This window comes from Cynocephalus volans, chromosome 8 (genome assembly GCF_027409185.1).
Source record: "Cynocephalus volans isolate mCynVol1 chromosome 8, mCynVol1.pri, whole genome shotgun sequence".
Classification (NCBI taxonomy): domain Eukaryota; kingdom Metazoa; phylum Chordata; class Mammalia; order Dermoptera; family Cynocephalidae; genus Cynocephalus; species Cynocephalus volans.
In genome coordinates this window covers 221,569-288,797 of record NC_084467.1, presented here as the reverse complement: position 1 = coordinate 288,797, position 67,229 = coordinate 221,569, and the positions used below count along the sequence as shown (strand labels likewise).

Genomic DNA, 67,229 nt, shown 5'->3' with positions numbered 1-67,229 from the left:
GGACGGATGACAATAACAGGTGTCTGAGAAGGTGAGGGTCTAGCTGGAGTACCTGCCACCAGGTTGAAGGCTCTGACCCCAAGTGCCAGAGGGTGTGGGGGCCACACAGTCTGTTCTGAGTCCGAGGGAGGTGCCAGCCAGGGAGGCCAGGGCCTGGTGCTTTCAAGGCTCAGAGATGGCGGAACTGAGCCTGGCCAGGGCCAACTCCTTTAACCCTCTCAGCATCCCACCCTCCTGTGAGAAGCCTAAGGCCAGGAGAGGCTGAGTAACTTGCCCAAATGCCATGGCCAGGTGTGGCTGAGCCTGCAGGGGTGAACCAAGCCCCCGAGTGCAGAGTCCTCGGCCCCCGGCTATGGGCCAGGTGTGTTCAGGGAATGGGGCCTGCTGCTCATGGTGGGCATCCTAGGGAGTCAGGCGAGGAGCCCTGGGACACCCTGTCCCCTGAGGCCCACCCAGCTGCCTGTTTGCTTGCAGGGGGTCCTCACGTGGCGGCCTCGCTCTTCCTGGGGACATTTTTCATCAGCGCGGGCCTCATCCTCTCCGTGGCTGGGTTCTTCTACCTCAAGCGCTCCAGTAAACTCCCCAGGGTCTTCTACAGAAAAAACAAAGGTATTTCCGCTATGACCATGGCTAGACCCTGTCCAGTCCAGAGGTATTCTGACCAGTGCATGCCCCATGCCAGGGCATGGGTCCTACTGGTGCCCAGGGGCACAGAGAAGTAGGCCTGCAGCTAGGGGCGTGCAGGCCCAAAGCAGACCCACAAAGAGGACAGGAAGGGAGCTGGACCGTGTCATGTGACTCAAGTCTCATTGCAAGAGGAGCAGTACTTCCTTCACATGTTCCTATGCGGAGTTGGAAGGTCTTGGGTTGCAGGGCACTGGTGCTACTCTTAGCATCAGGGGACCTTCCTCGAGGCCAAGCTCTGACCCCTCTCAGCAGGCGGGGTATCACCTTGGGGTCCTGGCAGCGCTAGTCTGAGGGCAAGGGTGAGTGGGCACCAAGTGGCTTGGACAGCTGCACCCATCCCTCCCCCCTCCTGGGGTGCCAGGCAGCCAGGATGGTGCAGTGACAGTGGGGCTCCCCCGCCCCCATCTTACCCACACTGCGCACGCTGTCGCCCTAGGCCTGGATACCTTCCACCCAAGAGAAGGCGTCCCTGCTGCCGTGCCCCTGTGAGCAGATGGTCCAGCCAGTGGATCTGACCCCTCAGTGCACAGAGAAATCAAGGCTGGTGCCAGTGGGCAGTTGGCGAGAGCTGGTCAGAGCCTGGGCCAGGGCCTGCTCACCACTCTCCAGGAAGCCCCATCTGGCCTCCGTGAGACCCCTGCCCGCCCACAGTCAGCCAACGCTGGGTGTCTTCAGGAGCTATTGTACTCTCGGGAGCTGAGTGTCAGAGGCTAGACCCCTCTCCACCCAGGGTTCCAGGCCCAGCCTCCATCAGGATGGGTGTTTCAGGGTCAGCTCCAAGGGCTGCTGCACAGCTGTGTCTGCTGTGGGGTTCCTGGCTCTCACTCGTCCTGCCCACTTAGCATCCCTCTCTCACCCGAGCTCCCGGAGCAGGGCAGGATGCTGGGCTTAGTCAGCCCAGGGAGCCATGAGACTCCCCAGTGCTGGGGTCGCCTGGGGCTAAAGGTGATCTCTTGCCTGAGGGACCTGCTGGGAGCCAGGGGAGTGTCAGGGCTCTGTTCTGCTGGCAGTACCAGAGTCTAGAGAAGCTTTTTAAGGAGTGTGGCTTGTCCACTCTGCCATGTTTAGGGAGGAGGTGGCTCGTCCTGGGGTGCTTGGGAGGCCCCGCCACCCCCGAGTGCACCTGAGGAATGTGGCAGGACAAGCGGCCAGGCTCAGGGTGCTGCGGGGCAAAGGCGTGGAGGTAGGACCCGCCTGAGCCTCTGCCGGTCCGCAGACCCCACCCGGGGCTGAGGCCATTGCTCGGCCCCTGTGGTGATGTGTGTTTTCTCCTCCACAGCCCCAGCCCTGCAGCCTGGCGAAGCCGTAAGTAACCCGCACCATCGGGGCTGAGCACCCTTGGGTCGCGAGTGCCCGTGCTGGGCTGTCCCAAGTTCTCACTGTGCCTTCTTTTCCTTTTCAAGGCGGCGATGATCCCCCCACCACAGTCCTCAGGTAACGGCAGCTGTTACCTCTGCCTGCGGGCTTTCTTGTCTCTGGGCCAGAGTTTTAAAATGCCAGGCCTAGGGCGCCTTACGGGTTTGTCCCCAAACACACGTGCCCATCTATGGGATTCCAGGCGCCCCCCCCACCCCCCACACTGATGTCGCGAGGAGAACGTTCCACAAGGCAGGGACAGGGGGGGCTCAGCAGGCACCACTCCACTGGCTGTCCCTGTTCAGCCAGCCCCCGTGGCTCTCACGCCTTTCCCTCCCATTCCTGAGATGTCAAGTGTGCGAGAGAAGGTGAATCCCCCTGCCGCCCTCCAGCCCTTCTCCTAGTCCCAGCTCCACTTGAGGGCTGTGGGGGCAGGTTGGCCCCTGGGCTCCCTGACCTGGCCTGTGCTGAGTAGCTGGTGCTGCAGCTCTGCTGGGTGTGAGAGGAACTGTGACTCACTTTACACAGAGAGGTGAAGTGACTGGCCCACAGTCACACAGCTGCTAGCCCCAGAGTGGGATTCACCTGGCTGTCTTCCCCAGTCCATGTTCTCCCATTGTGCAGAGGCCTGGCCTGGGGGACTGTTTTAGTCCATTTTGTGATGCTATAATGGAAATACCTGAGACTGGGTGATTTATAAAGAACAGAGTTTTATTTGGCTTACGATTCTGGGACAGCTGCATCTGGCACAGGCCTCAGGCTGCTTCTACTCATGGTGGAAAGTGGCAGGCAGCTGGCGGGTACAAGCAGATCACATGGCGAGAGGAAGCAAGAGAGAGAGAGAGAGGGAGAGAGGGAGAGAGGAAAGAGAGAGGGAGAGAGAGAGGAGGTGCCAGGGTCTTATAAACAACCAGCTCTCGCAGGAACTAATAGAGCGAGAACTCACTCACTCCTCCCCCTCCCCCAGGGAGAGCATTAATCCATTCATGAGGGATCCGCCCCCATGACTCAATCAGTCTCCAACACTGCCATGTTGGAGATCAAATTTCCACATGAGTTTTGGAGGGGACAACACATCCAAACTCCATCAGGGACAGGTGACAGCGTCCCTCTCCTTTGGGAACAAAGCAGTTTTTTGATCAGGGTTCCATATGGCACTTGTCTGATTTCTCTAAAGCAGCCTTGTCTATGAGCATCTTGAATATCTCAATGCCTGAGTGTCCTGGAGTTGTTATAACAAAACATCGCAAACCAGGTGGCCTGAACAACAGTTATTTACTCGTTGACAGTTCTGGAGGTCACAAGTTAGAAGTCAGTGTGAGGGGTGAAGGACACGCCAGGGCAGGCGCTTCCTGCCCCTGCCAGCCCCGGGCTCCCGCTCACACGGCCTCTTCCTCCTCTCTGCTCCCCTTGGGAGGATGCTGGTCACTGGATTTAGGGCCCATCTGAGTAATGCAGGACAATCTCATCTGAGATCCTGACTTAATCCCACCTGCAAAGACCCTTTTCTTTTTTTTTTTTAAAAGATGACCGGTAAGGGGATCTCAACCCCTGGCTTGGTGTTGTCAGCACCACGCTCAGCCAGTGAGCAAACCGGCCATCCCTATATAGGATCCGAACCCGTGGCCTTAGTGTTATCAGCACCGCACTCTACCGAGTGAGCCACGGGCTGGCCTCAAAGACCCTTTTCTAAATAAGGTCCCATTCGCAGGCCCCGGGCCAAGGACGTGATCATATCTTTGGGGCCCATGCAGCCCCTTCAGTGCACAATGGAGACATGACTGCCCCTCTGTCTCATGGGGGAGCTGGGCCTCGTCTGGTCCCAGAGCTTGGGTGCAGGTCTGGGACCTGAATGATCAGCGTTTTTTCAGGAGGAAACCATCCCTTTTTACAAACTAGACCTTGGTGGGAGCTTTAGGGGCAGGGGAGCCTCAGGTTTTCTCCCTGGTCAGAGCAGATGTACCCCTTGTCTGCTCCATACCCATTCCTGAGAGCCTCTGGCAAGGGCTGAGACCTGCGTTGTCCCTACTGTGCAGGCCCCATGCTGACCCAGCCTGTCTCTGACCCTGTTTCAGTGCGGAAGCCACGCTACGTCAGGCGCGAGCGGCCCCCGGACAGGGCGAGGGAACCCGCTGCCTTCCCCTCAGTGGAGGCCCGCATCAGCAATGTCTGACCTAGAGGCCAAGAGGCCACCACCTGCTGCAGCAGCACAGGCCAGAGGCCGGCCCCTTGGAGGAGCCCAGCACGGGAAGGGCCAGCGTCACCTGGGGCTCAAGACAAGCGGGGACATGGGCCCTGGCTCTGTGTCCCCACCCCCACCCAGCTGCCTGAAGGTCCCTCTTTCCCAGCACAGCTGGTTGGTCTGACGGACTGGGCGCAGGCGTCCATGAGGTCTCAGGGCTCAGGAGGGAGGCAGTACGGGGTCTAGGCCCTTTAGGAAACATAGCAAGGTCCCTGCAGCAACAGCCAAGATAGTCCTGGCCCAAACGGCCAAAACTGCACAGCCCACAGGGCCACTGGCTGCTCTGCTCCTGGAAAAGCCAGGGGTCTCAGCCGCTCCACCCTCTGGAGCCTGTGATGGCAGGAGCCCTCTAGCACCACCAGGCCTAGTGGCCCTAAGACCCTCTCAGAGGAGTGAGGCCAGGGCCTACGTAGTGTTCTAGCCAGTGCCTGGCCATCGAGGAGGCTGTGGCCTGGGAGTCAGCTGCTGAGACTGAGGCGCCTTCAGGGCTGTCCTGCTCCGGCCAGAGCTGAGACCCTCAGGCTCCCGACCACACGTTCCCAGGAGCTGCAGAATCCAGTTTCCCGGCTTCTGTTGACTCCTCTCTGTTTCTAAGCAGAACTTCATTGTGCAGGAAGGTCCTCCGAGGCACTGCTGTCCTCTGATCCCCGCACCCTGGGCTCCACCTGGCAGATCCTCATCCACCCAGGGCTGGGCTCTGGGCAGTGACGCCAGCTTGAGGCTGCTGCAGCCCAGGGCCAGGCGCTCACGGTGACACATCCACCCATGGGGCCCGTGCACCCAAACGCCACGGGTCACGGGCCTCGCTGAACCAGCCAAGGGCCATGTTAGCTGGTGGTCCGCGTCTGGTGGTCCTGTGCAGGCTTCCCAGACCCGCCAGGTACTGCTCTGCTCCTTCCAGCTTGGCTGGTGACAGGTGGCCCGTGGCTTCTGTGGAGAAAGGAGATTTGGGGCCACCTTCCGAGCACTGGGCTCATCTGTTGGGCCCGGATCCCGGTGGAGACTGTCTTTGTCTCCTCTAATGTCTGGTGCATGTTGGAGGGGCCTGAGATGGGGCCTATGCGGCTGGCCTGACCACCTGGAGGTCTCCCACGCTCCTCTGCACCACAGTACCCGTTTATATCATGGCGGCATTGACAGCAGCTCGCTCAGTGATTCCATACAAGACTTGAGTGGGGTGGCGGTGTCGATGTAAAGTTGGTGCCAAATAAACTGTTCGGAGCTTTTCCCTTCCATTGCTGTCTCTCTGTTCTAAGGAGCCTCTGTCCTCTTTAAGGGCAGGCAGGGCACAGGACCACCCCCCGGCTCAGCAAGGTCCAGGACCCCCACCACCTGCTGCCTGGCCCGGGACCTGGAAGGCAGAAGGACACCCCACCCCCGTCCTCTGCCAGGCCCTTCCCTGAATGCAGCGTCAGTTCACCCCTCACGATGTTTTCCCTGGGGGTGGGGGTTTGCCCCACGCTGCCTGGTGCAAATGAGACACCCCGGAGGCCCTCCGTGAGGACCTGAGATGGGAAAGATGTGGTGCCTTTCTGGGGGCTCTTCTGTAAAAGGCTCAGGCCTGGTGGGGGTCGTGCAGGCAGGGGCCCCAGGAAGAGGCTGCAAAAGGGTACTTTGGGGGCTGGAACCCCCTCAGAGAGAGCAGGGTCCTCTGCCTCCTGGTCCCGCCCAAGCCCGTGGTGGCTGGCTCTTTGGAGGAGCTGAGCTCCAAGGGTCTGCCCAGAGTAGGGCAGAGAGCACGTGGGGGCTCACGGTGCTGTCCCTGCATTGGTGACCGTGCCCTCCTCTGCCCACTGTTGGTCTGGAGGTTCATGTCCTTAGATACCCACTGCTGCCGTCCCTGGGGATGCCCAGCCTGAGGTTTGCAGCCATGGGGCACCTGGGCCACAGAGGAGTGTCAGGAGCAAGGTCCTGCAGGCCCAGTGTAGGGCTCCCCACAGCCCAGGAGGAGACCTAGCAACATGCCCTCAATGCAGGATGTGAAGAGCAGTTGAGCTGCCCAAGGACTTCAGAGGGATCCTCGGTCCGCCCCAGCGCCGGTGGTGGCAGGGAGGGATGCTGCCCCCCAGCTCCATGCCAGTCCCTGGACTAGCATCTGCGGCAGGGGTGGGAGTCAGTGACCACCTCGTGGCCCATGGGGGGCAGGTGACCCCATGTGTTTCTGATGGGAAGTGGGAAGGGAACTTGGGGACAGCCAGCAAGGCCTCCAGGCTCGTGTGGGGCAGAGTCTCCGGGGCCAAATGAAGCCTCTGTTCCCTGCCCCACTCCTCCCAGTGCCAGCCCCGTGAGCAGCAGGGCCCTGTGGGAACTGCCATTCTTTCCTTTTCGTGAGAGGGGGCCCAGGTGGAGGTGGGTGTGGCAGGTGTCAGGGCCCACACTGCCCTCAAGGACCGTGAAGAGAGAAACTCTCCGCAGGGCAGAGGCAGGGAGGGGAGGCCCCAACCCCCATGATGCGGTTGCCTGGTCCTGGGGAAACAGGACCCAGCCTCGTCCAGCCCGGGGCCACTCGGTGAGCCCCTCACTCGTGGCTTTGCAACCATGGCCCGGATGCTGACTCGCCCCAGCGCCGCCACGCGGGAATCCCCACGCTCATCTCGCTCTTGTGGCCACCCTCCGTGGCAGAGTCTCTCCCACAGCCCCTGCGGGGAGGGAGGCAGGGACCCCACGGAGGGGAAGATCCCCGCTCCACTGTTGACACCAAGCTGGGCTTGGACTTGAACAAAGCAGACGCAAAGCCGTGTTGACCTTGACAGCAGGTCCGGCCAGTCCATCTTCCCCAGTCCTGCCAGGCTGGGCAGACAGGTTCCTTCCCCAGCTCGCTCTGTGCCACGCCCCCAGGCCCCTTCTCCCTTCTGGGCCTCCACCGTTGCCTCCTACCTGTGGCCCAAACTGAACACCAGGATCACTGCAGCCTCCCTGTCCCTCCTGCAGCCTGGGCCCCCCACCGTTGCTCCCCAGGCCCACCCCTCACTCGCTCACTGGGCAGCACTGGGAGAAGTGCCTAGAACATACCAAGGTCACAGGTTAGAGGTCAGCCAGAGCAGTGCTTGGGGTGGGTGCACAGACCCAGACTGAGCGGGGCCTGAGGAGGGGAGATCAGGGTAGGGGTCCTGGCCAGCAGCATGGGGATGCCCAGGCACCGCATCCCATAGGACTCCACATGGGATGGGGACAGGTGGTGGGTTCTGAGGGAGGGGCAGTCAGCTGGCATTTGGGGACCTTGCTCTCACTGCCTGGCACAGGAGGAACAGTGCTGACCGAGTCCCTGCCCAGAGGGTGGATGCCCAGCCCATTGGCTTGGGACCAAAGGCTAGACCCGAGTGCACACACCCACCCCAGAGCCCACCTGCCCCAGCCCAGCTTGTGCCTGCCCTGTTGCGCAGCCAGCCCTCCACGCCTGGGCAACTTCCTACCTGGAGCCCACAGAGCCAACTGTGGTGTGCAGACAAGCCTCACCTGCAGGACGGCAGAGCCCAGCACCAGCACCGGGCAGGTGGGACCCAGGTGAGCTACAGGGCCTCTCCCCGCACTGGCCATACCTGTCCCCGGCACAGCAGCATCAGGGACTTGAAGTCTGTTCTGTCCCCCAGCCCTGGGAGTGTGGGTCAGGGCCAGGGTTACTTCCTTGGCTCTCCGGGCCAGGGACAACTTCTGTGTCCCACCCAGGACAACCCCTGTCCTCTGGGAGCCACGGTGAGGGGAGGTGAGGACCTGTCCAGGGAGCCCCAGGCCCTCACACGCTCGCACACTCAGCCCAGCCAGCATGTTGGTGTGCGCACACCCACTCGCTCGCTCCCGGCTCCTGTTACTCACCTGCTGTCCCCGACACAGCTGGCCGAGGCTGAGCCTCTTGAATCCCCAGCGCCTCCAGCAGCGCGGGTCTGGGCTGGGAGAAGGGAGGGCCCCGGCCCCGCCTCGCTCAGTGCGGCCCAGCCACACCCTGCACGATCCTCAGGTCTTCCCGTCACCTGGGCTTCCAGGCGCTGACTCCACAGAGGAGCTCCAGTGATCTCAGAGCTCAGACATTCCCAGGAGCGCTTGGGAGGATGTTCTCAGAGCCGCAGGTACCCAGGCCACTTCCTGGAGATGGCATGTGACCTGGAGTCACTATCCTCAGGGAAACAGGAGCCTCCATGCCACCATGCGCTTGTCCTGGCTCCCCCTCGTGGAGCCCCAAGCCCTCTGTCTGAGTTCCCACCCCTCTGTAGGCCCCACCCCGTCCCCGGGCCCCTCACTGAGAATCGTCCCGCCATGGAACAGGCAGGGGAGCCTCGGCCCCCTCCTCGCCTTCTGCAGGGCCCAGCCCCCAGCCAGCCCCCCACATCTCAGGCTCCCTGTGAATCCTGGCCTTGGGCACCAGAAGCCACACTGAGGAGAGGGCTCTGGGGGTCCCATGCTGCTGCTGAAGTGGTTGGTGGGCACCTGCAGGTGGGTGGGTGCCTGGGGTCAGCCTGTGGGGCTGGGCTGAGCCATGCTCCCACCACGACAGCCCCACTCCTAGCCTCACCAAGTGCCACATCCCCATTGTGCGGGGTCCTGGGCTCACGCCCAGCAAGAGGGGTCCACACCCTAAGAGTCCAGCTCGTTCGTGCACTGAGGTCCACTGTGCCTCAGGGAGCAGGTGAGCCGGCAGCAGGTCAGCGTGGGGTGGGGAGTGGCAGGGACATCTTGGCCCACACCAGGCCCTTGGGCATGAGGGGGGTTGGGCAAGGGCCAGTCCGTGCCACTGGCTACTCTCCTAGGCCCTGTCCCCCTCCGGTGCAGCACCCCGCCTCCACCCCAGCCCTGCCAGCCTTAGCCCCAGGCTCTTGCCAGCCCCCAGCCCCAGCCTTTGCACAGACAGGCCCTGTGGTCTGCTAGGACTGGTAAAGCTGCTCCCTACCTCTCAGGAAGTTTCCTGGATCCCCTGGCTGGGTTGGGGGCTTCCTCAGGCTCCAGGGTCCTTGCCTTGCAGTGTGTAGCAGAGGGTGCTCCAGTGGGCACTCACTGCAACAAGTCCTTGTGACCAGCCTGGGTCCCTAACTGGTCTTCACCTCTGACCCCACCCCTCAGGGTTGCTGCCCAGCCCCTGCCCAGCCCTGACTCTCAGCCCACTCCGTGGACCCCAGAGCAGGGGGTTTCTTCCAGCTCCCAAAGGCTGCAGGCTGGGGAGGGGGCACCGGGGCAGCAGAAGTGCAAGTCTGGAGGGCTGTGCCTGTAGACATGGGGAGCACGCGTGTGAGAGCATGTGGACACGGATGCATGTGAGCATGTGGACATGGGCATGCGTGTAGGAGTGTGTGGACATGGAGACTGTGTGTGTATGTGGACATGGGGCACATGCATGTGGACGTGAGGCACGTGAGGGCGTGCAGATGTGTGGGGTCACGCGTGAGTGTGTGGATGAGGCTGGTGAGGCCCATGGGTGGGTGCGAGGAGGAAGGGGCATGAGCGGGGGCTGCCCACAGCATCAGTGAGTGCAGGAGGACAGGGTGGGGTGACAAGCGAGGCTCAGACCGTGCATGTGGAAGTGGGGGTTCAGCGCAGGGCTAGGCCCACCCAGAAGCTCAAGTGCAGGCAGGAACCTGGAGCAGGGTGGGTGGACCTGCCTCCCGAGGGGTGCTCCAGCCTCCTGGGGCCGCAGGGGGACAGGGGCTTCTTCAAGCATCCACTACCAGACCTGCCGGGCTGTGGAGGCCCCACGGACCCCAGGCCCACCTGGCTCTGGCCCTTGCCTGACTCCCCGCCCTCTGCCGCGCAGTCTGCCAGGGAAAGGACAGGTGGCCAGCCAATCCCTGAGCCAGGCCGCACCCCTGGCCAGCATGAGCAGGAGGATATAAATGCACCTGCCAGGAGCCCACGCCCGGGAACTCACACCCGCCTCAGCCGGTGGGTGAGCTCCACGCCTAGAAGAGCACACGCATGCCCCGGTGCCCTGCCTGCCTGGGACGGAGCAGAGGGCGCACCTGCCGGACCGGTGCCACGGGACAGCTGCCAAGTAGAGCACAGGCCGGGCCGGGCCAGGAGGACAGGGAGCCAACGCTGCCTGAGCAGGGGAGCCTGGAGCCTCAGAGCCTGACCACGGCCGGCCAAGAGGACCATGCCCAGCACCCGCTGAGCCCCAGCTGCCAGGTAAGGCCAGCTCAGCCTGTGCTTACCTCTCACCTGTTACAGGCTCGGGGTGGGGCACTATCGCAGAGGGGTGGGGCCTGGTGCCAGGGAACCAGTTCTGTGGAGTGCACAGGCTGGGGGAAGACAGTCCTGCGGTCCCCCCCAGACCCTGCCACGGCCGTTGCCTGGCCTGAGGATGCCGTGACATCACATGCTGGGTGCTTGGAGCTCGTGTGACATCACAGTGATGTCACCGTGACTCATGGTGGTCACTGCGATTATGTGGCATCACCTGAGACATTCCACCCGGCCTGCCTGGGACTGGCCAATGAGTCAGGGTCGGGCCAGGCAGTGCCACGGGTCACTTCTGGGGTGGCATCCTGGGCTCCGTGGGGTCACATGGCCAAAGCCTCTGAGATTCATGGCAAAGATGAAAGAAAAGTTGCCCCCTTACCCACTCTCCTCCAGGCAGGACCCCTGTGGCATGAGTCACCAGGACCAGGTGTACCTGTGGCTCCCGGGGGTGGAGACCTGAGCCCAGGGGAGGGGCAGGGGGAGGAAGACCCCGCACATCCCGCTTCCTCCCTGAGAGGCAGCCATGGTGCCTTGACGTGGCGGGGTGGTGGGCTGGCCCAGAGAGGATGGCTGAGGTTCACCTGCATCCACACCCCTGGCCACGGGCTAGGAAGCATGTCTAGGCCCTGGCCACTGGCACCAGATCGTCATCACCAGCCAGACAAGCTGGCCCCACAGGTTCCAGAAATCTTCCCCAGGCCCCCCCAGAGACCCTGCTGCCCACGCTCACACAGCTGCCTGAAAATCCGGCACCCACGCTGGGATCCGAGCCCAAGCCCACCTCACCCAACCCAGAGCCACAGGCCCACCCATGAGCCGCACCCTGTACAGCCCAGGGCCCGCGGGCATCTCGGTCGTGACCCTGGCTGAGTCACCCCACTCTCCAAGCTGCCTTTTCCACACTGGCTGGGATGAGCATCCCACGACGTGGGCCTGGACATGTGGAGCCCTGGTGTAAACATCAGCCATCGTGGGCCATTGTCACCATCGCCGTTATTCCTTCTTGGGCAGCGTAGGCAGGAAGCATCCTCTTAGTGGTCAGCGTGACCCCACGCACACAGCCTCCATTCCCAGAGCCCCTCTGGGTACCCGGGGTTCTTCTGGCCAGCAGTGTGAGAACATGGAGAGGGAAGGGCGACATGGGCCGAAAGACCTCCAGGGGGCATGGAGGGAGGGGTCTCTCTGGAGGTGCCCACAGGTGGACAGTGCTTTTCCCTAGGGCCTTTGTGGCTGGGCAAAAGAGAAGGAGAAGCAGAGGGTGACAAACTGACCTCAGAAGAAAGGGGCAGCCTGTGGTCACTCATAGTGATCTCTGTGTGTCCCACAGCTCAGAGCCATGTCATCAGAGCAGCAGGTGTGGCACACGGCTGTGCCACCCCCCGGCCAGAGCAGCTGCACAACCACGGTCACCTGGTCGCCCAGCTCAGCGGGCAGCCCCCGGTCCCCCAGCTCAGCGGGCAGCCCCCGGTCCCCCAGCTCGGCGGTCAGCCCCCGGTCACTGAGCACCCCTGGCTCAGAGAAGGTGGCATCCCCGCTGGAGTGCTCCATCTGCTTCTCAGGATACGACAACATCTTCAAGACCCCCAAGGAGCTTTCCTGCACCCACGTCTTCTGCCTGGAGTGCCTGGCCCGGTTGGCGGCCGCCCAGCCAACAGGGAGCCCGGGCGGCGAGGCTGTGCCCTGCCCATTCTGCCGGCAGCCCACAGCTGTGCCAGCTGCCGGGGCCCCCGCGCTGCGCACCAGCCGCCAGCTGCAGGCCCGGATGCCGGTGCACCTGCGGCAGGAGGAGCAGGTGTGGCTGGAGGGCACCAAGCTGTGCTGCCGCCCGCTGCTCGCCACGCCCGGCCGCGCGGCGCCCGACTTCCTGTGCGTGGACGTGGGCCTGAGCAAGCCCGCCGAGCCCGCCGCGCCCGTGCCGGCCCTGGGCCCTGCCCGCCGCCGGGGCCGCCTGGCCCGCTGCTGGGCCCGCTGTGGGGACTGGAGGCGCCTGGCGCTCATCTCGGCCCTGCTGCTGCTGCTCTTCTGCGTGGTGCTGTGGCCCGTGCAATGTGCGCTCAGGACTGGGAACCTGCACTGCCTCCCCCGGACCCCCGCAGCCACCACCGCCTCCATTCTCCCTTCTCCCTCGGGCCTCTGATGGACAACTGGGGTCACCAGCCTGTGGCCCAGCTCCGTGGGTGTGTGACAGCTGGGGTCAAGGGCACAGCAGCCTCTGGAAGTCAGTCTCCAGGGACCCCAAAGAAGCCTCAACATCTTTGAGGGCCCACGTGGACCCCACTGAGACTGTACCCCATTCAGCACGCCTGCCCCTCACTCGCTGGGTCCTGATGGGATGGACAGAATGGACGTAAAGGTCCCCAAAGTCTCTAAGCACCACAGGGCCCCAGACACCGCCCCCCTACTCACATCTTGCAGATGTGGAAGAAGGCCCAGGAGAGAGCCCGGCGAGCCCGCCCGTCCCCACACACACTGTGAACCGTCTGCGGGGCAGCCCCTTGCCAGGGCTCCCATCCTGCGTTGCACTCTAACATTTCACCCACTGTCCTCCCCCAGACCCCTTCTCCAGGCAGGCCTGGCCCCTTCCTCTGGGTGGGGGGACTAATCGTCCCCTCTGACAGGAGAACAGAGGGCAGAGGCAGGGCAACCTCCCCCGCCCTACAATCGCGAGGCAACTGCAGAGACTTCCCAGCCACCCAACCCCACCCCTGGGAATTGTACATTTTTAAATAAATTATTTTGTATTCACATTTGGTAAGAGGTCCTCACCCCGCGTGCCCCTGCTCCCTGCCCCATTCAGCCCCCTCCTCCAGAAAGGTCCCCAGTCTGCCCCTGCCCCAGCCTTGGGTGGGCCCAAGGTTCTGGGGGTCCAACCCCTGCTCCCTCTGGGCTGCAGCCAGGCTGTGGCCCCAGTGCTGTGAAGCTTCCTCAGGGAGATGGAGAGAGCCCCAGAGCATCCAGGGCAGGGTGGCAGGGCCGGGTGAGGGGCCTTGGCCTGGCCCACAGCCCAGCACTCCAAGGGGGCCCTTCTCTTTGCCTGCCCCACCATACTGGGCCACACTCCCAAGAACTCACAGTCCCACAGCCCCCACAGGAGCCTGACTGGAGAGCCACAGAACCCAAGACTTGCATGGGAACTGGGGCCTCAGTGTCCACGGAAGCAGGGGTGGTGGCCTGAAGACCCACAATCCATAGGTCACTCTGGCAGACCTTCCAGCCCTGGCTGGTGAGGCGGCAAAGCACAGTGTCACGAGGGATGGGCGGGAGTCCTGCCAGCCCCACCTGGGTTCTGCCATCAGCCCCGGGAATCCTGCAGCACCAGGCAGGCATGGCCGGTTCCAGCCTGGGCACGTCTCAGCCTCCTTACCCCTGACCCCAAAGCCCGGGTACTTCCTACTCCAGCCAGGTGGGAATCGGGCCAGGGTGGGGAGGGGGCTCGGGAGCCCTGGAGAAGCTGGGTCCAGCTGTGGGGACCCACACGCACCCTTTCCCCAGGCCCCAACAAAGACACAGAGCGGCAAAGACAGCAGTTTACTGAGAAGACCACAAAATCACAGGCCATTCCATAATGGGTCCACAGGCCAGTGACATCACACTGTCACACACAGTCATGCACACGCGGGGCCACACCCAGGCATGTGTAGCTGCACGCGTGGGTCCAAGGGCATCTCAAACATGCCCTCATTCTACAAGCATTTATCAGCGGGTGACCACGGGGACGCAGTCACCGCCTGGCAGGCCAGAGCACCCTGTTGTGGGCAGGGCTGAAGAGTGGATGCAGGGGAGCCAGGCACGAACACTGCTGGCTACAGTCAGGTCGGGTGCAGACGACACTCGTGTCCCTGGTCACTGATGCCACACGCAGGCTCACGCGCGGTGCCCGCAGCCGCCTCCCGCCCCCCGCGCGGGTCTGCGCGGCCTCGGGCGCGGCAGCTTCTCGTACACGCCGCCCGCCGCCTCCGGGGTCCTGCGGGCGGAGAGGAGCTCGACGCAGCCCCCGGCGCGACCCCGGCCCGGCCCCGCCCGACGCCCCCATCACGGTGCGGGCCGGCGGCTGCGGCCAGGGCCGGCGGGCGCGGCGCGCACGTTCAGGTAGTCGCGCCCCTCGGGCGGCTCGCGCTGGGGACAGGGGCCGCGGGTCACCACGGGGACGCCCGCGCAGGCCCCGCTCCGGCCCCGCCCCGGCCCCACCTGCTCGCGCAGGCGCAGCTGCTCGCCCTGGATGTACCGCTGCAGCGCCAGGTACACGAACTTGTACTGCGCCTCGGTCTGCACCATGCCCGAGCGCTGCCGCCGCACCAGCTGGATCGTCTTGGGGATGTCGATGTCGCAGTCCAGCCCTGGGGACGAGCGCGCTCAGGGCGGGGCTGGCGGGCAGGGGCGGGCTAGGGGCGGGGCGGGACCGAGCGGCTCACCCTTCCTGCGGACGACGCCCACCAGGATGTCAATCACGATGATGGTGCCAGTGCGTCCAATGCCCGCGCTGTGACGACGAACCAGGTGGCCTGTGGCGGGTTCTCGGACCAGACCCGGCCCCGCCCCCTCGCCCCTGCAGTGTCCGCCCTGCCCCGCCCCCTCGCACCTGCAGGGTCCGCCCCGCCCCCGCCCCGCCCCCTCGCACCTGCAGGGTCCGCCCCGCCCCCGCCCCTGCACCCACCCTCGCACCTGCAGGGTCCGCCCCGCCCCGCCCCCTCGCCCCTGCAGGGTCCGCCCCGCCCCCGCCCCTGCACCCACCCTCGCCCCTGCAGTGTCCGCCCTGCCCCCGCCCCTGCACCCACCCTCGCCCCTGCAGGGTCCGCCCCGCCCCCGCCCCTGCACCCACCCTCGCACCTGCAGTGCACCACCATGGGCCCCGCCTCCGGCACGCTGCTCTGGGCCCGGTTCACCTCATCCAGGAAGCCGAGGACACCGGCGGGCTCGGCCGGGACCCCGTGGTCCGGCCAGCTGAAGTACTGGTAGTGCTTGACCTTGCGCGGCGGCTCCTCCTGGACGAGGGCCGGCGGTGAGCGCGAGCCCCCGCCCGTCGGGGCAGCGATGGGGCCGGCACACAGGGTCTGAGGACGCTGCTGTGACCCCCGGGGCGGGAGGGGCGCGGGGGATGAGCCTGGCAGGGCTGGGATTGCGGGAAGGAGTGACCAGGTGGAGGGGCTGAGGATGGGCCAAGGCCAAGCAGGAAGGGCGTGAAGGAAAGGACAGGACTGGGGAGGGCTCAGAGACGGTCCCCGGAGGTTCAGGTGCCTGGGGAAGGGAAGACGGAGCGAGGCGGGAGGAGAGGCAGGTTGTGGGGACAGTGAGTTCTACTGGAAAGAGCCCTATTCGAGAAATCTATGCGGGCCTGCAGGACGCCTCCAGGTGGTTAGACACGGGGCCGGGGGCTGCGGGGGTGGGGGAGGGAATCTGTGCCTGGGACTTTAGAAATAAACACTACGGGGCCACAAAGGAGACAGAAGCTGCAGAATGGGTCAGGGAGAGGCGCATGTGAGTGAGGCCACCCTGGAGCCAGGGACGGGGGCCTGGGGCCTAGGCGGAGAATGTGGCCGGCCTCAGTGGACAGTGCCCAGAGCCCAGGTCTGGACTGTGCCCACTGGGTTGAAGGACATGAAAACCACCAAAGCCACTGGTGTTGGGTGAAGCCAGGTGTGTGGGGGAGTCTCCCAGCTCAGGGTCTCCTCACCCCCAGCATGGACCTGAGTATCCCCTGGACCACTCTGATCCATCATAGCCCTGCAGGTTCCATTGCCCACTAGGCCCACCTGGTCTGGCTGCCACACCTGCAGCTCCCGCACGCAGTAACCCTGGGCCTGGCGCTCAGCCACATTGCGCACGTGCACGTGGCCATACTCTTGGCTGCCATGCAGCTCTGGCCAATACCGGAAACACTTGTTCTGGGGGGAAGTGCTTTGCATCAGCCTCGCTGGAAGACCACCAGCACCCTTGCCCAGCACCCTGCAGAGACACACGCATACACGTGCATTCACTGGGGCTCTCCTGGGCCCTCCCCACGCCCCCGTCCCCGTCCCCGTCCCCACTGTCCCGTGTACGTAGGTTCTGAGGCCCAGTCAGGAAGGTGACCAGCTGAAGGAGAGGCAAGGCTGGGCCAGCCGCCAGCACAGGGCGGGACAAGCACGCAGAGCGCCAGTACTGCACACCTACCCGGCCTCGCTCCACCTCCCTGGTGGTCATGACAATGACATGCGTGTTCTCCTGGTACACCATGGCCCAGAAGGCAGCCACCGTGGTCTGCAGACAGCCCTGTGTGGCAATGTACACCTTGCCCCGTTCATGGCCTGGTTTCTCCTCTGGGTCACTCTGAAAAGGAGTGGGGGTCAACTATCCGCAGTTTCCAGCAACTAAAGCTGGGAGGACAGGCACAAGTTATGCAAATGTTATGCAAAATAGCCCCCAGCAGCTCAAACACAGTTCCTCACACTCCAGGCCAGGGAGGGGCTTAGGACCAATGTTCAGACCAGCCCTCAGAGGACCCCTGGGGGACTGCCGCCTACACGCCCCCCCATGTCTACTGCCCTGCCAGGGTCCACACTTTGCCCATGGTCTCTTGGGACTCTGGCTCTTCCTGGACCTGCCAGCAGGAGCTTCAGGCTCCCGAAGTTTAAGATGTCCTCACTGGTCAACGGTGGGGTCACGCAGTCGCATGCCACACACACCTGCCTCCCTAACACACCCACCCTGATGTAGTTGGCGTTAATATAGTCGGCTCCAGGCACGCTGTCGTCCACATCACGCAGGATGACACGGGTGGTATCAACTGGGAGGGGAGATGTGGCTCAGGTCTCACAGGGAAGACAGAAGCTTGTGGGCCCCACCTGCCTCTTGCCCTCGGACCCCATGGTGAGCAGAGATGGGGGAGGAGGGGTTCAGGGTGTGCAAGAGGGGACGTACATCAGTGATGGCAGACACACTCCCTGCACCTCCAGACCCCCACAGATGGGCCCCCACATGTACATGTGGCGAGTGGAGCCAGGCCCCACGCCAGCCCCACCATGGTCCTCACAGGGAAGGATGTTCTTGTAGCGATTCTTGGGCTTGTTCTCTGGCCGCTGTCCCTCCTTCCGGGGGTACAGGAGCCGGCATTCCTGCTGCTGCAGCATCTGGAGGGAATGGAGCCTTCAGTCCCCGCCCCAGAGCCCCTTTCCCTGCCCCTACACCCCTCTAGGGCCCCAGCCCCAGAGGACGGGAGTCAGGGCGGGCAGAGGTGGGGAGCACCTCGAACTCCTCCCAGAAGCCCTGCTTGGCCTCGCTGGCGGCTGCGGCTGCGCTGAGCTCCCGCACACGGCTCTCGATGCTCTCAGCAGTGATCCTCGTGGCTTTGAGGGGCTGGCAGGGAGAGGCCCGAGTCGAGGCTTAGGAGGGCCCAAGGTCCAGCGACCCCAGTCCTCCCCTGGGGACAGCTGCCCTGACCCCACACCCTTCCACGTGGCCCCTTGCCCCGAGCCTGGTGTTCTCATCTGGGAAGGTCACTGAGGTCTGGTGTGAAGGTCCAACACAAGCTGGGGCTATACGTCCCCCTTCCCCTCGGCCACTCAGGTTCCCGGGAGCCCCCTTGCAGGAAGTCTTGGCTGACACCAGCCTACGACCCCTGGCCTTCCTGGATGGGGCTGTGCCGGCCTCCCTTGCCCCCACGCATGGGGAGATCCCCGCTCTGGATCCAGGGTTGATATGCATGGGGGCACACCTGCTTGAGGTGCACCACGGCCCCTGACTTCTCCACCATGGGGTTCTTCCTGTAGTGCTCAACCAGCTCTCGCAGTGTGTCGAACCGCTCTCCACCGCCCACGTCGTACTTCCCGTCTGACTGTGGGGGCAGCAGTGAGGGGCCTGGCCACGACGACCAGGCCTTCCCAGAGGCACTCCCCACCCTGCTGCCACCTCCCACCTGGAAGCGGATCATGATGTGGGTGACCCGGGCCCGGCGGTCCACGCCCTGTACTTTGTCCAGCTCCTGAGTCAGCACTGACAGCACAAAGTCTCCGGGTTTGCTCTGACTCTCTCGCACCAGGAAGCTGCCCGGACGTCCCTTCTCCATCAGCAGCTTCTCGGCCTCCTTGCCAGACAGGTGCCCGTGGTACCAGCTGGCCCAGGAGTGGAAGCAAGCACAGGTGAGGCTGGCGGCCACAGCCTGGCCAGGTGACGGACGAAGACCCACACAAAGCAGAAGGCGTGGAGACAGACAGACACAGCATCCCTGGGGGCCAGACTGCACCCCCGACTCAGGTGCCAGTGGGAGGCAGGCCAGGCGGGCTCTGCAGGGCCTGGGGAGGCCACCAGGGGGCAGCCTGGTCCTCAGCAGGGAGGGGCAGGGTGGCCTCCCCAAACCATCTCCCGCTTCCCTGGCAGATGCACGGTGGGACCAGAGCAGGACTCCTGCACCCCTGCACCCGTGTCCAGCGCCTCGGACTTGGAGGAATGAGGCTCAGGACCCGAGGGGGTGCAGGACACCCCCCCAGCTTTGCTGGACTATCCCCAACCCTGAAGCCATGCCCAGCAGACACTGCCCGTCATGCTCATGCACACGTGTGCAGACAGACACACAGATGCCTGGCCGGGGCTCACCGCTCTGATGTGGGGTCCTGGCAGCCCAGCGGGTGCCGTAGCTCCACGGGGGCCCCGCTGCGCTCGCGGAGTGGGCCCCCATGCCGGCCCGTGTAGTGCTGCACCAGCTCTGCCAGCGTTGCAAACTTCTCCCCTCCATAGAGGTCGTAGTAGTCGCCCGTGTTCTGGATCTTGATGTGGGTCACCTCCTCATGGCGCCTGGAGGGCGGGCCAGCCGCTGTTGGGGGGGTGCCAGGCTCCCGCCATCCATCCCCCTTCTCATTGCCACCCTCAGCTTCTGGAACAGTCCGTGGGCTTTTCCTGAAGTGAGGTTCCAGTCCCTGCCTGCCGTTCCCCGCCAGGAGCAGTGGGGCCAAGGCCGGGCCCCTCCCTGCTGCAGCCCGTCCAGCCAGTATCCCCAGCCCCCACACCCCACACCCCTAACCCCTAGCCTGGAGCCTGAGGTTGGGGCAGCCTTCCACCAATGGCTCTGCCTCACTCCAGGCCCCATGCCCATCCGCCCACGTGCCACCGAGACTGCCCGACCCCACAGTGAGATCTAGAGCCCTGTTAGAAGCCCCCAGCCCCAACCCCCACCCTCCCTCACAGGCTGGCTCTTCCCCACCCAAGGCAGATGGGGTCCGACTGACTGTCACTCTGCCAGTCACAGCCCCTCCCCCACCCTCCTCCCCACACTGTGGCTCTTTCAAGGGCTCAGGCCAGACCCCCAATGGGTGGCAGAGGGAAGCACCCCCAGGAGCTGGGGAGCACAATCATGGCCATTGAGGCCCCCTGCCCGGACCCAGTCTCCTCAGAGGGCAGGTGTGGGGTCGTGCTGATGCCCCCACCTCATTGAGTCCTCTCCAAAGGCCCCTGTAAATGTTCCTTCCTGCCCAGAGGCCACCAGGCCCAACTCCTAGCCACCCTCCCCAAGCTGTTATCTCACAGCACCCAGGTTCTCGGATGTCCAGCCGCTAGCTGGGCCTCACTTAACCAGGACGCTTCCCACCACCCCACCTGTGTCCCCAGCTGAAGTGTTCAGACCCCTTGAGACCAAGGCCTGCTCACACCTGGCCAGGGGACCGCCCACCTGACAGATAGCGTGAAGCCCCCCGGGCTGCTCTTGCTGGGTCTGGCCAGGAAGCTCCCGTGCTGGCCTCTGGAAAGGAGCAGCTTCTCTGCCTCCACCCCACTGATATTGGGGTGAAACCACCTGGAAAGGGGAGAGCGTGTGGGTGACCTCGCAGAACCCTGCCCCACACCCAATCTCCACTACTGTCTTTGTGGCAAACACCCACGATGCCAGTGTGGGGTGACCCCGTGCAGCAAGCTGGTGATGAGCAATGACCGGGGGTCTGGGAGGGATGGGGGAGGCTGTGGGGTCCTGGGGACAGGGGTGCAGTGGCGGGTGGGTGGGATCCCTCCAGCACTTCCATGAGGACGCCATCAGGAACCTCTTGGCTCAAGTTCTCCCTGTCCCGCCACGGTGTCCCAGCTTCTCAGGGAACCCCGCAGCTGGCCCATCAGCAGACCCTGTCCCACCCCCACCACCCCCACCACCCCTTCCCAGTCCTGGGTGCCACCATCTCCCAAAGGGCACCCGTAGCAGCCAGAGGGACCCGTCACCTACTCAGACACCCCTACCACACTCAGAACAGGAGCACAGCCCACAGGCCAAACCCACACACCACACCCCGGATCCCGGATTCACAGCCTCGGAACCGTGCGCAATAGGCGAGTGTCCACCCTGGCCGTGGTGACGTGTTGGCGCAGCCGCGCTGCCCGACACAGGCCCACTCCCCTGCCCTCCCCCTGCTCTGCCATCTATTGCACTTGTTTGTTTGCTGTGTGTCTCCCACGTAGGGACGTGAGCTGCCCGCAGGCAGAGGCTGCTGGGAGACTGCTCTGAACCTGCAGGCAGGGCCGGGCCGGCACGAGTGAGCACGTCTGACTCAGGTGCTGACCGTGCGGCCAGGTGGCAGGCAGGTGTGCGAGGACAGTCCCCACTCCTGAGAGGCAGGAGCAGCCGTGCTTGTCCTGCTGACCGTGGGGCGGCGCAGACAGGCGCGAGGGTGGTTGGGGCAGGAGGGGGCTGGGGCTGCATCCCCCGCCCCCTCTGTCAGCCCTGCCTCCCTGGGACTGTCCTTGTCACAGGGTCCCATGGGGTGGGGGCCAGGCCAGCGAGGGCTGCCTGCTGTTTCCTTTACCGGCTTTTGTCTTTTGCCCCAGCATGGCATGTCTCCCCCCAGGGCGGGAACTTCTGAGCTGAGGATTAAGCCGTACTCATGAGGGAGCCCCGGGGCCTCCCAGGATGTCAGCAGAAAGGGCAGCACAAAGTAGGAGGGAACGGGCAGGGTCGGGGCCCCTCAGCCCCGCACCTCTCTTGGAAGTCAATCCCGGGGGGTAAGACTGTGACGGATCCAGCACTGGCAGCACTGTCCCCGCAGCCCGGCTTCACATCTGGTTCTAGCATGTCCCTGGCTGCACCTGCCCAGGGTCCTGCTCGAAGGAATAAGCGAAGGCCCCAGCTCCGCTGGCTGCCACGACGACCCCACGCTGCGGCCTCCCGGATGGTGGCCCGCAGCCCACCCTGGCCGGTCGTCAGCGGCGTCCGACTCCCGCGTTAATGCGGGGGCTGCGGTGCCTGGCCTGGGTCCCGCCCCGGTCCTGGAATGGAATCGAAATCTCGCCGCCCTGAGGACGGAGCCGGAAGCTCCCCTCAGGCCTCCCCTTGTCCCTTCGGCTCCCGCCCGAGACTCCTCGAGGGAGCCGCGGTCCCACGGGGTCGCCGATGGCCGCGGGCATGGAAACGCCAACAAGTGAAAATCCAATGAAAGCAGAACTTCTGCTGCTCGGCCACGCAGCTGAGCAGCCACTAGCTCCTGGCCCGCCGGGTCCACACCGTGGCGTCCTCTCGGACCCGTCCCCTGCCTCCCCACCCCCTCCCCACGCCCCCGGCGCCCCTCACCCTGGCCCGGCTCCTCGGCTGCGTCCTGCCCTCCTTTTCCTGAGCCCCTGATGTTGGAGCCCCCACGCCCCGCTCCTCTCCGTGTGCAGGCCTGGGGGTTCTAGCACCATCCACGGCCATCTGCCCTCCCGCCCCACTTTGGCTCTGAGCTTCAGACTCTCAGACACCTGCCTTCAGCATCTCTGTGTGGGAAGACGACAGCCTCTCTCTTGACATCTGCAAAACTCAAAGCTCCTGACGTTGCCCCAAACCCCTGTTGCTGTGCATCTTCCTCAGTCAGGGACAGGCGGGCCCTACCCCTCACCCGACACTCAGGCCCCAGCCCTGCCACCTCTCATCCTACCTGCCAAATGTGCCAGAACCATCCACCCCTCCCCCTGCCCTGGACCCGGCGCCCACCGGCTCTCTACCTCACCCCTGACCCCACAGCCAAGCCACGGCAGACAGAGGGACTCGGGAAATGTACATCAGAGCTGCCCACAGCTCATCCTCGTCCCCCTGTGGCTCTCAGAAGTAGTCACAAAGTCCTGGTGGCCCCAGCCCGCCATCCCCCTTGGGCCTGCCTGTAGGTCCTGGCTCATGCCTCCCGGAGGCCCTCGCTGGCCACTGGCTGGCACCACAGCTCCACCACTGTCCCTGCTGTCCACAAATGGCACGTGTCAACAGCAGGCAGCCATTTCTGTCACCCTGTGTCTTCTCCACGAGATGTCAGCTCCACATGGCAGGCTCCCCCTGACCTCCAAAACTCCCAGGGCCCATGTATGGCTCGGAGAGGCCCAGGAGCACAGGTGACCAGTCTGGGCCCACCTCACGGTGGGCGACAGTCCAGTCCATACCGCCCCGTGGGGAAGGAGGCACTGCCAGCCGGGCACTTCCAGGACACATTTTGGGCCTGGTGGCCCGAGCTCCCTCCCACACTGGCTCTGTAGGGGGGGCAACTCCTGCCGAATGGTCAGTGCTAGCATGAGGTTTCCTGGAGGAGCTGCCATATGGTGACCTCCAGGGCCAGTCCCAGGGGAGCAGGTGAGGCCACCAGGAAAAGGGCAACGGCCTCCCGCATCCTGGACCAGCCGTGAGACGCTGTGGAGGGGGAGGGGTTGGAACCCAGGAGGAGGCTTCCGACCCCCGCCTGGGCCGCCCACTCTGAGAACCACATCCTGCACCCAGGGCCCCCCGCTGGCCCCAGCAGCCTCAGCCTCCAGCCCATGACGGGCAATGCAGAGTGTGCGGGCAGGGGTGGAGGGCGGGGAGCCGGCATCGAAGCCGTGGAGAGGGCAAACGGCACCTCGTTTGTCCTTTTGGGGACTCTCGATCATACTTTCCATCCCCCTGTCCTCCCCCAGGCTACCACCTAGTCTATCGGGTGGAAATCTCCTGGGGGGGGGGGGTGGAGCCTCCTGAGGGTTGCAGCAACTCGGCCACATCCCCCCGCAGCACCACTGCCGTCCTTGCTCGCTGTCCCTGCAGGCCACCACAATCTCAGGCTGAGGCAGGGCCTCACACCCCTTCCAGGCCTGAAGGTGTGGCTGGTGCCCAGCAGGCCAGCGGGGCCGGCTGTACCTAGCCGAGGGGTGGGAGGAGAGAGGGAGGCTACAGGCCCCCATCTCCAATCCCTACCCGATCCCTGGTGCTGCTGGGGCAGGAGAGGGCTCCGGCAAGGCCCAGCCCCCACAGTGGAGGCCCCAGGGTCACCTCTGTGCTGAAGGGCTCCCTGGCTCCATGGCGGGTCAGTGACTCAGCTCTGCCCTGGTGACATGGCCAGGCAGGCCCGTGGGAGGGGGGTATGAGGGGGTGGGGCATACTGGGCCTCAGGCCCCCAACGTTCCCGACAGTCTAATGGCCCAAGGACAGCTGAGGTGACCCAAGAAGACAGCCTGAACCCAGACTGGCCACTAGCTGGTCCAGCTCTCTGCATGGCCCTGGCCTTGTTGTCACATCTGTAGATGGGACAGCTCCAACTCCGGGACCCTGGGATTCACCCCAGTAGGAGTGTGTGTTGGGGGACACATGAATGGCTTGTCAACATGCGTACATATATGGTACAGGAGCCAGGACATGCCTGTGTCCTGATGGTGGGGGATATACAGGCCATGGGAAAGGTTGGAATTCCAAGCTGGAGGACTTCACAGGAAGTGTCTTTCCTCATCTCTCTGCCCAGAACCTGAGGTCTTTCCCCCAACCCCAGCCCCTGAGGCCCCAGGCCCTGGCCTCTCCCGGTCCCAGAGGAACCCCAACCAGGGTCAGTACTGACTACACACAAGGAAATCAGCTGGAGACCTGTTTTCCTCCCCAACCCCTGGGTTGGAGGGGAACACAAGGGAGCTCAGCGGGCCCACCCCCAACGGGTCCCAGCCCCCTCGCAAGCACCACTACTGGCACATCAAACCACAGAGCCTAGGCATGCCCTGCCCCAGCCCTGCCCACTGCACTGGAGCCCCAGGGGTGAGTGGTGTTCACCGAGGTGCCCGTTCACCCACAAACCACAGGGTGGGGACTGTGGGTGGGGGGATAGGATCTACTCTGGGATTTGGTCAGGCCTGCCCAGGCCTGATAGGGGTGTGGGCAGGGCCCAGGGGCCTGAGGAGTGACAGTCCAGATGGTCAGCACAGGGTGGGGCGGGAAGGGGTGGCAGGGTGGGGCAGGGCCCAACCCGGGGCTTTCCCAGGCTGGGCCAGGGTCACATGCAGATGACATGTACACAATCCTTTCTGAGCACTGGCACTCTGCTGGGGGTACCTAGAGGTCATTCCAACCAGTCCCGCAACGTGTGGTGCACAGGTAACCTGCTTCTTCCTGGGTTCCAGCTGGATGCTAAACCCTGGAAGCACAGGGCTTGGGGTCCGACAAGTTGTTAGCAATCCCAGTCACTTCCACTGTTCCTCAGCATGAGAGGGCCCAAGACCCTGCCCTGTGCCACACTGCCTGCCTCTCCCCTCTGCTCCCACTCCTCACCTCCGAACTAGAGATCCTGGGATCCTCACCTCTCGGGAGCTGCTGGGAGAGGTGAGGAGAGTCAGGGGTCTCGTCTTGAGTTGGAGCAGGGAGAAGCCCTATGAGGCCCACAGATCAAACCCCGTCCAGTCCTTTGCCGATTTAAGGGTGGTCGTTCAGGGTACAGGGTGACCCTTCCAGTGACTTCCGGCCTCACCAAGTTCAAGCTCCAAAGTAGGGGGCTCTGGGTGAGGTGCCAGTAAGCAGTAACTTGTGGCTCACACCTCCACAGCTCCGGCTGATGTCCACATGCACACTTGAGTCTGAGCTTACCCGTGTGTGTGCACACACTCAGGGAGCAGGGAGCCGGCGGAAAGGGCAGGAAGTCCCCGGTTCCTGCCATACTTCCCACCTCCCTCTCCATGGAGGCAGGAAGCTGACCCGACCTGAGGCCGGTCCCAGCTCCCACGCACGTCCGCTCTGAGCACTCTACAGGCCAGGGCCCCCTAACTAGGGCCCCTGGAGGGGTCTGGAGGGGAGATGAGTCTGTGGAGGGAGGGGGGAGCCTTGCAGGTAGGCAGGCCAAGTCCATGGGGGGAAAGACTCGGCCCTTCAGGACCCCCCAGTGCTGCTGCCCTCAGTTTCAGGCCTAGGAAAGAGGGGTTTCCCCCACAGACTGCATCTCTGGCGGCTGAAAGCCTGGAGCAGGGCGAGGGGTCCCGGCGGGGTAGGGATAGGCGGTCGCTGTCCTGCCCCTGGTGCCCCACCACCTGCAGGGCACCTCCCAGGGGGTCAGGATGTGACTGACTTCCACCAAGGCCCAGCGTCCAGAGCGGAAAGGGTCGTTTCCACCCGCCTGAGTGTCCCGGCAGGCCGTGGCTATGGAGGAGGGCAGGTGTCAGGACTGCGGGCCGGGGGCGACCCGGCTGGGAGCCCGGGGACGCTCCGGGTCGCATCTGGCCCTCGCCCGCCCGTCGGCGCCCGTCGGGGCCAAAGCGCATCTCCTGAGGTGGAGGCGTCGAGGCCAGCGCGCGGCCCGGGCTCACCTGCGCGAGGTCATGTCTGCGCCGCTCCGCGGTCGGCGCTCGGGGCGCTCGGGGCGCTCGGGGCGACCGCGCCCTCGGGCTGCTGTGAGGACGTCCCCGCCCCGGCCCCGAGGCCCCGCCCCGGCCCCGGCCCCGCCCCGCCCCGGCCCCGCCCCCGAAGCCCCGCCAGGTCTCCTTAAAGGCGCCGCGCCCACCGGTGTCGCCGCGGCGCCGGGATGTTGGGACAAGAGCTGAGGTTTTTGAGGGCGTCCAGAACCCGGAAATTCACACGGGCGTCCCGGGCTCTAGGGAGAAGGCGCGTCAGGTGGCCGTGAAGGATCGTCCCGGCGCTTTCCTCCCTGCGGGCGGCCCGGACAGGAGGGGCAGGGGCCGGGGCGAGCACGAGCAGGGGACAAAGCAGACACCCCACCCCGGGCCCCCACTGGGCACAGGTGGGACGTGGACGGCCAGATCCAACCTGCGGACCAGGTCCTCCGTCCCCCCCACCCCTGCCGCCCGCGCCAGCCGGTGTCCCGGCTTCCTTCGTGATGCTGACGACCTCTGGTCCCAGCTCCTGCTGCAACTGCATCCCAGCTGGGGAGGAGCATCGCCTCCCCGTAGCTTCCTATCCCCAGGCCCACCTGTCTCCTGGGGCCCTCGGCTGCTACTGTCCTCTTTGCCCCCAAGGGCCAAATTCCCAGCCTACCTGAGCCCGTCCCAGGGAGGGGGCACCTCCTTTCCTCCCCTGGGACCGCCTTCCCTTTAGGAGTGGTGAACGGTGAATGGAACTCTCTCCCCTGGGGAGACCTACTGCTTCCAACCTCTGACCCCCCCATCCTCACACTCCACTGCTGAGAGCTGGTCCTGTCTGCCACCAAAGGTCATGTCGTCCTCCAGGCCACCTTTGAGTCCTCAGGGTCCTTCCCTCTCAGCTGCGGTTTCTCTGAAAACCGCTGTCCTGATTCCCTTGGCCGGACTGTGTCCCCTTCTCCTTGACCTCCCAGCACACCCAGTGTGCGCATCTGCTCCCGCAAGATGCAGGCCTCAGTACAGCCTCCCCTCTGCCTGGTGCCCCACAGCCTCCTGGACCCCACTTGGGGCTCACAGCTCCCCATGCCAGCACCTGCAGATGCACCAGGGGGTCCCCCTGGGCACTCCAGCACCTCTCCCCTGCCCCCATTCCCAGCACTTGCCTGCCCGGCACATAGCGGCCCCTCAACACACAGCCCTGAAGGAGAACGTTCATGAAGAAGCACCCAGTGAATGCCGCTGGCTAATGGGGCTTACGGGTGTGTTACTTTCTTAGTTTCATTTTTTTTCTATGGTTAACACAAAATCAAAAAAGCACACTCAGTTACCTTTAGTAAAAGTCAGAAGCTTGAGGGAGGGGCCGCTCAGCCCTCCCGCATCCCCCGCCCTCAAGAGAGGCCCATACCTGCTGCTGGGGGCTGGGGTCGCTGCTCCTCTGGGGGACCTCCCTCTGCACACTGATGGGGGGCAGGTCAGATGTCCCACTAGCCCAACCCCTTCTCAGGGCTGCCTAGTTGGGGTCTCCCAGCAGAGCCAATGGTCGACCCCGCACACCTGCACACCTGAGCCAATGAAAAGGGCCACCTGCCTCCCCCCACTCACCCTGGCTCTGCGCCCCCCCCTTGTGCAGTCAGCTGGCGCCCCTCACACCCCCTGGTCATCCTGGGCTCACACACACAAAGATGGAGGCTCCTATGTGTGTAAATGCACACACACATGCCGCAGCACCTGCCTGCAGAGCCTGCCTCCCCCCAGCGCCCCGGAAGGGCACAGCAGTGCATGTGTCCACCACAAAGGAGCTCCTCTGCCCCTAGTGTGGGGCCTGCCCTCGTCAAAGCCGGTGTCCCCACCATGAGGCTGAGCAAGGAGCCACTGCACTGGAGGATCTGGTGGTTGCTGAGGACAGACACAAGCACCTCTTTTAAAGTTTTCACTTTATTCCATGGTGATTGACAGACACACACTGGAGTTAGTAATGCCATGTGGTTCTCTCCAGCCCCAGCACCAGCCCTGGCAGAGGGAGGGTCAGGGCAGCCCCACACCAGCTGTATCTGGTCATCTTGATCCCAAGAGGACTGGGCTGGGGGTTGAGTGGGGGGAGAGTGGGAGAGGACGGAATGGGACGTCGCAGTTTAAGGCATTTCTGGCTTCACAGCCATCTCTGCTGCCCCTACATCCACCCCTTGGCCATGGTCAGACACGGGCCAGGCCCTGGTCATGCTCAGACAAGAACGGCCGCCCCTCACACTGAACTTCAGTGAGGGTTCGCTGCGAGGCAGCCTGCAGCTGCTCTCGGGTCAGGACAGGAGAGACAACAGCCCTGCTGCTATAAGTGTCAAATAAAATCAGTGCATGGAAATCGTGGCTGTGGCCAGGCCAGACACTTGGGCAGGAAAGCGACAGAGGTCAGCAACAGCACACACAGTGGCCACTCCCTCTCAGGGCCTGGTGTTGAGGGGAGGGGAACAGTGCATACAGGGCCAGCCAAGGGTCAGGGCACTTGGATGGACCTGGGCCTGGCCTCTGCTCCACAGCACCCTGGGACGGGCGGATACAGCTCGAGGGAGGGATGGAGTGTGGCCCCAACAGTAACATTGTTCCTAAGTCACAGTATTAGCACAAGAGGCCCAGGCAGGGCAGGCCCTGGGGTCCAGGCTAGCCCGGAGGCGAGGCAGCATGGCCCACCACACACGCAGTGGGGACAGCAGCGTAGGTGGGAACCTAGAAAGGCCCAGCGGGGCTTGCGAGGAGGATGGGCTCTATTATACCCCAGCAGTCCCTTCCTGCTTTGGGAAGCAGGGCTCGTCACATGGAATGTGGAAGATGTGGGAGATGCGGGAGTGGGCCTGCAAACGGACCAAGGTACACAAAGGACCAACACAGATGGACACAGGGATGCACAGTGCATGGGGCTGTGACTCGGTGCCCCGAGGCAGAGGGCGTGTCCCGAGGCTGCTGTCTGGCTCAAGCCCTCCACGCAGCCACATCACCCCACAAGACCCTTGGCACTGGGTTTGTCTCTGCAGCACGGCTGCCTGGACGGAAGGGAGGCCGGGCCCGCAGTCCTTCCGGCCAACACGCAGGCAAGAAAATCATATCAAAAAGCCACAAGTTTACAAAAATAGAAAATAATTACAGCAGGGTGGGTGGTGGGCTCTGGCATTGGCTCAAGCAGAGGGACAGGGCCGCAGCTCTGGCTTGGTGACAGCGTCCTCCAGCAGCTGCAGCGGGCGCTGGCCCACCACCACGTCCCGCAGGCATCCTACAAAGCCTGTGCTGTAGGCCTTGGGCAGGGTCTGGCCCACAGGCAGCTTCTGCAGGCCCCCTGCAGGACACACAGCGGTTAGTCACCAAGTGTGACTCAGTGAGGCTGATGAACAGAGGAACCCGCCAACACCGAAATGACCAGGGGAATTACCTGGAGCCCAGGTGACCAGCAGGTGTACCCACACAGATGCTCCTACCTCCTAGCCCCACAGCCCTGGAGCTAAGTTGGGAGTGGACAGACCTGTGCCCCAGCCAGCATGTCTGCCTTCCTCACAGGGCTGCCTCAGGTGCTGGCCCCAGGAGATGGAGTCTACCCCTTGTATATCCTGAGACCCTTGGGTGCCCCCTCTCCTGGCCTCCCCTAAACACTTACCGAGCCACAGGGTTCCGTCTGTGTCCAGCTGTGTGGCACCCAACGGGGAGGAGCCAGTCACAGGAGCCTCATTGCCCACCTGGAGCGAACCTTCCCTCTGCTCCCTGGGGGTGAGGGTGGTGAGATGGTCAGGGGGTCCAGATGGCCCTCCCCACCTCCTGCAGCTCCCGAACATCCCTTCACCCCAATGCCTTTCAGGTGACACACCGGGGGAAGGACACAAGGCGCCATCCCTGGGGACCAAGATGGGGTGGCACAGAACTCCAGGAGAATATCTGGTGGCCAGGGTAGGGAACACTTGCATGGGTCAAGCTTTGCTGGAGGCAATGGTCAGGCTCAGACCAGACAGACATATTGCCGACCATTGTCTGGGCAGGGCACGGATTCCCATCACAGATCAGGAGTCCTCTGGCCATAACTGCTTCTCTGCACCTTCTCGTCCCTCCCTTCTCTCATTGGCAGTGACCTTGGGTCAGGCAGCCGGGCCTGCCCTCCCTAACCCCTGCCCAGGCATGAGTGATGGGCACACCCCAGCCAGGCAAGTCCAGGCACGGCCCGCTGCTATTCTCAGCACATCGGGGCTCCCCGCTGACCTGTGTGCCCTGACCCGCAGCCACTGGTTGGTGCTGACAGGCACAGTGGAGCGCAGCACCACGGGCTGGGAGCCCAGGTCGTAGCTCAGCTGCAGGCGCCCGTCCACGATGGCCAGTGCCACATAGTCTGCCCGCTCCGTGGCCTTGCCGCTCCACAGCACCAGCCCCTGCGTGGCCTCGGTGCGCAAGCTCAGTTCAAAGTGGTTGCCCTGCAGTGCCTTCTCGCTGGGGGCAAAGACATGGGTCAGGGCCTTCCAGAAGGCAGCAGGGGCCAGATGTGGGAGGCAGGAGGATAAGAGCCACAGCTGCAGTGGCCACAGGCTGGGGATGAAACAAGGAGCAGCTGGATGGGAGGTGGGCAGACACCAACAGTGCAATGGAGAAGAGAGACGGACAGACAGCCAGACAAAGGGACAGAGGAACGATCAGAAAGAGAGAGGGGAAGATGGGTGGGCACATGGCGGGTCTCGCAGCACTGCAGCATGCTCACCTGTGAAAGGCCCCAGAATCCGGAGTTTCGGGGCTTAGAAGCAGGAAGAAAGGAAAGCAGGTGAGCAGCAGACAGACAGGCTGAGCACAGGGCGGGGGCTGGCAAGCCCCTCCCCACATCCACCTTCAACAGTGGAAGGTGGGAGGAGCAGGCATCCACAGAAGACACGCGGGACCCTGGATGTCACTGGCCCCACCCACTAAAGAGCCTTGGCAACGACACACATGCAGCACGCATGTGCAGATAACAGCTGGCAGGCAGGGCCCAGGCGGTCAGAGATCAGGGGGGTATGAGATGGCAGGAGATGGAGACTGAGGGCTCACCTGCCTGGGAGTGGCTCCTGAATGACCCAACACACAAACGCACATGCACATCTACAAGTTTGCACACGCAAACACACGCCCACACATACTGCATACAAACAAGCATGCATGTACACACACAAACTCATGTGCATATGCACACACACACCTGAATGTGCACATGCACTCGTGGACACAAACACACGTATGTGCGCACATAAGTATGCAGCTGCCTCACAGGTGTATGGGGTGACCAGCCCTCGGCTGGTGGCTTGGGAAGGGGCGCCTCCCCACTTCCAACGTAGGAAGCTGAGCCTCGTGCAGCACACAGTCCCTAGACCCCATCCTCCTCCACCTGGCATGGACAGCTCTGCCCTCCCTGGGGCTCAAGACTGTGCTGTGGTAGCAGGTGGGGAGCAGAGAGCGGGGAGGGAGTGGGTGTGAGGGTGCAGGTGGGGGGCGGAGGTGCTACTTACGCTGGGATCTCATTGGTCAGTTGGCTTGGAAACAAAGAGACAGAGACAGTGAGAAGGAGGGAGGGTGGAGCTGGGTGGACAGTAGGCTTTCCCCTGCAGCTCAAGCCAAGGGTAGGCGTGCAGGGTCCGGCGTCCCGTCCTGCACAATGTGCGCAGACAAGACTAGAGGAACAGCAGAGGATGCAAGGGTGCCAACACGTTACCTCTCGGTCACAGCATTGAGGTACTCGATGTAGGTCTGCCCATCAAAGGCCAGCGTGTCCAGGCCCCCTGCTGACTTCTCAATTAGCCCTGTGAGGCGGGTGGGTGAGGGCAGACCTTGGGCACTGACCCCAGCACCGTCCAGCCTCTGCCCATGCCCCATTGCTCACCCTTCTCGCAGTGCAGCCCTGAGAAGCCTGCAGGACACAGGCACTCATAGGTGGCCTCCCTTGGGAGACACGAGGCCCCATTGAGGCAGAGGTGGCCTGAGGCTTGAGTACAAGGGTGGTCTGGGAAGGAGGAGACGTCCACCGCCTGAAGCACGTTCTCCTGGGTCAGCAGCTGGCGGCCTCTCAGGGAGACCTGCAAGGGGCGGGGGTAGGCGGTGACAGCCGGTCCTGCTGCCCTCCCGCTGTGATGGCCTTCACCCCAGGACAACAGACACACTCCCATGATGAACCCTTCCTTGGGACCCTGCCACCCCACCCCCACAGCACAGAGCCCTGGTGAGACGTCCCCACCCCTGCCCCACGTACCAGCTGGATGGCACCATCAAAGCCCGAGGACACTGCAGCCGCCCGAGCTAGCTTGCTGAAGTCAGGGGCGCCCCCAACGTAGAGTGGCTCCTTCAGATTGAGGATGGTGTGTGGCACCTGCAGGAGGCGCTGGGTGAGGGGCTGCGTGAAGCCCACCACTGGCCAGGGACAGGCTGAGTCCCAGACCAAGGTTGCCCAACCATCCAAGGCTCCCCAACACCCCACAGCCCCCCGACCTATCTAGGAGGCAGCGTTAATCACACAAAAACGGCAGATGGTTGGGTCCTTAGTGGGGAAGGAGCTACTCTAAGGCTGGAGGCGCAGGAGACAATGAGCAGGAGAGAGGGAGACAGTACCTTGCGGGATTTCTGACATCCGAAGAGCGGGTGGGGATTGCAGAGCAAGAGCCAGAGAGCAGCGGGGCAGAGAGAGAAGACAGACAGATGGAGGCATGGGATAGATGGAGAGAAAACAGCTCAGTAAGAGCCAACCACAGGGTGGGGGCTGCCGAGCCCTCGGAGGGTAGGAGGAGGGAGGCGGTGGGAGCGCGTCGGGAGAGGCCCAGGCCCCCCCACAACTCCAGGGGCCCTTACCGGGGACTCCCCTAGCACACGGGGCCCATCACCAACACGCATGGCGCCCTTGCGGCCATTTCGCTCCAGTGAGACCCTGGTCCAGGTGCCCAGGGTGATGGGCTCTTTGCTCCTGGAAAGGAGGGGGCCCCCATGAGCAGGCTCTGGCCTCTGCTTGCCCACTCAATGGCCCAAGCGACACTGCCACATGCCCAGCCTGGTCCTCACCCCAGGACCAGCCCCCTGAGTCCTCCCTGTTGTTGGGGTGGGTGGTCGTCCAGAGCAGGGCCCAGTCTAGTCCCCCTGGCCCACCTACACTTGCCCACCTGATGACAGCTGCCCCCTTGCCCAGGTCATAGCGGAACTCCAGGCGGCGGTCATGCAACACCAGTGATACGAAGTCGCCCTTGCCGTCCGTCTTCTGCCCGTTGTAGAGGAGCAGGCCACTGGGGCCACGGGCCAGGAACACCACCTCCACCGCCATCTTCTCCCTGCAGTCACATGGGGTCATGCAGGGGTCACAGGCTGGAAACAGGAGGGTTCACCCCCCCCACCCATTCTGCCCTACTGACCCCAGGTCCCGCTCAAAATTGTGCAAGCCTTTCAGCTCTAGGTAGGAGAAGCCGCTGAAGTCAGCCAGGAAGGGCCGAGGGTCGTCTTGCTCTGACACTGTGGAAGGCCAAACAGGTTCACACAAGGCTCGGGGCCCTGACCCCTGGGGTCTCCTGCACCACCACTGCCCTGTCAGCCCCATGCCTAATCTAATTAACACCCAATACCAGCCCGAATCTCAACCCTAACTGGCACCCAAGCCCCAGTCCAACTTGGACTACCCCCCAACCCGAACGTTCAATTCCGTGCCTGGAGAGCCCTTCCCCCCACCTATCTGGCAGAGGCTGCCCCTGCGTCCCAGGGGGCACTCGCACTTGGCCCCACCCTCGGGTAGCACATGGCAGGGGGCTGCCCCGTGGCAGGGGTTCGGCTGGCAGGGGCTCTTTTCATTGGCGCAGGTCGGGCCTGGAGGGAGACAGGATGGGGATCCCGAGAGATGAAAGAACCTGCCCAGAGACAAATGGTTGCCCACCCCCAGCACCTAGTCCCTGGCCCCGCCCTCACCAAAGCGGCCGGGTGGGCACTGACAGTGGAACACACCGGCCTCCAGGGCCTGGCATGGGGCCCCACCACGGCAGGGGTTGGGCAGGCAGGGGTGGTCCCCACACTCGCCCACACTGAAGCTTTGGACCGCAGCCCCCTGCCAGCTGCTGAGCTCCAACCGCTGGTTGTTGACGTCTAGCAAACGGATGCAGCCTCTCAGGCCGACGCTGACAGAGGTCCGTTCAAGCACCCTGCCACCAGGAAAGGGGTAAGTGACCAGAGGCCAGAGCCATCATTTCTCAGCCAGTTCTGATACTGACATCTTCCAATAAACTAGAGCCAGAGATCAGGGCGGCCCCTTCTCCCACTCCGTGCTTTTGCTGCTCACAAGGTGGCAGACCCCACAAACAGGGCAGGATCAGAAGATGGAATTAAGGGTCAAGAGTCGCAACTGAAGATCAGAGCCAAACCAATCCCCCTGCAGTGGCCACAGAGCAACCTGGTCCTCAGGGATGCCACCCAAGCAGGACAGGAATGGCTGGAGGGTCAGGGGTTGGAGTCCAGACCACGATCCCTTCCTCGATGCTCACATGGCAGCGTGGTCCTCTGGGACACCACCCACGAAGAGGTCAGTGTCGAGGTTGAGACCGTCAGTGCCACTGGGACTCTCACCCACGACAGGGGTCTCACCATCCACTGAGAGTGTGCCCCGGCGCCAGTGCCGCGACAGCTCTAGTCGGTGCCACCGACCCGGCTCTACGGGCACCGAGCTCGTCAGCACCGCAGGCCCCGAACCTGTGTCGAACCTGGGGGTGGGGCAGGTGCTCAAACGGGGCCCTGCCCCACCCCGCCCCATGAGCTGCAAGCGGTCCCGCCCACACCCCGCCCCCTGAACTGCACGCGGCCCCGCCCACGAATTGCACATGACCCCGACCCCGCTCCTGAGCTACACGCGGCCCCGCCCCTGGCCCCGCCCCCGCCCCGCGCACCTGAGCTGCACGCGGCCGCCCAGCAGCGCCAGTGCCAGGAAGTCCTTTCCGCGGGCGTTGCCGTTGTAGAGCAGCAGCCCCTGAGGCTCCAGCGCCCGGAACTCCAGCGCTAGACGCAGCGTGTGGTAGGCGCGGAGGGTGGGGAAGGCCAGGAAGGAGCGACCTCCGAAGGCCGGCAAGGAGGGGCGCAGCGCTGCGGGGACGATGGGCAGGGCCGGCTGCAGGAGCGCGGAGGGTCCCATGCCGGCCCCCGGGCCGGGCACTAACCCCAGGCCCCGCCCCTCCTCCTGAGGGTCGCTTGGCCCTGCCCCCAATCCTTGCGCCCGCCCCCCTGTCCCCCTGCTCCTGCCCCGTAGCGAGGACCCTTACCCTTCTCACAGAAGGCGCCTCCCCTGCCCGTCCGGCAGCTGCAGGTGAAGGCTCTGCCTGAGTCCTGGTCTTGGCAGGTCCCCCCATGGAGGCAGGGTTGGGAGTCACAGGGCCTTGGGGGCTGCTGGGGCCCTGGGGTCAGAGGTCGGCGTCCAGCCGCCCGGCTGGGGGCAGTGGTGGGGGGCCAGCGTGTGCTGGGGGGTGCTGTGGTCCTGCCAGTGGGCCGGCTTGTATGAATAGGGTACGGGGCCCGATGGGTCACCGCAGAGGAAGGCAGGCGGGCCACAGTGGTAGCTCTGGCTGTGGTCACAGCAGCAGTGGCTCCAGTTGTGGCTACCGTGAACGCAGGAAACCAGTCTGGGGGTGGGGGGAGCCATCAGAGTCCGCAAGAAGCAGGACACAGGGAGGGCCAACAGGGAATGGGGTTCTGGGGAAGGGGAGGGGACAACCAAGCTGTAGCTCGTGGCCTGGTATGGTACTCACCAAAGTCCATGAAACGCACGTGGTCCTGCAGTGGCCGTGTCACCCCCAGGGACCGGCGCCTGGACACCTGGATCTGCCGGAGCAGGGCCCGGCTCACGTCGGGGGCCCTGAAGGCTGTGGCTGGGGAGGAGGGGGCTCTGAGCATGGCACAGCCTATGTCTCCACCACCCATTAATGGCCTCAAGAGGACGTGGGGGGAGGCTCACTGGGGTCAAAGTGCACGTCCACAATGGCACGGACCGATCTGCCGGGCCCCAGGTCCCGCAGGCGGACACTCCAGAAGTCCTTCTTGACATCTGAGTTCCGGAAGAGGTCGTCCAGCTGTGGGCAGGGAGTGTGGGAGGACTCTGGGCAGCCACCCAGGCCTGGATGAAGCTGGGGTCCTGCCACCCAGGTCCTCCCCCCGGGTCTGTCCTCAGAGGAAGGCCAGTGGCTGAGCAGGGGCTGCACCCCTCACCCAGCAGGCCCGCACATTACCGCACTCTCGATGCTCCTGGCGGTCTCCCCAAACAGCTCCGACTTGGGGTCAGCCATCTCTGGTGTGTAGAATAGCTCCTGCCCCTCGACCCCCTCAAGTTCCAGCACGCCCTGGAACGCCTTGGTGGCTGTGGGGGAGGGGCAGTGAGGCCCTGCCCGGTGCCTGCCTGGCCTCCTGGGCCGGCCATGGGCACAGGCCCCAGCAGCAAGCCGCACGGGGCACAGGGCGGATGGATGTTAGTCAGATGGTCATGAGGTTAGTGGAGACCCCAGGGCAGGGCTGGTGTCAGTTACCGGGCGGACTCCTTGAAGCAGTGCCCCCGGCCGGCTTGCAACAAGAGAGACAGGTTAGGCACGGGGTCCTGACCACGCACCTGTGTGCGGGGCCAAGACCATACATGTGCGGGGGAGGGGTGCCGAATCCCCAAGACCACACACACGCACGTGCTGAGGCCAGAAGACCGTAAACCCCCGTACCAACCTGCTGCCTGGGGACAGGCTGCTCCTGAAGCTCCACCCTGTCCCCAGCTGCCAACTCACCGGGACAGTTGGAGCCCTCTGTGTCCACTGAGGGTGTCTTGCCATCCGAACAGCAGCCCAAAGGTGAGTTGTAGCAGGAAGCCCTCTCGATGGGTGGCCCAGGGGTCCCCACATTGCTGTCCTCAGGGGGCTCGAGTCCTGGGGAGGCGTAGTCTGAGCCCAGCCCCAGGTGGAGCCTCTCTTGCACCCTGCGCCCCACCCCCCACATCTCTGAGCCCCACCCACCCCCAGACCTCCCCCCACTGGCCTCCTGGTCCCTGCTCACCCCCAGACCCCCCCCCGCTGGCCTCCTGGTCCCCGCTCAGCTCTTCCTCGCCACTGCCATCTGCACTGCCGGATTCTCCGAAGGCAGACATGACGAGACTGGTCACAGCAGAGGGTGCTGTGGGGGACATAGTCAGTGCAGGCCGCGTGGTGGTCCTGGGGATGCTGGCGGTGGTCCAAGGTCGTGATGAGTGTAGAGGAGTGGGCCGGCTGTAGGGGATACTGCTGGGAGCCATGGGGTGGGTGCTGGGGGGTAGTGGCAGCATCTCGCTCAGGATGGGCCCTGGGGTGGTTATGGACGCGGGTGTTGGGTGGGCACCAGGAACAACAGCCTCTGCAAGAAGAGGGAGGTTAGGATGGGGGCCGGATGGGGGCTGGGGTCAGGTGGCTCAGGGCAGGGTGGGGCTGTAGGCAGGGCAGGGTCAGGCCTTGCTGGTCAGTTGTGGGTGATGCCCAGTGAGCTCACCCTGACAGGGGCCGAGGCTCTGCACAGAGATGTTCAGGCTCTGGCGGCAGGCAATGGTCTTCAGCTGGCACTCGTTGCCATAGGTGACCCCATCCGACCCGCAGACCTGGCCACAGGGCAGAGAAGCTCAGGTGAGGTCTTCCCCACTGCCCCACTCTCCACACTGCCCACCTCTCACCTTGGTAGCATCAGTCTCAGGACATGTGAGCGCTGGGCAAACACAGTGGGCAGAGCCAGCCTCCTCCACGCAGAATGCACCAAACTCACAGCGCATCTCCAAACAAGTCTCGGGCACCGAGGAGTCTGGGGCACAGATATGGAGACCCCCAGCACTCAGGCTGCCCCACCCCCAGCACTGGGAGCCCTGGGTCAACATGAGCCCTTGCCCTCACCTGGTTCACAGCCAGCAGGGCCCAAGGCGCGACCATCTGGACATTGCCCGCACTTGGGACCAGCCACCCCAGGCTTGCAGGAGCACAGCCCTGTCATCTGCTCACAGTCGTCCCGCACGGCACCCCAGGGGTCACAGCTGCAAGCTGGGGAGGAAACTGATGTCTGCACCTAGACAGTCTTCCCCACCTGCTCTGGGACGCCCCCCACCCCACTTCCTAGCCCCTGGTGTGGATCAGGCAAGGGTACAGTGGAGGGTCAGGGTGATGAGAGCTGGGCAAGCGTGAGTGCATGGCTGGTGGCCAGCCCAGGGCCCTGTCACTCACGGGTACAGCCACTCCGGCCATCAGTGACAATGCCCCGGAAGTTCCAGAAGCCAGGCTCGCAGCGGTCACACTTGAGGCCCCCCACACCTGGGCGGCAGGAGCACTGGCCTGTAGCTGGGTCGCAGGTGCTGCTGTAGGAGCCATGTGGGTTGCACTGGCACGCACCTGCAAAGCCGGGGAAGGACAGGGTCACTGCAGCTGCACGGCTCCAACAGGCCAGAGATCAGGGCTGAGTTCAGGTACTCACTGGGGCAGCCAGCACGGCCCACACCCTGGGCAGCAGTGACATTGTCTTGGCAGCAGCCGTAGGGGGTCTGGGCACAGTGCAGGGGAGCCACAGGCAGCAGTGGGGCCAAGGTGGGACCTGCAGGGAGGGGCACAGTGTTCTGACCTCATGTGGTGCTGGACGCACAGCCTGCTTCACCTTCCCCCTGCCACGACCACTCAGCTGTCCTGATACCAACTGCCACCAGGGCCTGGGAGCCTGGGGCTGAGTCACAGGTGAAACCACAGCACATACAAAGACATGTCTGTAGGGCCGGCCCGTGGCTCACTTGGGAGAGTGCTGTGCTGATAACACCAAGGCCACAGGTTCGGATCCCTATATAGGGATGGCCAGTTAGCTCACTTGGGAGAGTGTGGTGCTGACAACACCAAGTCAAAGGTTAAGATCCCCTTACCGGTCACCTTATTAAAAAAAAAAAAAAAGACATGTCTGTAAATGCAAGACCAGAAACACACAGAGTACACATGGTTGTGTACACACAGAATGCCCAAAGGCTGTGGACATGCACCCCATGCACACACAGGTAAGTGTGTCTTTGTAAGCCAACATGGACACACACACACACAAATGTGCACACACAGTCATCCACATTCCTCCAAAGCCACACACATTTAATCACACCCATCGAAACTGTGTACATGCATAAGCACACTCAGGACCACCTTGTGCATGCATAAACTTATAATAAATGCGACATTTTCACTGAGTCACTGTCAGTCTCTCTGCAACGAGAGAAAAGGTCCAGAGGACGGGGCTGCACATGGTTCCCTGCCACCTCCCAGCACCAAAGCCTGATCTGACGCACAGTAGGTGCTTGGTACTGGCTGATAAGACACACGTGGTTCCACACACCTCACACCCATGTGCATACATGGGAACGCCGAGGCTTCTGCACGTGAGCCTGAGCAGGTGTGCCCTGTGTGCCAACACACCTATAAGGAGCCTGCTGCTCACCTTGGCAGGCTCCCTGAGCCGCGATGTACAGTTCTCGCTGTGACTCACACCGGGCCTTCTTCAGGTCACATTCGGTGCCATAGGTGACCCCATCAGAGCCGCACACCTGCAGTTGTGGTGTCAGAGTGGGTGGCCTCAGCCCCTTCCTTGCTGCCCACCCAGAGCCAGGAGAGGTGGGGGCTCACCGGGCTCCTGGGGACACTCTGGCAGCTGAAGCCACAGACACATGGGCCATCCTCCGAGTCCTCGTCCCACACGCCACCGTGCTGCCGGCACAGCTCCTGCTCACACACACCGTCGTCTCCGGAGCCAGAGCCGCCCGAGCCACACTCGGCTGTGGTGAAGAGCCAGGTCACCCAGGGGTCCTCGTCTGGGGCTGGGTCCTAGCAGTCCACACCCACTGTCCCCTGAGCCTACCCTGCTCACACGGCCCTCTCCGGGCCTCCTCAATGTTCACCTGCTGCCGACAGGCAGCTTCCCGTAGCTCGCAGGTGCTGCGGTAAGTGATACCGTCGGTGCCGCATACGGGGCTGGGTGGGGGGCGCTCACACCGGGGACACACACACTGCCCTGCCGAACACACAGCCCCAAAGGCACACACCGTGTCTCCACAAGTCTCTGCGGGAGACAGAGCCAGGCAAGGGTCAGCAGACCCTGGTGGGGGAGGCCTGGGACCCCGGCCCCCCGGCTCCTGGCCTCACTCACGGCAGTGTCCGGCGGAGGCCACGCGCAGGCTGATCTGGTGTGTGCAGGCGTGGACGTGCAGCTCACACTCGCTGGCATATGTGTGCCCATCAGAACCACACACGGGCTGGGCCGAGGCCACACATTCAGAGGGGCAAACACAGCGCCCGGTCTCAGCCTCACACAGAGCTCCAAAGCGGCACTGCCCGCAGTGGTCTGGGGAGAGAGCCCAGTCTCCATGGCGACCAGGAGTTCTCCTCCCTCCCCCACTCCCCAGCCAGCCCCACTCGCCCACCACTGACCACAGGGTCCTCTGCGTGCTACCCGGATCTCCCGCCCGAGGGCACAGGCCGTGGCCTCCAGCTCGCACGCATTGCTGTAGGTGACGCCATCGCTGCCGCACACGGGGTCATAGGTGCCAGAACATGCCTGTGGGCACTCACACACAGCCTCCCCGTTCTTCACGGCACAGGTTGCCCCGAATGTGCACTGCACCCCACGGCAGGGGGACGGGGCCTGGTCTGGGGAGAACATGGGCACTCAGCGGACCCACATGCTCCCCTTAGCTGTGGGCAAAGCCCGCAGCCCCACGCAGCAGTCGCTTCCCCAGGGTGGGGACGGTGGAGGAAGAGTGGACGGGGGAAGGGCCAGATGCACAGGACACAGCAGAGAAAGGGACAGACACACGACAGATGTGGACAGGGACACAAACTGAAACAGCCCAGCCCCTGCATGAGTGTGGGGTGGGGTTGCCCCCAAGACACAGGTGCTTCCTGGCAGCCAGGCCTGGCCACCTGCCCAGGCCATGGACCCCCAAGCACCAGCAGCCCCAGGACACCCGTGCACGTGGGGGGGCTCTCCGTGGGTGGGAGGAGTCTGCACCCCCAGAGTCACACCCAGGGCCGCATGGGGGAGGAGGTGTCTGTCCACTTGCTCTGAGGACCACAAGGCCAGGCAGCAGCGAGCCACCCCCCCACCTCGCCGGGGGCAGACCTCGGGCTGCAGGCTCCTGGCGGGCAGGCACGGCACCTCATCCTGCCAGCAGGTCAGGCTGGAAGACACAAGAGGCGGAGCCGAGAGGGAAGGAAGGACCAAGAAGAGGAGACAGACGCAGAAAGAAAGACCAGAAGAATGGACAGACCGGCCGACTACAATGGCAGAGCCACAGGGGACACGCTGGCTGCTGCCTCCACCCTCCATCAGTCCCTCAAATCCTAACTGAGGCTACCTCTAAAGGGACTGGTGGCTGCACGTGTCCCACGAGTCTAGAGCTCCCCCAGTGTTGTGTCCACACCCACCCACCCCGGACAGAGAGACAGACGGGTGGACAGACTAGAGGGCTTGCAGGTGGCAGCGTGGCCAAGTGCAAGTATCAGGGGGAGCCTGCACAAGGCCCCCGCCCCCCAGGTGTCCCGGGCACCATCCTCTCTGCCTCCACCCACCCCGATCCTTCCCAGGTGAGCAGCCTTCCCCCAGAGCCCAGCGCAAACATGGGGGGATGACGATGGCATGTGATGACAGGCAGAGACTGACGCAGGGCAGCACTCCAGCCTGGGCCACCCTGAAGCTCACCACACGGGCCCTGGTGCTTGGCAGGGATGGCTCGTTGCTGCTGACACTCAGCCTGCTGGCGCCAACAGTCATTGTCATACGTGTGCCCGTCCTGGGCGCACACAGGCCTGTAGGCCCCGTCACAGGTGACACGGTCACAGGAGCAATGGGGATGGCCACGGCGGGACAAGCACACAGCATTGAACAGGCAGGCGTCTGGGCACTGGTCTGGGGAGCGGGGACGAGGAGATCAGAGATGCCAGAGCACCATGCCAGGTCCACCTGGATGTGCAGGGGACCCAGTGGCACAGGAGGGGCCTCGTGGGTCACACAGTGGCAGGGGTAGGGCCCTTGGGGAGGCCGCCCACCTCGAGGCTGGCACTGGCCAGAGCGCACTTTCTGGAGGAGGAGGCCACGGGCAGCCCCTGTTCGGCCCATGACGCAGTCGTTTTCGTAGGTGACCCCATCGTCGCCACACACAGGCGCCCTCCGGGAAGGGCAGCTCTCCGGCCTCAGGAGCATTTCGGGGCGCCGCGTGCGTGGGTTCACGCGGCAGATGCGGCTCAGGTCAGTGAGGGTGCCCTGGCAGGGGTCTGGGGGTCGGGAGGGCAGGAGTCAGGATGCTGTCGCGTGTGCGCACACGCACGCACGGAAGTGGAGCTATGCGCTCCGGGCAGCGCTCACCGCAGGGGCCGTCCAGCTTCTTGAAGATGTTTTCCTGGCGGGCGCAGGCCCGGCGCAGGAGCTGGCACTCGCCGGGGTAGTCTGTGCCGTCGCTGCCGCACACGGTGCCCTCGGGGGTGCCCCGGCAGGTCGTGGGACACAGGCACGAGGCCGTCTGCCCGTCGGCGGAGCGCGCGCAGGTACTGCCAAAGCTGCAGGTCACGTTGGAGCAGGGGTCCGGGGACCCTGCGGGCGAGGAGGGTGGGGTCACGCTGCGCCCGCCCCGCCCCCAGCGCCTGTCCCGGGCGTCCCCGTCCCCGGGGCGCGCTCACCGCAGGGCCCGCGGCGGAGCAGGCGGATGCGCCTCTGCTGGCGGCACTGCGCGCGCTGCAGCTCGCACTCGTTGCTGTAGGTGGAGGCGTCTGAGCCGCACACGGGCGCCACCACGTTGGGGCACGAGCTCTTCTTGCACACGCAGGACGCCCGTCCGGGATTCTCCGCGCTGGGCTCGCACACGGCGCCGAAGCCGCACAGCATCCCGCGGCACGCTAGGGCGGGCGGGACAAGGGAAGGTCGCGGCCCGCCTGCCGGACGGACGCGGCTCCACCGCCCGCTCCGCGGTCACTCACGAAACCCGACGGACATGTCCACTCGCGTGTCCACACGCCCGTGTGCTTACACACGGCCTCACGTGCGCCCATGTTCACAGGGCCCGGCCCACGGGCCTCTCCTTAGCGGGGGACATTTTCACCTCACCCCCAACACCTTGCAACTGTGGAGAGGGGCGTCCGTGTCCCCACAATGGGCTAGTCCCTGTCCAGCCATCTGTGCTTCATGCGACTCCTCACCTCTCCCCAGAGCCCAGGCTCGCCCTCCCCAGGTGACGAGCTTCAGGTGCCCCCTCCTGGGAGCTGCTTCAGTGCCCACCACACTGGACCCCTGCCTCAGGCCACACACAAGGGAGGGGTCTGAAGCCGGGTCTCACCTCCACCCTCTGATTCCCTGCTCCCCGGGACCCCACCTCACCTCCCATGGCCCCCACGGCCAGCCCCCCAGGTCCACACCCCCCTGCAGCCTCCCCGGCCCCACGCTGACTGTGGCATCTCTCCCTGGGGTCTCTCAGCGCCCCCATGCGGCCTCCCGGTCCAGTCGCTCCTCCCATCTCGAGCAGCCCCACCTAACCTGTCCACAGTGACGGTCTCGGGGGCCGAGCCCTGGCGCTGTGCTCATCACTTTATCCCTGAGCGTTTTAGTTCTTAACGTTGCAGACAACGGTGCCAGGCACACACCCACCACTGAAGCACAGCACTGGGGCCGGGGCAGGCTGACTCTTCAGAACCCCCACCCAGGACAGTGCACCCATGGGCGGAGAAGGCCCATTAGGGGCTGCACCTGTTTGGATCTAATAAATGTTGATTAATAAGCCACGGGGGGGGGGGGTGCTACCCACTACCAAGTCCCAGCAGGCTGAGGAAATGGGGCACAGGGAAGCCAGGAGGGTGGGGTGCACTGGGAGCAGGAGCCAGCTGTTGCCAGAGCGACAGCCCCCTCAGGGTCCAGCAGGCAGTCCCTGCCCCCACCCCAGGAGTCTCAGTGTAGTGGGTCCTCAGCCCGCCATCCCTGCCACCCACCCATGTCCCCTTCCCCCAGTCTCACCTGTGCCCCCCGCCCCCTTTCACTCCCCTTTCCCCTCAGGTCCTTGAGCTGGGCTGACCCAGCTCTGTGTTCACCCAGCATGTGACTGTGGGCAGGTTATCACCTCACTGTGCCTCGGTGTCCCCTTCTGTGAATGGGGACAACGGGATGCAGTTCCCAGGGTTGTGGGGTTAAAAGGCCAATATCTGCAAAGCCCAGCACTCAGCGTGGCATTGAGCATTGGCTGCCACAATGAGCAAAGTAACAAGAACTGTCACTACCAATGGCCACCCCTGTGTCCCGGCTCAAAACAAACCCAAACCATGCTCCCCCGTGGCCCTCACCTCCCTCCTGTCTCCCCTTCTCTGCCCTTGGCACCTCCCTCTCACATGCCAGCCTCTCTTGCCCAAGGCCCCTGGGACTCCCAGGCCAAATCTAACAGACACTGCTGAAGCCCTGTTGGCTGCTCTCTTAGGCTTCAGCAGGACCTGCTGACCAAGGTCTCGCCCAGGCTCCTGACCCCATGACTAAGGACCTGGTCACCTCCCTGTGCCTGGGCTCTGCTGCGTGTCCCTGCTCCTCGGGCTCAGCCCTCTCTCTCCCTCTGGTCACTCTAGCCTAGCCAGACCTCTTCCAAGGTCCTGACCCACAGCCAAGGACACCTGTTCCTGGATGGCTGTTTCTCACCCACCAAGACCCCTGCCTTCCTCCCCAGCCCAGCCCGCAGTTCTGCTGTGTCCCCCACGACAGAGACCTGTGGAGGAAGGCAGCTGCCCACACTACCCTCATACATGAAGTGGCACACCGGGCACTGGGAGCCATGTGTCCCTGACGGTCACCCCTGAGAGCCCTAACAAGTCTGCCCCAGCTCAGCCTCCTTCAGGAGTCGCTCCCTGGCCTCTTCCTGTCCCCAAGCAGTTTCTGTCACAGCACACCCAAGGCCCCCCCTGTAACACACAATGCTGGAGGCGGCAGTGGCTTTTTATAGCCAGTGCTGGAGCGGGTATATTTAACTCCCGTCCTGCTCTTGAGTGCGGTGGAGGATGGAGCGGATGGCCTAGCCCTGCCTGTGGTCACAGATCTGTGGTGTGAGTGTCTGCAAGGGACCCAGAGAGTGAGGTGGCAGGCATGTGTGAAGACTATGACATGCAGCTTTCCATGACTGTGTGGCGGGATGGGTGTGGATGTGGGACCCACACATGCAGCTGTGGGGAAGATGGGTGTGTGTGTGTAAAGGAAACAAGATGCTCACCAGACTTTTGGGTTTCAGGAGAGGGGGCTAAGGATGTTGAGAGGAGCCACCTGAACCCAATCTTTAAATCCAGACAGCTCAGGCATCTTGTCCACAGGCTAAAAAACCTCCGTCCTCAGCCCCAGCCCAGCACAGACCTGCCTTTTCTGCACTGCTCATCCCCTAAGAGGGTGTCTGGGACAAGCAGGCTGCTTGCCCATCCACCTACCCAGCCCTGCCGCTCACATGCCACACAGTGGGGTCATGCTGCCCTGACCTGAAAGGCTCCAGTGTCTCAGGAGGGGGGACAGCAACCCCCCCAGGTGTAGGCCCCTTGGAGGCCACTGGCATCCCTCACCTCTGCAGGGCCACACTGTCCTGGCTCACTGGGGTCCTGCAGACAAGTCTCTCCCCACGACCCAGGTGGGACCTGGAGCTCTGAGGGGCCGGCCCTCAGAGTCTTGTGGGAGTGGCCCAAGGAGGGCGTTGCTGTCAGGGGGCCAGGGCTGGGAGCCCACAGACAGAGGTTGCAGGGCCAGAGCCCAGGGGCAGGACAGGGGCCCCACAACCACCACCCCTATTCCCACTGCCGGGCTCCTCTCCCCACCCCTGATGTTGCCCCAGCCCAGGGTCCTGGTTTCAGGCCCCAAGTGGCCAGGTGTGTCAGAGAGCACACTACCAGCATGCAGGCACCACAGCCTCCAGGAGTTAACAGACAGCTGACTACACATGGCCCCAGCCTGGATGGCCTCCAAGACAGGAGAGAGCGGAAGAGCCCCTCAATCCCACACCCCCAAATCTGGCTCTGCTCCTGGGTGCCCAAGGTCCCCACTCCTAGGGAACACCCCTATGCTGTCTCTCAGACCGCTGAGGACCCTGGGCTGCCCCCACCCTGGCCCTCACCTCCCAGCACAGGGTGGGTAGGCACTGCGGCACTGTGGACAGAGGAAAGGAGACCCTGCCTCACTCCCACTCCTAAGACCCAGGAAATGACCCAGAAGACCTACACAACCCAGGGGTGTATGCAGGGACAAGGGCCCAGGCCCCCAGCCCCAGGCCACTCCAAGATCCTCCAAGTTGTCCTCCCCACCCCACGTCCTGGTCAGGACAGACCTGCAGCCCCACCCCACGTACAGACAGCCTTGCCGTGTGACTTCTGGGAACCTGGAAAAGCACCTACCCAGCACGGGACCCAGTGATGAGGCAGGTACTGGGAGCGAGCCAGCTGGAGAGGACTACAGGGTGGGTGGTGGGAGACGTGCCCCGCCCTTTGTCCCTGCTCCCTGCAGCTCAGCTTCCTCTCTTTCTGGCTCACATTAGCTTAATTACAGGCCCACATATTAGCAGCCCCATATTAGCCAGGCCCCACCCCACAGAGTGGGTCAAAAGGTGAGCCCGCCCCTCCAGCACGGCTGCTCTCCTGCACCGCCTGCTCAGACCCCTGCTCAGACCCACGGACAGACCCCAGGCCCTCCAAGCCCCTCCTGAGACAGCTGTGCTGGTTGTGCTGAGCGCCCCCCAGCCCAGCCCAGTCTTTCCTCTGGCTGCCGTCTCCAGCCCCACCCCTTCCTGAGTGGGGAGAAGTGAGGACAAAAGAGAGGAAGCCCCTGTAACCAGACCCTAACTCCACTGCCCCAGGCTTCCCACCCTGACCCCACATGCATTGTCTGACATAATCACAACTTCTGGGGGCTGAGGCCCAGAAGTTAGAGCTACGCTCTTGTGCACTGCAAGCAGCCAAGATGGGCTGGGGCCTCCAGACCTCCAGCTCCGTCCTCTGCCCACTTCTGTGGACTCCCCAGGAAGAACCCAGGCTCCCTTGTCCAGCGTCCTCCCTCCTCCAGACACACCTAACACATCTGATGTGCACACCCCAAATTGGCCCCTGGCCTCCCAGAGTGCCATGCCCATCTGGGTGTCCCCCTAAGCTCAGCCTGTCACTGACTGCAGCCCCCACTCACCATCAGGAGGTATCATAGGTGTTGCTGTGAAGTGGGTCCCAGGTTTGTCTGGAAAAAAACAAATCTCCAAGTTAGGGCCCTCTGAGCAGGTCTTTCCATATCCAACCCCTTTGCCCAGCCTGGCAGGAATATCCTGCCCACCCACACCCCCTCCTCAGCCCCAGTTACAGAGATCCGGGCTGGGGAGGCTGGGAAGCCGAGGTGTCCAGCCCTGACCCCATTGGCTGGCAGAGGCTCTTCTCTGGCCCTCCAGCCACGTGCTCACAGCCTGTACCACCTGTCAGGTGGGCCCAAGGCAGAGGCCCAGCCACCTCCGTCCCCAGATGAGTCCAGCCCTAGGCCCTGCCCCACTCAGCTGTTCTCCGTCCCTAATTCCCACAAAGAGTGGTTTCTGCAGCTCAGGATGAGGGTCAGCCCCACCAAGAGCCCAAAGACAGTCCTCAAGGAACCCAGGGGTCCAGACAGTGACTCAAACTGTCCCCAGAAGATACATGTGGCCCATCTGGGTCTGGTCATGGCCCCCTGCCTCTCTATGGTCCCGCCTGCCCTCCAACCGTTAGCAACCAAGAGGGGGACGCTTGGCCAGCAGGAGCAAGGCCACTCGGGCCTAGCTGGGGTGGCCACACCCAGCGGCCACGTACAGTTGTTGAGGAAGAGCAGCACAGCGAAGCCAAGTGTGGACGTGGCCAGCAGGATCAGGCAGACGTTGCATGGGATCATGAAGTATCGCACCAGCAGGGAGACCCCGGGCTGCTGCCGGGGGTCCCGCTCCAGCGACAGCGGAGGCATGGCCCGGGCTCCTTGGCCCCGACTCTTGGGGCCTGGGATGTCCTCAGGGAGCACCCTCAGGCCTCTTCGGGGACACTCCCCCCATGCTGGGACCCCCAGGCAGAGGCAGCTGATGGCAGCTGTGCTCTCCAATTTCAGCCCCAGTCACAGCCCGGGGGGCACCAGGGCCCCTCCCCAGGCTTCCAGGCTCGTCATGGGAGGTTGTGCATAATTCTCCGAGAGCAGAAGTCCCCAATTCGGTCTCAGAGGCATGCGAAAGAGGGACAGAGGGCCGGCGGCCACCGCTGCTGCCGCGACCCTTTCGGCCGGGCCGGCAGCTCTCAGCGCGCGCCGCGGCGCTCGGTCTTCCCGGAGCCCCCGGGAGCCCCGCGGGCCAGAGCGGCCGGCCCTGGGTGCTGGGTGGGTTGGCGCGGGGCGCGGAGGGTCCCCGCTCCGGTCCCGGCGCAGGCGGGCGCAGGCGGGCGCGGCGACGGCAGCAGCAGCGGGAGGAGCGCGCGCCAGGGGCGAGGATGAAAGAGCCGCCCGCGCAGGCCCGCCCGGCGCCCGCCTCCGGCCGGCAGCGCAGTGAGGGGCGAGGGCGCCGCGGGGGCAGGGCGGCGGCGAAGACAAAGGAAGACGCCTCCGGGGACCCCGGCGTCCGTGGGGAGTCGCGGCTCCAGGAGCCGAGGAGCGGGCGGCCGAGGACGAGGACCGAGCGCCGCGGCACAAAAGGGAGCGCGAGGCAGGCGCGGCGGCCGCAGGGGCTGGGGAGACGACAGGAGGAAGGGGCTGGGGCTGGGGTGGGGTCTGGAGCTGGGGAGGGGGCAGGAGGAAGGGATTGGGGCTAGGATGGGGTCTGGGCAGGAGGAAGAGGCAGGGGCTGGGATGGGGTCTGGGGCTGGGGAGGGTATAGGGGCTGGGGAGGGGGCAGGGGCTGGGGAGACGGCAGGAGGAAGGGGCAGGGGCTGGGGTGGGGTCTGGAGCTGGGGAGGGGGCAGGAGGAAGGGGCTGGGGCTGGGCTGGGGTCTGGGGAAGGGGCAGGGGCTGGGGAGGGGGCAGGGGCTGGGGAGACGGCAGGAGGAAGGGGCAGGGGCTGGGGTGGGGTCTGGAGCTGGGGAGGGGGCAGGAGGAAGGGGCTGGGGCTGGGCTGGGGTCTGGGGAAGGGGCAGGGGCTGGGGAGGGGACAGGGGCTGGGGAGACGGCAGGAGGAAGGGGCAGGGGCTGGGGTGGGGTCTGGAGCTGGGGAGGGGGCAGGAGGAAGGGGCTGGGCTGGGCTGGGGTCTGGGGAAGGGGCAGGGGCTGGGGAGGGGACAGGGGCTGGGGAGACGGCAGGAGGAAGGGGCTGGGGAGACGGCAGGTGGGGTCTGGAGCTGGGGTGGATGCAGCGCGGGGCGGGGCAGACGGGGCAGGGGCAGGGGCCAGGGCCAGGGCCAGGGGCCGGCGGGTTCCCTGCTCACCCTCGCGCGCTGGTCTCGTGCCGGGCTGCGCTGCCCGGAGGACCCGGCTCGGGGCTGGGGTCTGCGTGGGTGCGTGTCGTCGTGTTTGTGCCCGCGAGTTTCTGCTCCTGCAGGCCCCAACCTCTTGGGGGTCCCCAGGTGGGGTGCAAGCTGGAGGGTGGGGGTGAGTTACGGGCCCAGAAACCGCCCCGTCTACCCCTCCCCTAGGAGCCGACAGCGACACCTCGAACCACCCGCGCGCCCCTCAGCTCCCTTTCGGGCGGGGAGGTAACATGCAAATGAGCCACACGCAAATGATCCGTATGCAAATAGCCGCCGGGACCCGGGCGTAGTCCCGCGAGCCAGGAGCGCCCCCCGGAGGCCACCCCGGGGATGCCGGGCTGTGACGTCACATCGGGGCGCGGCCCACCCGGGACCCCCGTTCCGCAGTCAGGTGGCTCCACAAACGCGCTGAGGTCGCCCCTTTCTCTGGCCCAGGTACGTCCTTGCCCACAGTCACGTCCACCCTCCGCGGCCGGAATCTCAAAGGTGACCGTATCCGTGACTGACACCTCAGCCCCCTGCAGCCCCCCGCCCCATCCGCAGTTTTTTGGCAGAGACCTCTGGGCGCCCCCCACCCCACCCTCCACGTCCGGCTCCTTCCAGCCCGGACCTGGCCACGCTCCGTGCGCCCTGCCCGCCACTGTCCCCCCACTCACGCCCGTTCACACGCGGTCAGGCCCCTGCACCGGCCGTCAGCAGGTATCCCTTTCAGCCACACTGCCGGGGCCGTGGCCACCGGTGCCATCCCATGGTCACTCTCAGGCCTCCCCTGAATGATCTTGGGAAGGAAGCACTGGCCACACCCACCTCCCTGGAGGCTCCCGCCCAGGCCTGTGGGCCCCTCTTCCCTGGCCCTGGGACGGGCTCTTCCTGGGGCCCAGACTCTCACTGCACACTCGCCCGAAGTGCCCCACACGGCCTCCATCTGGACCCTCCCCGAGGTCCCTCCACCCCACCAGGTATCCAAGTGCCTCCCTTCCACCCCCTCCACTCATTCCTGGTCAGGTGGGCTCCTCCAATACATGCCCCCACGTTCTCCTCTGAATCCCACCAATTCCACCTCAGTCAGGGGCAGCCACCTGCCACTCAGAGCCCTGTCCTGCCAGTGCCTTCCTCACTAGTGCCACATCCCACACGGGAGTCACCCTTGCCTCGTCGGGGCTCCCAACACCCAGGTTAGAGCTCTCCAGATCTCTTGTGGTCCTGGAACCCACTGTTCTAATGAGACCTTGCAGGAAAATCCAATAAACAAGGTAGTGTCCCCCACCCCGAGCCATGCCTCCAACCCAAGCGCAGCAATCCGTCTAAGCCTTGGAGACCCCACCCCCTGGCTAGCCTCACCCTCTCCTCAGGAAAGCCCTGCCTGGGACCACCACACCCCCCGAACCTTGGCACTGCCCACACCATGCTGATAGTGTCCAGGTGGTGCTGGCTCTGCGAGCACACAGGGCAGGGTCTGACTTTTTATCTCCCCAGGGTAGGGCTTGGCCCAGAGCCAAGAAAGCCAAGAGAAAGGACTTGGCATGGAGAGTTCACGGCCATCCATGTGCAGTCCCCATCTACCTCTAGCTGCCTGCCTACCTAAGGCCATACGGACAGTACCCGGGACCAAACCCCAGGCCACACACTCGCACACTGGCCCTGTCTGCTGCTGCCACCTGCAGCAAGGCATGTCACGGGTGGGCTCTGCAGGAGGAGGAAGTGCAGAAAACAGGGTGTGGGAGGGGTGGCCTGGAGTGGTACTGGGAGTCCCAGATGGAGGCTGGCAGGGGAAGCCTCGAACACTGCCCAGGAAGAGACACTGGTGTCAGCTGGCAAAGTTGTCCTGACAGGCGGGCCTTCTGGATGCTCACATGGGGTGCCCGGTCCACCCAGGCCAACACCAGGATGGGGCTTAGGGCCCAGGGGGCTGGGCCAAGGGGAAGGGGAACCAGGCAGGCAGCCTGGCCCCGCCCAGCCCCATCAGTGTCTGAGCCCCCCACAGGGGCGGGGATGTCTGCAGAGACAAAGGGGCCATTGAGACCCCAGGTCCAGCAGGGGGAGGGGAGTGCAGGCTACTGGAGCTATTTTGGGATCTTCAGACAAAATCATTGAGCCCTGACCAGCCCACGCAGGCTCATGCACCAGGAATGAAGAGGATTCCTTCCAGCCAGGAATTAGCCCCCTGGTCTCTGGGCTCACACTCACAGCAACACTCAACCGCACATGCATGTGCCCACACACTAAGGATTACAGGTCTCCAGCATTCAGACACATGCAGAGCACTCAATCAAGTTTGCACAGGCACTGGTTGTCACACATGCACCCCCCCGCTCACCTGTGTGTGTACACACTGCATGCCTTCCCACGTGTGTTCATACACACTACATGCCCCTCCTGTGTGCGTACACATTGCATGCCTTCCCACGTGTGTTCATACACGCTACATGCCCCCTCTCCTGTGTGCATATACACTGCATGCCCCCCTCCTGTGTTTATACACACTGGGCATCACACATACCTTCCTGCAAGCTTGTCCCCCTGTACACACATGTGCACACATGCAGGCTCTGGTTGGGCACCTCCAGGTATGTCTCTGGCCATGAGAGTTGGAAGGTGGGGAATGGGGCCTGGAGAGGGTGGAGTGTCCAGCCCACTGGCAACCCATCCACCTCTGTCTCATGCAGATGACGCCTCCCTCCACTCCACAGGAAAGGATAGGGTGGGTGAGGTTGCTGGGAGCCCACAGTGCATCGCCGCCCTGCCCCTCTGTGCACACCCCCTAATGCAGGGGCCAGGCTGCCACCTCCAGACACACTACACTGTCTGACCTCTGGTCTGACCCGTCTGGCCCCCTTCTTCCTGGTTGGGATCTCTAGGTGCTGGAAGGGAAACAGAGTTGCCGCGACAAGGAGCAGTCAAGACCAGAGTCACAGGTGTTTGGCTGCACAGTGGTGGAGGGGAGAGGGCAGGTAGAACCCCCCATCCAGTCCTCGGCCTCCCAGTGTCCAGCCTCAGGCTGCTCCACTAAGGAGCAGCCTCGGCCTCGGCCTTAGCGGACAATGGGCATTTCAGGCTGCTGGGCCAGGCCAGCCCAGCAACAGAGGCAGCCTCTGGTGGCTCCTCTCGCAGGCATGAGGCCCAGAGCCCTGCGATCACCCACCTGCCTCAGATGAGGCTGGAGGTGCCTGTGTGAGAACCTGAGAGTGAGCCTGCCCACCTGGCCCCCATGCCAAGGCCCATGGGCCACCGTCAGGTCCCCATCTTTGCCAGTTCACCTGCCCTGCAGTGTGGTGGGATTAAATGAGCATCTGCAGGGCTGGCTCATAGAGCAGCCAACACCCACTGCTTGGAAGGCAGGTGCCCCCACTGCTCCCCATCCCTCACTGCTCAGCATGGCCAGCCCCTCCCTCCCTCACTAACCAGCAGCAGGAGCCCTCCGTAGGGCAGGCCAAGTGTTTCTGGAGTCAGAGGCTCCTGCCTGTGCAGAGGTTACACCACAGCTGTGCAGAGGTTACACCAGATGGCTGGTGTGCCTCAGGAGGAGGGTGCGCCAGCCACGAGGGCCTCAGGGGTGATATTTGCACAGACTTGAATGATAGGGAGGGGGGCTGCAGAGATTTGGAGGAAGAGCCTATGGACAGAGGCCATGACAGAGACAAAGGTCCGAGAGGGAAACAAGCTCAGGAAGCAGCAGGAGACTAGGAGAGGCCAGTGTAGAGAAGCCCGGGGGGTGGCAGGGCAGGGGAGGCAGAGAGCAGTCAGTAGGGTAGGTCCTCAGGCTGCGGAGCACTGGGGGCCCCAACCTGGGCCTGGGCATCACCAAGACGGTTGCAGCCACCAGTAGGGATGGGGTGAACTGATCCATGTGTTCCGTCCCTCCCCTCCCAGGCAGCCCCAATCCCAGCTCTCGGTCAGGCCCTGCCCGTCTCCAGGAGGAAAGGGAATGCTGGTGGAGCCAGGGTGGTCCCCAGGTGTGGTCAGTGCCTGGTGAGTCAGAGACCCTGGTGTCCCTGCTGAGAGCCCACCGTGCTGAGCTGGGCACCAGGAAACAGGCACGGAGTGGGGGTGCAGCCACAGGGGATGCCTACCCAGCAGCAAGGTCTGAGTTTGGGGGGCCTTGCAGAGGCGGTGGCCAGCTGCATGTTGGGATGCAGGTAAGGCAGAGGGAGGAACGACGGCCAGAGGCGCAGGGAAAGCAGCTCAAAGCAAGAGCCATTGGGGAGAGGGCCGCGGGCTGGGCCCACACACGGCAGACAGCTGCGGCGCGGAGGGGAGAGTAAGGGGTGCCGTGGGGCGTGCTGGTCACGGCAGCCAAGAGCTGGTCTTCAGCCTCTGCCTGTGCCAGGCCCACAGCATCTTTCTCCCACCTGCCCCCAGTGACAGAGACTGCCTGCTGTTGCCCGCACCCTCCTTCCTCAACACACGGCTCACAGCTGGGCCCGGTCGGGTGACCTGTGAGGACCCCCCCGCCAAGGAGGAGCTGGCGAATGAGCAGATGAACACAGCAAGCCCTTCCTCCCACTGCAGAAGTCGGCCCACGTCCCTCCCCAGCCGTGGCCAGCCAGGGTCCGCCACGACCTGTCCCAGGTGTCTGTGCTCTCTCTCCCTGATGTGTGCCCTGGAGCCTCCAGCAGCCACACCAGGCTGCCTGCTTCTCCGAGGGTCCAGTGTGGGGGTGGCTAAGTGGGGGCTGCTGAGGGGACAGGCAGGGAAGGCTCAGGCCCACCTCAGGCCAGCCACAGACCTCCCACCCTCCCGCCCTGCCCAGCCTGACTCCCTAACTGCCCTGCCACCCCCAGACAGAGCCCCATCTGGCTCTGGGGTAGGGGGCTGGGGGGCGGGTCAGCCTCAGGGTCTAGTAGTTCTGTGAGGGGACGGTGAACCCAGCTGGCCTCAGGAACCTCTCCTGTCCTCACCGCAGCCCCACCAAGCATGCACTTCATCTCTTGGTCACTTCCAGGGGCGGTGCCTGCCCTTCACCAGGCACACAGGGGCACAGCTGGACACGGCAGGAGTGGGGGCAGGAGACTGGACAACCGACATGTGCATGAAGACAGAGGACAGAGCCTGGTCCCAAGGCCCCTTGGACACAGGCAAAATCGCAAGCTACCTGCTGGCCTAAGACCTGACACCCCCCCCCCCTCCCCCCCCCCCCCCCCCCCCCCCGTGAACCCAGGGAAATTAGTGGCAAAAACCACGCCCACCAGCCAGGTCCGACCAGAATGCTGAGGGCACAGACGGGTGCGTCCGAGGCTGTAGGTGAGTGCACATGGGTGGGCCACACAGCTGAAAACCACCAGCCGCCTGCCGCCTGCCAGGACAGAGGGCTCCCCCCTCCCACGCCTCCACTCCCTGGGGGAGGGCACGGGGACAGGCTGGGAGGGGCATCTCCCCTTTCCCAGGTCCAGCTGGGAGCAGGCCCTGGCAGGGGGCCTTCCTCAGAGGAAGCTCTCAGGATCTGCGCAGGGGGAGGCCCCTTCAAGGGCAGCTTCCCTCTGCACTGGATTCTACCAGAGGCTTCACCCCTCCGCAGACCGCAGCCACAACCCTGCCACAGGCTGGGGCTCACACGTGGGGGGCTCTTCTGAGCCCCAGTGTAGCCCCCCAGCAGGCAGGAGGTGCAGTGGCCCCCCCAGCTCTGATGTGAGCAGCTGGCCTGGCCCGCAGTGGGGCTGAAGCACTGACTGCAAGGGGCTGTCTCTGAGGCTGTCTCCCACCCTCCTGTGGTGACGGGGGTGGGACACTCTGACTCTCACGGTTGGGGATCGACCCTTCAGGAAGGAAAGGAAGCAGCTGCCCTGGCCTGGCCACAGCAGGGGGGGTGTCCAGATGACCTCTGGCTGGAGTGTGCCCCCCAACTTCTCTGGAGTAGCCCCACCCCACCCTCTGCAGTGCCCGCCAGGGGGTAGCCCCCAGACCTGGGCCAGCATGCCCTGACCAGGAGACCACCCACAGAGATGCTGGGAGGGCATAGGCAGCCCCTCAGAATACGCTCTGTCCCGCACCTCAGGGGGAGGCCAAAGTAGATGGGGGGTGGGGGGAGCATAGCTTCAAAACAACTGTTTTTCCATTTCTGTCTATAGGGCAGAAGGGAACCTGGGGCTCTCCTCTGGGTGGGGATCAAGGGGGTAGGGTAGGGTCTGGAAAAAGCCGAGCGCTGTTACCACTTGCTCAGTCCTGCCCTATTTTCCCTGCCTAAAGGGAGGTCATGCCCACAGAACTGACAGGACCCCCCACCCCTGCCAGCAAAGCCCACCCCCAGGGCTGCCCCAGGGAGCCCATGGTCCAGGCACAGGTGAGCCCAGGTGAAGTCAAAGCCCAGGCAAGTCTGTTCATGCATGCTGGAAGCTCCAAGCCCTGACTTCCTACCAGGAAACCCTGGTAGGAGAAGACAGAGGTGGGCCACTCCCCACCTGGGCAGACCCCCCCACACCAGCTGCAGGAGGGAGATTCTGGCAGGCTCTGGCCTGGACCTGCCTGGGGGAGGGGACAGGGAGGGGCTTGCAGGCCCTCAGAGGGCCCTGGGGGGGGTCTGAGGAGAGCCTGGAGTCTAGAGGGGAGCAGGAACAGAGAAGCCACCCCCCTCAGCAGGGAGGAGCGGGGAATCGGGCAGGCTCCAGGAATGGGGGACAGAGGCTAAGCACCACACGGCAGAGGGAGCCAGCCCCAGCCTGAGGAGGTCCCCCTGCAGCCCAGAGCCCTCCCCGGATGCTGGGCTCTCCCCACACTTTGGAGAGCCTGGTCTGGGGGTGTTGGGCCACCCACACCCAGCTCCCACGCCATCTGTGGGGCCTGCACCAGCCGCCGCCCCTGGGGTCTGGGACCCAGCCCTTCTCCAGACTGAGTCCCAGGACTGCCCTCCTGGAGGCCCTAGACAGTTGGCCTGGCAGGGAGGAAGGAAGGGTGCGAGGGCCAGGAGCTTGGCCGCCAGGACCCCTGGCTTCAGGGCTGGGCAGTGCCATGCTGGGCAGGGCCACCAGACGCACTCCAACTCTGGCCCCCTGCCCTGTCCCTGTGCCAGGCCCCAGCAGGGCAGAAACACTTTCTTTTTCTGCTCCTGGATCCTAGCGGGAGGGAAGGGCCCAAGGCCACCCTGTGGGCCTATGGCCAGGCCTGTGTCCCTCCTGGGGACGTTAGAGGAGGCTCTAGACCAGCCTTCATAGGTGGGGAGTGTGTGGGTAGCGCCCAGACCAGCACAAGGTGGCTGAGGGCTGCAGGGGACCGCCCAGCCACCAGCCTCAGCAGGCTAACGGTGCTGTGTGCGTGGGCAGCTGGCACTGGAGAGGCTGGGTCACTTCCCTGACAAAGCAGGGGGCGGGGGTCTCCTTCCTCCGGAAGGGAAGGAGCAGGCTTTCCCCGCCCAAAGGTGGTGCAGAGGGAGGGGCACATACCTGACTCAGTTATGCCAGGAATGTGGCTCCCCGGCAGAGGACAGGGGAGGAGGAGCTTCCTGGGGGCTGTGGACTGGGGGAGGGGCCTGGGCAGCACCAGGAAGACTGCAGGCTGGCGAGAAACTGAGGAAGAGGAGTGTCTACCAGAGCTGGGGACCAGGAGCATGGCCCAGCAGCAGGTGCCCCTCAGGGCTACGTCCAGGCAGGGCTGGAGAGGCCTTGGGCGAGGGGAAGGTGGGACCCAGCGGTTTCTGGGGTCACCTCAGGGCTGTCCAGAAGGCACATGTGCCCTGTGGGGGTGGGGCAGCGTGGGGTCAGAGTTGGATAGAAGGGGTCAGCTTGGTTCAAGCCGTGTCCATCTGTCCCCCTCACCAGCATGAGATCTTGGCTACCAGAGGGCCTGGGGCGGGATTCGATGTCCTTATCTCCTGCAGAACAGGAGGTAGTAGGCCCACCTCCCACCCTCTTCCAGCTTGTGGGGCGGGGCAGGCACAGAGGACGTACCTTCTCCAGCCTGGCTCTAACTCCAGAGACCTTGTCCCTCAGGGCTGGGGGAGCCTGGAGGAGGTGCTCTGTCTCCCTGGGCTCCGGTGGCCCAACGACTCTGTCCTAGCAGCTGGCCCTCCCAGCCCACACCCTTCAAGTCCTTGTCTGCTTCAAAAGCAGAGATCCATGTCCCCCTTGCTCAAAGCTTCCAGGTTCAGTTATAGTCACTCTTGGCTGAGGGGATCTCCCTGCGGACCCTCTGCTCAGTCTAGGCATTCACAGCCTCAAAGCCAGGGCCTGGCATGGGCAGGATGGGCTTTGGCAAGAGGCCAAACGTCATTCTGCCCAGGGTGATCTTGTGGCCATGTGCCCTCTGACCCCATGGCAAGTCCTCACTTACTGAGTCAAGGACCCTGGGACTGGACCTGCCCAGCTGTAGAGTTAATGATTCCCCTTCTTGATCTTACAGGGACGAAGGACTGTGGGCCCCTGATTCGCCCTCTCTGACCCCTCCTCAGCCCCCGACTTGTCCCCCACACCGGGCATCACACCCCGGCCTTCTCCAGCTGCAGGCCAGCGCCTTCCTTTCCCCACACCACAAGCGTCCAGACAGGGCCAGGCTGGCTGGCACCCTGCAGCTGAGCCTGTGCTGGGAAGGCACCCACGGGACCCTTCACCGCATGGTGCTATGGCCCTGAACCCTGAAGCCAGCCTCAGGAGCAGCTGATCACAGGCTGGGAGAGAAACCACTGAGTGCTGCCCCTCCTCCCGCACAGCCCCCTAGGCAAGCAGCCTGGATCCCACAGAGACTCTTCAAGAGCCAAGCCAGCCTCGCAGCAGCAAGGTAAATAAAGGCTGGGCTTCCCTACTGGCCACTAGAGTGACCAGAGGGACAGGATGCCACGACCCACGACCCTGGCTGCTGCCCTGGGCAGGAAGTGTGCTCTGTGTCCCCCCATTCCTGACGCAGGCAGCCGTGAGGGACCCGACAGGATGTGGGGCAAAGAGTGGTTCCCACATTCTCCCTGCCACATTCTGCAGCCTCAGACCCCAGCCCCCCACTGGGACTGTCCCAAGGGCGGGGGGGGGGGGGGGGAGCCCTGGTCACGTGATTCCCGCTCACCTCCCAGAGTCTGTGTGGGGGAGGGGTGCTCCTGGGCCATTGGGAGGGGACCAGAGGGAACTGCAGGCAGGAAACGTTCTCCCTCTCGCTTGGGAACCCCTCCCACCCAAATCCCTATGAGCCCTCACCCCACAGAACTGCTCTGCCCGGAAGAGACAGGCCTCTGAAAACACACACAGGACAGCCCCCTCGTCCAATCCCTACGCCCCACCACATGGGACGTGCACAACATGAAGGCCCAGTCTAGACAGATGCTTGGCGTCTGCAGGACATAAACAGCTGGTGTACATTCACCTGGTCCCAGCTTCTCCCTGGAAAAGTGCCCTCCAAGAGGGCGTGTGTAGAGTTGGGGAAGGAGTGTGAGGAGGGGGAGAGGAAGTGGAGGGGCCTGTCCCTTTGCAGGGCTCAGGCCTGCTGACTCAGGGTGGCTGGAGACATAGCCGGGAAGCCAGGGAGCCAGGACGCAGGGAATGAGATCGGTGCACGGTCAGACCGCAGGACACTGTGTGCTCCAGTCCACAGCAAACTCTCCTCTACACCCCCACCCCCCACCAGAGAAGGACGGGGCCGCAGCTCTCACAGGCACCTGCTCCAAGCCTACCCACCTCTGCCCACACCTGCTGTCCCCTCCAGTAGCCGCTGCACGAACCCCGACCACGCACCTTCCACGCACAACTCTACCTCCTCCAGATTCCGCAGAGTGATCCGCATGAGGCTCGAGTTGAGCATGAGCTCGTTCTTGTGGGCCGGCCACAGGTATGGGGGCGCAGGGTTCACAAAGAAGATCCTGGTGTCCCCAGTGGACACCTGGTTGTCACAAATGAGAGGGTCTCCAAAGCCGCCGATCACCACCTTGTGGCCACCATCCAGCAGACTCTCCTGGGCCACCACATCTTTCCCCTTCAAGTACCGCCAGACCCGAACCTGTGGTGGACATGGGAGCAGGTGTCATTGGCTCTCCTCCTGGGGAAAGGGGGCCAGGCTGGGAGCCTGGGCCCTTCCCCTCTTCTGGCCTCAGCTGCTCAGGCCAGATGTCCACTGTAGACCCTAGCCCTGGGCAGAGGTGTGTGGAGCTCTTTGAGTGAGCACAGTGCAGGCTGCAGGGAGACACACACAAGCCGTAAGCCACTGCCCATGTGTGTCACACGCCAGGACACGCTGCCCATGAACACCCCATTCCCCAGGAAGCAGCTCCCCCACCCCCAGGTCTAATCAACCCCACGCCCAGCCACAATCATGTCCATCTCAGCACTGGCCTGAAGGGCCCGCTAGCCCTGCACTCCCATGATCGCCTGTCTGCCCACCCCGGGCAGAGCTGAGAGCAGCACCACAGAGGAAGGGGTTTTGTGGCAAGAGACCAGCTTGGCTCTTTGCAGCCCTGTGGGTGGGCCAAGTCACCCTCCCCCCAGGAAGTGAAAGCCCCCTCCTCCAGGCTTCTACATCTGTGCAGTCATGGCAGCCCATGAACCACAAAATCAAGTTTGGGCAGCGTAGGGCGGGCCCCAGCCTCCACCTTCTCGGCTCTAGGGGCCCTGAGGGCACCTGCTGGTGGGATGCCTAAAGCCCTCACCCAGGGCAGCCCTCACAGGAACAGGTCCACAGGAACATGGGCCCAGGGGACGTGGACCCAGTACTTGCTGAGAAAGGAGTCCTGGGGGGCTGGGGCTTTTGGAATGGGGGGTGGTGAAAACAGTGGGTGGCCTGTCCACCTGCCCAGCCCCTGTTGGGAGCCTCAGGGCTGCAGTGTCTGCAAGGACCCCCTCCAGGTGCCCAGGCAGAGCCTCATTCCCCCCGTCCCCCGCACAATGGGCTCTAGAAGGATGGTAACCCAGGCAGAGGGAGGGCCTGGCCGCTTTCATCGCCTCCCCCCACCCCAGCCACACCCAGGAGCAGCAGGGAGGAAGCCGGGAAAATCCTGCAGGGACTTGGCAAAGTGCCCTGGCGTGGTGGCGGGGAGGGGGCCCGGCGGGGGGATCCCAGCTGTAGCCGCACAGGCCAATCTGAAAGAAGCTGCCACCCCTCCCCATCTCCAAGGAGGAGAAATGATCCGATTTCGGTCCCGGGAGGGGTGTGGGGGGCCAGAGGGGGAACGGGACCAGGGCCCCGAGTCCTTCCTAGGAGCAGGTTGTCGGGGGAAACCCACCATACCTGCCCAAGGGGCTCCCAAATCCAGCTGAAGGAGAAGCAAGTCAAGATCTCCCCTCCCTATGCCCGGGGGAGCCCCAGTTCTCCGAGGAACGGATGGGGCACCTGCCCCTGCCCCCACACAAGCGGGGCTCACAGCGGCCCCGTCCCCTTCTTCGCTCCCGCCCCCGCACCTAGTCACTGCAGCACCCACCGGCCGGCTCCCTGGGGGCGGCAGATTGGGCGCTGCACCCCTTTCTCTCTCCTGACCGCCCCCTCTCGCCCTGGTAAAGGCGTCCGTGGGGGGGGGCAGGGCTGACCACAGGCAAAGCTCACGTCTCCTGGTCTGTGTCCCTCTCCTCGGCCGGTGGGGAGGGGCGCGGCGGCCACACACCGCCCGGGGTGAGGTGCACTGGTTTCCGATGGGGAGCGGGCTCTGGGTGGAGGGGCTCCCGAGCCCGGGCACCGCGGGCAGGGCCGCGGCGACACCGCAGGAACTTTCCCCCGGCGCTCGCGAGTTTTCCGGGACCCGGCGCCCCACCCGGGGGCTTGGCGGTCGCCGTCCCCGCGGCCCACCTTGCACGAGTACGTGTGCTGCACCGGGTCCACGTTGAGGATCTCCTCCACCGTGCCCGTGAGCACCACGTTCGCCTCCTCCTCGCGCCGCTCCAGCGCGCGCTCCGGGCACGTCCCGCCGGCGCGGGGCAGGCTGCGCGCGGCCACCAGCAGGAGCAGCAGCAGCGGCCGCAGCGGGGCCGGGCCGGAGGGCCGCAGGCGGGCCATGGCGCAGCCGAGGTCGGCGAAGGCGGCCGGAGAGCGCGCGCGGGCCGGGCCGCGCCGGGGACGGGACTGGACAGGACGGGACGCAGCCCGGGGAGGCGGCGGGAGCGCGGGGCGGGGCCCGGGGCAGCACCGCCCCCTCCCGGGCTGGGGGTCCGCGTCCGCCCCCGGCCCGCCCGCAGCCCCGCGACCCGCGCCGGCCGGGAACAAAGCGCCGGGGCAGCGACGCCGGCCGGAGGCCTCGGGAGGGCGGGGGCCGGGCCGGTCGGTCGGCGCGGGGCGGGCCCCGGGGCTCCCTCCGCCCGCCGCGCCCCTGCGGACGCCCCTCCCCCGCCCGCGCGGCCGCCGGCCCCCCCCGGAAATGCGGCTGCAGTCGGGTTAATGCATAATCTCAGGCGACGTGACGGGACTTCCAAGGGGCTCGAGGCGGCGCGGGGACCCCGGCCGGCGTGGGCCAGTGCGGGTGGCGATTGGTCGGGACGGACGCAGGCCCGCCCCCCGCCGCAGCGGGGAGGGCGCCCCCTGCCGGCGCCGGCGCCGTCTCCAGCCCGGCCGCCGACGGCCACGCCCCCTCCCGGCTCCTAGACGGCGCTTCTGCAGCTCGGCCTGGCCGGGGGTCGGGTTCCAGGTTAGGGCCCGGCCTAGCTGAGGATCGAGCAGGACGGACAGGAGACCCTCTGTCCTCCCAGGACCGGGGCTGCGGTGCGCCCCCCACCCCAAGCCAGCCACAGGTCTCCGGGGAAGCAGCGCCTGCGGAGAAGGCCGCGGGCGGGGGGCGGGTTCGGGAGAGGGGGGTCGCACTGGCTCCGTGGTGGCATGGCGAGGGGTGTGCGCGGGGGCCCGGGAAGCAAGGCTGGAGCCGGGAGAGCCGGTGGTCACGAGCACAGCCAGACCTGGGGCCCTGCCCGGGGCATGGACCCCCACAGACCAGAAAGGGGCTTGTGGGCCTCCGGGCAAGTCCTCCTGAGGGGTCTGAAAACTGAGGTCCGTGCGTCCCCCTGGTTCACGGTCCCTGGAGCGGAGAGGTACATATCCTCTGTGCCCACACCCCTCGGCTTGCCTGCGTCCCTCCGAGGCGGACTCAGCCTGGCTCCGGAGACACTCGTTTGGTAAATTGGTATAAGAGTGAAACACAGAGAGGGAAGCATCCTATGAAGCTATAGCCTCTACCAAATTAGGTGCCTCCCATCTGGGACAAGCTCTTCTTGGGGACAGTGTTCTGAGTCCCCAATTCCAGGTTCCCCTCTTGCCTGCTGGCTATGGCCTCTCCGTTAAGTGGAGTCCTGAAGAGGGGTGTACTTATTGGCCACCAGGCTCTATTTGTCAGCTCACCCCAATGGTGACGTGAGTGGTCAGGCCCTGTCCCCACCCCTCATTAGACCAGTGCAGGCAGGACAGGGCAGCCCTCACAACCCACCGAGGCAAGCCCCAAGGACTCACCCCTTGGCTTCCGGGGGTTCTGGGAAGAGGCTGGTCCCTGCAGGGGCCTTGCCCTGTGGCCTTTGGGACCAGACCAGGCCTATCCCTCCCTATGCTGTTTGCTGACCCAGATGTTGGGGGTGGGGGCTAGCTGGGCAGGGACTTCCCATGGCTCATCCTAGCCAGGATGGCTCCAGTCAATGTGTCACTTTTCCTTTCTCTAGAAGTTAATTTCCCAAATTGTCTTACTTCAATTTCAAGGGGGCGGGGGGAGCGTCACTATTTCGATCCTATTGGGCTCTAACTGTGAAACCCTTGTTCGCTAACTTGGACGCCCGGGCCTGGTCACCACGGGTGGACCCGAAGTGCTCTCGCCGAACTCCCCACCCCATCGGCAGGGGTGCAGAGAGGGGAGCAGACAGATGGGGTGCGGGATAAGGGCGGCAGACACGCAGCAGTTACTTTCCTTTGCGCCAAGTTTATTTCCAGCATTCGATCCTGGTCAGACACTGGTGGAGGCCCTCAGTGTGGCCCTCCAGGCCCTGCCCTGCCCCCTCGCAGGCGCAAATTCATTGTCACCGTGCAGTGGGGCACAAGGCCATACTCCCCCAGCGGCTTCAGGTCGTCCATGGGCTTCCCCTCGAAGCTCAGCCAGAACTGGTCGACCGGTGTGCCCTCCTGCTGGCTCACCATCTGCTTGAGCTGGGCCACGTCCTGTGTCAGCTGCACCTTGTAGGCATTGCTGCGACCCTTGTCATTCCTCACCAGGATGCTCAGGGGGTCATCGCGCTTCACCATCATCACGACCACGCTGCCGGGGCCCAGCCCCTGACTGACGAGGGGGATGCCGTCCTGCAGCTCCGCACCGCTCGGGTGGATGGCCAGGTGCTGCTGGAAGGCAGGCACCCCAAACTTCTCGGTGATCTTCTGCTTCAGTTCTGATGCCAGCATGGAGCTGCTCAGGGTCACCTGGAGCTCGTCGCCCCCTATCATCTTCACCTTCAGGTCCCATCCCTGCAGGCATCACACAGGCTCAGAGACCTGGGCACTAGTCCTGGGGGCCACTGCACACAAGTCATTGGTCACAGGGCAAGCTCCTACTGTCTGTCCTCTCCACCCATCAGGATCCATGGCACGGGAGGCACGGGGGGGGGGGGTGATTTCTAGAAGAAAGGCCAGCCTCCCACAGCCTTCACCTACTAAGATGCCCCTCTGTGCCCTCCCCCACGGATCTCAAGGTTGGCCACTGGGCAGACCTGCCTTCCAAGACCCAGACCTGACTTCGGGAGCCCCTCCCCTCACACCCGGGAAGCTCTGAGCAGCCCTGCTCTCCTCCGGCACAGCAGGGGCCCCCACCAGGGCCAAGGGGAGGACAGCTAACTGGAGCAGAGCCCACCCAGGCCCTCCTGTCAAGCCCGCCTTACCATGGCGGTGGGCTCGGGCGCCGGGTCCTTGCAAGCACGGATGAGGTCGCCGCCTCAGCTTCCAGCTGTTCCTGATGCCCAGGCGGGCTCAGCCCTTTTAAGAGCCTGAGCAGGGCACGTCAGGGGGCGTGTCGGCGAGAGGCGCTCTCTCCGCCGAATTGGGCTTCAGTTTCAGTTTCCCTTTCCCAGGCATGACGTGCCCTGGAGGGAGAGGGAGAAGCAGCAGCAGCGGCAGCGTCCGGCACTCGGGTCCTTCACGAGATGCACGACAGTCCCCTAGAAACCGAAGTCGAAAACTTTCACTTTCCATTTACCAGCTCGCAAAAATAGTGAACTCGCAAAACATCACCAAGGTTAATTCAGGAAAAACAGAATGGTGACAATCCAAACCAGCCAGAGACAGCCACCACTGGTTTAGGACAATATTTGTTTTTCAGGGAAAGAAATGTTTGTTTATTTTCTACAAAAATGAACTCACAGACACTGTCCAGGAAGTGAAAAGACAACCCTTATAGTTAAGAGAAAATATTTGAAAATCCTGTATTTGATAAGGAGGATCTAGTATCCAGAATACAGAGAGAGCTCTTACAGCTCCGCAACAAAGAGACAAACTCAGTTTTAAAATGGGCAAAGGGGGCTGGCTGGTTAGCTCAGGGGTTAGAGCGTGGTGTTGTAACACCAAGGTCAGGGTTCTGACCCCACATCAGTCAGCCGTCAAAGAAATAAAAAATAAATAAAATAAAAATGAGCAAAAGATTTGTATAGACGTTGCTCCAGAGAAGATGTACACACGGCCAACAGCTGTGTGAAAAGACACACAGCTTCATCAGTCATTAGGGAAAAACGCAAATAAAAACCACAGGGAGACACTCACACTGGTGTGACCTCAGCAATAATAGTAAAGGCCAATTACAAGCGTCGACAAGAGTGTGGATAAATTGGGATCTGGTACATGGCTGCTGGGAACATAAGATGGTGCAGTCACTGTGATAAGCAGTCTAGTCATTCTACAAAAAGGTAAACAGAATTTTCATACAACCCAGCAATTCCGCCCCTAGGTAATACCCCAAAGAATTGAAAACAGGTGTTCAGACAAATATTTGGACACAAATGTTCACAGCAGCACTATTTACAATAGAAAAATGGCGGAAACATCCAAATGCCCAAGGACAGATGAATGGATAAACAAAAGAGGGCAAATCCATACAATGAACTCTGACATATGCCACAGCACGGACAGACCTCGAAAACGTGATGCTGAGAAGCCAGATGCGAAAGGCCTCGTAATGCGTGATTCTATTTATGTGAAATGTCCGGAACAGGCATATCCATAGAGACAGAATATGGATTAGTGGCTGCAGGGGCTTGGGGAGGAGGATGAGAGGGATGCTGCTGGGGACAAGGTCTCCTTGGGGGTGATAGCGTTTGGGACCAGACAGAGGTGATGCTTGGGGAGCATCATAAATACACTAGATGCCACCGAATTACATACTTTAAAATGGGTAATTTTATGTTACATGAATTTCTCCTCAATAAAAAACAAAACTGAAAACAAAAAAAAGCTCATACTACTCTCAAAACCCACTTCATTCATGTAATGGTATATCACAAACATACTTCTAGGTTAGTAGATATGTTTTGTGCAAGATGTTTTAATGGCTGCTCAATGTTCCCCACGGAATAATGAGTCCGCTATGGTAGTGTTCAATTTTGTTAACCAATCCCATACTGTTGAGTATATAGGTTGTTCTCAAATTTTTGCTACTACAAACAGCACATAACAGGCAAAGTTAGTTAAAACTAAATAATAAACAAATAAAATATTTAAATAAATAAATACTTCTTAAATAAAAAATGAAAGAGTGGAAAAACAAAATTTTCTGAATATGATTGTTAATCCTTCTTCCTCCACGCCCCCCAAAATCTCATGGGGTACCATTGAGCTCTTTTACCTGCCAGTAATCCTGTACCAACTGGGCCAATTGTCAAGCTAGGGCTGGATCTGGAGCTCACAGACCCCTCACACACCAGGCTGGGCCACCAGACCCCTCACACACAGGTCTATGAGCTAGGTAACCGGCAAACAGGTCCTTGGAAGCTGTAGGTTGGAGAGCATGGCTATGTGGGCAGACGCCCGAGGCACTCAATGCCAGCCAAGCCATGGTACTGGGCATGTGCACTAACTCCACACACACACAACTTATTTACAAAGAATGAGCAGTACCACCCCCAACTGAATGGGCGGGGGAGGGGTCCTGATTAAATTATTCTATTTTCCCAACAGGGTACCAAAATTGTTAACATGCAAAAAACCAAGAAGGGATTTTCTTTCTTTTTATTCTTTGAAGATTATACCTTGACTCCTTCCTTGCATAAATAATAAGCACAAATATTTTTTAAAACAGAGAATACAGGGCCGGCCCGTGGCTCACTCGGGAGAGTGCGGTGCTGATAACACCAAGGCCCCGGGTTCGGATCCCATATATGGATGGCCGGTTCGCTCACTGGCTGAGTGTGGTGCTGACAACACCAAGTCAAGGGTTAAGATCCCCTTACCGGTCATCTTTTAAAAATAAAATAAAGGGCCGGCCCGTGGCTCACTCGGGAGAGTGTGGTGCTGAGAACACCGAGGCCCCGGGTTCGGATCCCATATACGGATGGCCGGTTCGCTCACTGGCTGAGCGTGGTGCTCACAACACCAAGTCAAGGGTTAAGATCCCCTTACCGGTCATCTTTAAAAAAAAATAATAATAATAAAATAAAATAAAATAAAATAAATAATAAAACAGAGAATACAGAAAGTGGAAATCCTCCTGAGGCTCCCCCAGATGACCATTGTTAAACATGGTGTATATGTCTCCTGATTTCTTAAGGCTGACATAGGGTATCAGAAATTTCATTTTCTTTTTTTTCTTTTTCGGGACCGGCACTCAGCCAGTGAGTGCACCGGCCATTAGGATCCGAACCCGTGGTGGGAGCGTCGCCGCTCTCCCAGCGCCGCACTCTCCCAAGTGCGCCACGGGCTCGGCCCAGAAATTTCATTTTCTGTTAGTTACTTCATCCCTTTTCGACCAGGGTCTTCCCACTTTTGACAGGACCAACTAAGAG

General features: G+C 63.5%; 5 protein-coding genes across 8 annotated transcripts in view; 2 read left to right on the top strand and 3 right to left on the bottom strand.

Moving 5' to 3' along the window:
• Positions 1–5,518, top strand: part of C8H1orf159 (chromosome 8 C1orf159 homolog) — a 25,725-nt gene extending 20,207 nt beyond the window's left edge. For all 3 annotated transcript variants that reach the window (XM_063105944.1, XM_063105946.1, XM_063105945.1), the window contains exons 7-10: positions 475–609; positions 1,967–1,992; positions 2,091–2,121; positions 4,119–5,518. In XM_063105944.1, coding sequence (XP_062962014.1) covers positions 475–609; positions 1,967–1,992; positions 2,091–2,121; positions 4,119–4,216 — 290 coding nt within the window. In that variant the 3' untranslated portion in view covers positions 4,217–5,518. The remainder of the gene's footprint in view (positions 1–474; positions 610–1,966; positions 1,993–2,090; positions 2,122–4,118) is intronic.
• A 6,268-nt stretch (positions 5,519–11,786) lies between these two features.
• RNF223 (ring finger protein 223) lies at positions 11,787–12,709 on the top strand. The gene is given in 2 exon segments (XM_063104239.1): positions 11,787–12,560; positions 12,563–12,709. Coding segments are annotated over 2 exon segments (921 nt in total).
• Positions 12,710–14,171: 1,462 nt separating this feature from the next.
• On the bottom strand, positions 14,172–25,985 carry LOC134383327 (tyrosine-protein phosphatase non-receptor type 11-like). The gene is made up of 14 exons (XM_063104238.1): positions 25,943–25,985; positions 20,088–20,210; positions 19,019–19,216; positions 18,342–18,537; positions 18,141–18,260; positions 17,672–17,782; positions 17,460–17,556; positions 17,134–17,213; positions 16,601–16,756; positions 16,201–16,332; positions 15,278–15,432; positions 14,863–14,930; positions 14,639–14,787; positions 14,172–14,414 (listed from the first exon to the last, which is right to left on the bottom strand). The coding sequence occupies exons 1-14, from the start codon at positions 25,954–25,956 to the stop codon at positions 14,172–14,174; spliced, it is 1,842 nt and encodes a 613-aa protein (XP_062960308.1). The 5' UTR covers positions 25,957–25,985.
• Positions 25,986–27,913: 1,928 nt separating this feature from the next.
• Positions 27,914–61,281, bottom strand: AGRN (agrin). 2 transcript variants are annotated; one of them, XM_063105461.1, is made up of 37 exons: positions 61,075–61,281; positions 59,037–59,298; positions 47,126–47,173; positions 42,631–42,846; positions 42,320–42,544; positions 42,004–42,228; positions 41,657–41,863; positions 40,387–40,605; positions 40,106–40,300; positions 39,818–40,018; positions 39,586–39,734; positions 39,401–39,506; positions 38,408–38,524; positions 38,161–38,325; positions 37,837–37,980; positions 37,623–37,747; positions 37,445–37,550; positions 36,980–37,312; positions 36,715–36,852; positions 36,175–36,302; positions 35,904–36,018; positions 35,698–35,817; positions 35,215–35,571; positions 34,846–35,038; positions 34,447–34,662; positions 33,878–34,107; positions 33,644–33,778; positions 33,334–33,430; positions 33,088–33,252; positions 32,783–32,894; positions 32,546–32,557; positions 32,190–32,306; positions 31,824–32,016; positions 31,656–31,743; positions 30,185–30,409; positions 29,592–29,695; positions 27,914–29,276 (listed from the first exon to the last, which is right to left on the bottom strand). In XM_063105461.1, the coding sequence occupies exons 1-37, from the start codon at positions 61,279–61,281 to the stop codon at positions 29,119–29,121; spliced, it is 6,153 nt and encodes a 2,050-aa protein (XP_062961531.1). In that variant the 3' UTR covers positions 27,914–29,118. The 2 variants fall into 2 exon arrangements, with proteins under 2 accessions (XP_062961531.1, XP_062961532.1); XM_063105462.1 differs by lacking the exon at positions 32,546–32,557.
• A 1,894-nt stretch (positions 61,282–63,175) lies between these two features.
• On the bottom strand, positions 63,176–64,174 carry ISG15 (ISG15 ubiquitin like modifier). Its single transcript, XM_063107089.1, has 2 exons — positions 64,122–64,174; positions 63,176–63,711 (listed from the first exon to the last, which is right to left on the bottom strand). The coding sequence occupies exons 1-2, from the start codon at positions 64,122–64,124 to the stop codon at positions 63,220–63,222; spliced, it is 495 nt and encodes a 164-aa protein (XP_062963159.1). The 5' UTR covers positions 64,125–64,174; the 3' UTR covers positions 63,176–63,219.
• Positions 64,175–67,229: the final 3,055 nt, after the last annotated feature.

Bases quoted from the DNA above. Each gene is read 5' to 3' on its own strand.
- LOC134383327 (XM_063104238.1), bottom strand. The intron at 17,783-18,140 runs GTGTGCCCCCAT...TCTCCCTGCCAG, and splicing joins CCGTGGTGCACCTCAAGCAG to CCCCTCAAAGCCACGAGGAT. The intron at 16,333-16,600 runs GTAGGTGTGCAG...ACTTCCCCCCAG, and splicing joins GGGAGGTGGAGCGAGGCCGG to AACAAGTGTTTCCGGTATTG.
- AGRN (XM_063105461.1), bottom strand. From the start codon at position 61,281: ATGGCCCGCCTGCGGCCCTCCGGCCCGGCCCCGCTGCGGCCGCTGCTG. The intron at 47,174-59,036 runs GTGCGTGGTCGG...GTTTTTTTCCAG, and splicing joins GGTAGAGTTGTGCGTGGAAG to ACAAACCTGGGACCCACTTC. The intron at 41,864-42,003 runs GTGGGCGGCCTC...CCCGCTCCCCAG, and splicing joins TGGCCAGTGCCAGCCTCGAG to ACCAGTGCCCAGACGCCTGC.